The sequence below is a fragment of the Oncorhynchus nerka genome, linkage group LG16, assembly GCF_034236695.1.
Source record: "Oncorhynchus nerka isolate Pitt River linkage group LG16, Oner_Uvic_2.0, whole genome shotgun sequence".
Classification (NCBI taxonomy): Eukaryota; Metazoa; Chordata; class Actinopteri; order Salmoniformes; family Salmonidae; genus Oncorhynchus; species Oncorhynchus nerka.
Window position 1 is genome coordinate 5,690,197 of NC_088411.1, and position 60,948 is coordinate 5,751,144.

General features: G+C 44.7%; 1 protein-coding gene across 3 annotated transcripts; it reads left to right on the forward strand.

The window, feature by feature from the left end:
* Window positions 1-24,158: 24,158 nt before the first annotated feature.
* On the forward strand, window positions 24,159-59,942 carry LOC115127545 (eukaryotic translation initiation factor 3 subunit C). 3 transcript variants are annotated; one of them, XM_029657158.2, is made up of 27 exons: window positions 24,159-24,298; window positions 28,201-28,321; window positions 28,410-28,475; window positions 32,194-32,383; window positions 33,966-34,091; window positions 38,920-38,980; window positions 39,761-39,879; window positions 40,122-40,249; window positions 40,555-40,717; window positions 41,101-41,192; window positions 41,534-41,675; window positions 43,731-43,859; window positions 44,186-44,279; window positions 44,565-44,752; window positions 46,963-47,187; window positions 48,184-48,375; window positions 48,886-49,057; window positions 52,415-52,574; window positions 52,868-52,933; window positions 53,761-53,848; window positions 54,002-54,167; window positions 55,712-55,756; window positions 57,618-57,662; window positions 57,870-57,917; window positions 58,506-58,544; window positions 59,025-59,063; window positions 59,382-59,942. In XM_029657158.2, exons 2-27 carry the CDS (start codon window positions 28,221-28,223, stop codon window positions 59,585-59,587), a joined length of 3,090 nt encoding a protein of 1,029 aa, XP_029513018.1. In that variant the 5' UTR covers window positions 24,159-24,298; window positions 28,201-28,220; the 3' UTR covers window positions 59,588-59,942. The 3 variants fall into 3 exon arrangements, with proteins under 3 accessions (XP_029513018.1, XP_029513019.1, XP_064858440.1); XM_029657159.2 differs by lacking the exon at window positions 57,618-57,662; XM_065002368.1 differs by lacking the exons at window positions 57,870-57,917; window positions 58,506-58,544.
* The last annotated feature ends 1,006 nt before the right edge of the window (window positions 59,943-60,948 follow it).

Below are 60,948 nucleotides of genomic sequence, written 5' to 3' on the forward strand. Positions count from 1 at the left end.
GCTGATGTCTTTGAGTTTGTAATCCACACAAGTTGACATTCGGTCAGCTCTGGCCTCTCCGTAGCATGGTGTCTCCGATTGAAGTCTCCAGTTTGTGTTTGTTTCAGCCGCTTGTCCCTCTCAGCGAAGGCCTTCCTGTTAGGCCATCAGGGTTTAAGATGAGGCGGCGAGACAGGTAATGGGGAATGCAGCCTCCTGCCCATCAGGAGCTCGGTAGGTGACGGCCCATGATGCAGTGGTGTAACTCTGTAAGCTAACAGAGCCCTGTATAGATCCTTGTTCTTTTTCAGCAGTCCCTTGACTGTTTTCACAGCTCTCTATGCCTCACCATTACTCTGTGCATGGTAGGGGCTACTGGTCACGTGTGAAGTCATATTCTGCGGCAAAAGGAGCTTGCAGAGAACTGGGGAGCGTTATCTGTAACCAGGACCTCAGCAACCCTTTGCCTGGAAAATATTTGACTTTAATCCATTGATAACACCAGCTGATGTGGTTATGGGTGTCTTTGCTATTTCAATGTATCTTGAGTCGTAATCTACCACTAGCAGATAAGTGTCATTTTTCCAATAGAACATATCTGCCCCTACCTTTTGCCATGGCCGTTTTGGCTGCTCCGTTGCCTTCATTGGCTCCGGATGACAAGGTTGACATGTTGTACACTATCAGAGGCAGAGGAGACCGTTCACACAGTCCCAGAACCCACAGAACTGAGTGTCTTTAATTTATCAAGCAAGATATTGAGCCCTGCCCATGTCTCTTTGCTTAATAAAGGGTTATCTTTTGTGCCTACAACCCTGTGCAACAATTTGATGTTAAGGTAGACATGTTTAAGTTTTTTTAGAAACATCCGTTTAAGGGAATACTTTAGCTCCCCTAATTCTGACACTTCTATTGAACCAGTAGGTTGCTCTCCTGCACATACTCCGACTCCTTTTAGAAGCAAGAGTTATTTTATACCTCCGGCCAATCGCAATCACTCTATCGAGACATATTGCAGACTTGTGGAAAAAGATGTTGGTCATCTCCTTAAGAACGAACAGGAGTCAAAAATCTTTCCATAATTTACCTGAGGGTGAAAAACAAGCTTTGCTTGATTTACAATCCGATACGTCAGTCCTTATTCGTCCTGCTGATAAGGGCGGGTCGGTTGTACAATCCGATACGTCAGTCCTTATTCGTCCTGCTGATAAGGGCGGGTCGGTTGTACAATCCGATACGTCAGTCCTTATTCGTCCTGCTGATAAGAGCGGGTCGGTTGTACAATCCGATACGTCAGTCCTTATTCGTCCTGCTAATAAGGGCGGGTCGGTTGTACTCATGGATAGGACAGTTTATGTAAATGATTGTCATAGACAACTGCTTGACAACACCTTTTACAAGAAACTCAGATTTTATTTTTTTATTTTAAATTTTACCTTTATTTAACTAGGCAAGTCAGTTAAGAACAAATTCTTATTTTCAATGACGGCCTAGGAACAGTGGGTTAACTGCCTGTTCAGGGGCAGAACGACAGATTTGTACCTTGTCAGCTCGGGGTTTTGAACTTGCAACCTTCCGGTTACTAGACCAACGCTCTAACCCATGTGACCCTACTACCCAATTTCAGAATACTATCTTTACTGTCCTATATGGGTATTTAAGTTCTGGTCAGATAACCAAAAAAGAACATGACTTTTTGGCTATTCAACACCCTAAAATTGCCGAAATTACACAAGAATGTTACAAAACCTCCGGGGCGCCCTATTGTAGCGGGCATTGATGCAGTAACGGCCACTCAATCTACTTTTGTTGACCTTTTTATTAGACCACTTTCAGAACAGCTCCCCTCCTTTGTCAAGGACACCAGCAGTATGGTCTCAGAACAGTTCCCCTCCTAAAGGACACCAGCAGTATGATCACAGAACAGCTCCCCTCCTTTGTAAAGGACACCAGCAGTATGATCGCAGAACAGCTCCCCTCCTTTGTAAAGGACACCAGCAGTATGGTCTCAGAACAGTTCCCCTCCTAAAGGACACCAGCAGTATGATCGCAGAACAGCTCCCCTCCTTTGTAAAGGACACCAGCAGTATGGTCTCAGAACAGTTCCCCTCCTAAAGGACACCAGCAGTATGATCGCAGAACAGCTCCCCTCCTTTGTAAAGGACACCAGCAGTATGGTCTCAGAACAGCTCCCATCCTTTGTAAAGGACACCAGCAGTATGATCGCAGAACAGCTCCCCTCCTTTGTAAAGGACACCAGCAGTATGATCGCAGAACAGCTCCCCTCCTTTGTAAAGGACACCAGCAGTATAATCTCTATTAATGAATCTCTTGATCCTCTCCCAGAGAATACTTTGTTAGTTACTTTGATGGTGAGTCGTTATACACTAATATTCCACACGAGGGCGGTAATTGAAGCTATGGAACATTTTCTTTTGCAACGTGACCTTAATGAACTACCTTCCAGTGCTGCATTATAACATTGGTTGAAATAGTACTCACACATAACTACTCATGTTTCTAAATTATTTCTTTATTCAGACGAAGGGTACTGCTATGGGATCCCCCATGGCTCCTAACTATGCTAATTTGTATGTGGGTTACATGGAGACAGTCTATTTTCAATCCTCTCAAATGTTTTCTTGCCTAACATCATTATTTGGAAACGGTATATTGATGATATTTTTGTTCTATGGAGGGGTGATGCAAAACAGATAGTTGTCACCCGCTTCCCTTGAAAAATAGTTTGCCCTACAGCAATTCTGTCGAATCAAAAGAATTTGCAAAAAACTATCAGATTTCGACAGAAATATCGCTGAGACGCAAAGAAAGTTGAATGTCATGTATTGTCATGTTATGTCTTGTTCCTGTTCTTTCTCTTCACTTCGTTTCCCCCTGCTGGTCGTATTAGGTTACCTTCTCTCCCTTTCCTTCCCCCAGCTGTTCCTCATCTCCTCTAACTACCTCGTTTACTCTCTCCCACCTGTTCCCTTTTTTCCCTCTGATTAGGTCTCTATTTCTCTCTCTGTTTCTGCTTCTGTCTTTGTCAGATTCTCGTTTGCTTCACCCTTGTCCCGTCCTGTCGTAATCTGCCTCTTCATCAGATGCTACGTGTGATCAGGTACCTCTGTCCTCTACAACCCGCGCATACCCGGAGAGACCAGCAGTCTGTTGCCGCTAACCCTGCTATTCTCCTCTGCTGCTAGAAGGGGACTCTCCTGTAAAGATCAGAGGACTTTATGATTTATTTGTCGCCCTCTCTGCGGGTTGTCTATTTTGTCAACCGATACATCTGAAGAGGATTTATGTCTTCCCTGTGTTTGGACATTAAAAGACTCTGTTTCTGTTAACCTGTTGCTTCTACCCGGGACGCTTGCGTCCCAACTAGAGCTCTGGAAATGCAAATGCGCTACGCTAAATGCTAATAGTATTAGTTAAAACTCAAAAGTTCATTAAAATACACATGCAGGGTATCGAATTAAAACTACACTCGTTGTGAATCCAGGCAACAAGTCAGATTTTTAAAATGCTTTTCGGCGAAAGCATGAGAAGCTATTATCTGATAGCATGCAACACCCCAAAAGACCCACAGGGGACGTAAACAAAATAATTAGCATTTCGGCGTTACACAAACCGCACAATAAAATAGAAAACATTCATTACCTTTCACCATCTTCTTTGTTGGCACTCCTAGATGTCGGTCCATAAATCGGTCCATATAAAGCCTAGATATCGTTATATGTAGACTGTGTGATAAACGAAAAAAACATTGTTTCAAAACGTAACGTCATTTTTTTAAAATTCAAAAAGTCGACGATAAACTTTCACAAAACACTTCGAAATACGTTTGTAATGCAACTTTAGGTATTAGTAAACGTTAATAAGTGATAAAATTCATCAGGAGGCGATGTAAAGATCATTAGCTGTCCGTCTGGAAAAATGTCCGGCTAGAAACTCAACGAAAATATCCGGTCCTAGACCGGATTAGATACGGTGTCCTGTATGTGTTTGACCAAGAAAAAACTCGAAGGGAAATGACAAGACTCTAGACACCCTGTGGAAGCTGTAGGTACTGCAACCTCAGTCAATTAATTGTGGTTCACGTTTATCAATGGGTTCAAGTAGCGCATGGATATATTTTCCCCATTTTCAGTGATCAGTTTTTCCTGTGCTTTTCGATGTAAATGCCGTTCTGGTAAAGCCACAGCAGTGATTTAACCAGTTTTTTAAACGTCTGAGTGTTTTCTATCCACACAGACTAAGCAAATGCATATACTATATTCCTGGCATGAGTAGCAGGGCGCTGAAATGTTGCGCGATTTTTAACAGAATGTTCAAAAAATTAGAGGGTCGACTGAAGAGGTTAAACCGCTTTTGGGTCCTCACTCACCTGCATAACAGAAGAATCTGACCAAGAATGGACCCAGCGACTTCGGATCCTCTCCACTCAGCCGCCGAGATCCAGGGAGCGATGCTAGGCAGACACAAGCAGGAATTGTCTGCTGCTCGACATGCCGAGACCCTGGCCGCCCAAGTCTCCGACCTCTCGAAACATATTCACCATCTCCGCCTCGATCCACCGGCTACTTCCAGGGCTTCCGAGTCTCCGGAGCCCAGAATTAATAACCCGCCGTGTTACTCTGGGGAGCCCACTGAATGCCGCTCGTTCCTCACCCAGTGTGATATTGTGTTTTCTCTCCAGCCCAACACGTACTCCAGGGGCACAGCTCGTATCGCCTACGTCATATCTCTCCTTACTGGACGGGCTCGTGAGTGGGGCACGGCAATCTGGGAGGCGAGGGCTGAGTGTACTAACCAGTATCAGAACTTTAAGGAGGAGATGATACGGGTTTTTGATCGTTCTGTTTTTGGGAAAGAAGCTTCCAGGGCCCTGTCTTCCCTATGTCAAGGTAATCGATCCATAACTGATTACTCTATAGAGTTTCGCACTCTTGCTGCCTCCAGTGACTGGAACGAGCCGGCTTTGCTCGCTCGTTTTCTGGAGGGTCTCCGCGCGGAGGTAAAGGATGAGATTCTCTCCCGGGAGGTTCCTTCCAGCGTGGATTCCTTGATTGAACTCGCCAGAACGACGGGTTGATCTTCGTCACCGAGCTCATGGAAGGGAGCTCGCGTTATCCATTGCCCCCCTCTCCGCATCACTACCATCTTCCTCCACTGGCTCAGGTGCTGAGGCTATGCAGCTGGGGGGTATTCGCATCTCGACTAAGGAGAGGGAACGGAGAATCACCAACCGCCTCTGTCTCTATTGCGGTTCCGCTGGTCATTTTGTCATTTCATGTCCAGTAAAAGCCAGAGCTCATCAGTAAGCGGAGGGCTACTGGTGAGCGCTACTACTCAGGTCTCTCCTTCAAGATCCTGTACTACCTTGTCGGTCCATCTACGCTGGACCGGTTCGGCAGCTTCCTGCAGTGCCTTGATAGACTCTGGGGCGGAGGGCTGTTTTATGGACGAAGCCTGGGCTCGGGAACATGACATTCCTCTCAGACAGTTAGGGAGCCCACGGCCTTGTTCGCCTTGGATGGTAGTCCTCTCCCCAGGATTCAGCGTGAAACGCTACCTTTAACCCTCACTGTCTCTGGTAATCATAGCGAAACCATTTCTTTTTAATTTTTCGTTCACCTTTTACACCTGTTGTTTTGGGCCATCCCTGGCTAGTGTGTCATAATCCTTCTATTAATTGGTCTAGTAATTCTATCCTCTCCTGGAACGTCTCTTGTCATGTGAAGTGTTTAATGTCTGCTATCCCTCCTGTTTCCTCTGTCTCTTCTTCACAGGAGGAGCCTGGTGATTTGACAGGGGTGCCGGAGGAATATCACGATCTGCGCACGGTGTTCAGTCGGTCCAGGGCCACCTCCCTTCCTCCGCACCGGTCGTATGATTGTAGTATTGATCTCCTTCGGGAACCACTCCCCCGGGGTAGACTATACTCTCTGTCGGCTCCCAACGTAAGGCTCTCGAAGATTATTTGTCTGTAGCTCTCGACGCCGGTACCGTAGTCCCTTCCTCCTCTCCCGCCGGAGCGGGTTTTTTTGTTAAGAAAAGGATGGGACCCTGCGCCCCTGCGTGGATTATCGAGGGCTGAATGACATAACGGTTAAGAATCGTTATCCGCTTCCCCTTATGTCTTCAGCCTTCGAGATCCTGCAGGGAGCCAGGTTTTCACTAAGTTGGACCTTCGTAACGCTTACCATCTCGTGCGCATCAGGGAGGGGGACGAGTGGAAAACGGCGTTTAACACTCCGTTAGGGCACTTTGAATACCGGGTTCTGCCGTTCGGCCTCGCTAACGCTCCAGCTGTCTTTCAGGCATTAGTGAATGATGTACTGAGAGACATGCTGAACATCTTTGTTTTCGTTTACCTTGACGATATCCTGATTTTTTCACCGTCACTCCAGATTCATGTTCAGCACGTTCGACGTGTCCTCCAGCGCCTTTAGAGAATTGTCTTTATGTGAAGGCTGAGAAGTGCTCTTTCATGCCTCCTCCGTCATATTTCTCGGTTCTGTTATTTCCGCTGAAGGCATTAAGATGGATCCCGCTAAGGTCCAAGCTGTCAGCGATTGGCCCGCCCCTAAGTCACGTGTCGAGCTGCAGCGCTTTCTCGGCTTCGCGAATTTCTATCGTCGTTTCATCCGTAATTTCGGTCAGGTGGCAGCTCCTCTCACAGCCCTTACTTCTGTCAAGACGTGCTTTAAGTGGTCCGTTTCTGCCCAGGGAGCTTTGATCTCCTCAAGAAGCGTTTTACATCCGCACCTATCCTTGTTACACCTGACATCTCTAGACAGTTCATTGTCGAGGTTGACGCGTCAGAGGTGGGCGTGGGAGCCATTCTTTCCCAGCGCTCCCATTCTGACGACAAGGTCCACCCTTGCGCGTATTTTCTCATCGCCTGTCGCCGTCGGAACGTAACTATGATGTGGGAAACCGCGAACTGCTCGCCATCCGCTTAGCCCTAGGCGAATGGCGACAGTGGTTGGAGGGGGCGACCGTTCCTTTTGTCGTTTGGACTGACCATAGGAACCTTGAGTACATCCGTTCTGCCAAACGACTTAATGCGCGTCAGGCTCGTTGGGCGCTGTTTTTCGCTCGTTTCGAGTTCGTTATTTCTTATCGTCCGGGCTCTAAGAACACAAAGCCTGATGCTTTATCCCGTCTCTTCAGTTCTTCAGTAGCCTCCACCGACCCCGAGGGGATTCTCCCTGAGGGGCGTGTTGTCGGGTTGACTGTCTGGGGAATTGAGAGGCAGGTAAAGCAAGCACTCACTCACACTCCGTCGCCGCGCGCTTGTCCTAGGAACCTTCTTTTCGTTCCCGTTCCTACTCGTCTGGCCGTTCTTCAGTGGGCTCACTCTGCCAAGTTAGCCGGCCACCCCGGCGTTCGGGGTACGCTTGCTTCTATTCGCCAGCGTTTTTGGTGGCCCACTCAGGAGCGTGACACGCGTCGTTTCGTGGCTGCTTGTTCGGACTGCGCGCAGACTAAGTCCGGTAACTCCCCTCCTGCCGGCCGTCTCAGACCGCTTTCCATTCCCTCTCGACCGTGGTCTCACATCGCCTTAGACTTTATTACCGGACTGCCTTCGTCAGCGGGGAAGACTGTTATTCTAACGGTTGTCGATAGGTTCTCTAAGGCGGCTCATTTTATTCCCCTCGCTAAGCTTCCTTCTGCTAAAGAGACGGCACAAATCATCATTGAGAATGTTTTCAGAATTCATGGCCTTCCGTCAGACGCCGTTTCGGACAGGGGTCCGCAATTCACGTCTCAATTTTGGAGGGAGTTTTGCCGTTTGATTGGGGCTTCCGTCAGTCTCTCTTCCGGTTTTCACCCCAGTCTAACGGTCAAGCAGAACGGGCCAATCAGACTATTGGTCGCATCTTACGCAGTCTTTCTTTTCGTAACCCTGCGTCTTGGGCAGAACAGCTCCCTGGGCAGAATACGCTCACAACTCGCTTCCTTCGTCTGCGACCGGGCTATCTCCTTTTCAGAGTAGCCTCGGGTACCAGCCTCCTCTGTTCTCGTCCCAGCTCGCCGAGTCCAGCGTCCCCTCCGCTCAGGCTTTTGTCCAACGTTGTGAGCGCACCTGGAAGAGGGTCAGGTCTGCACTTTGCCGTTATAGGGCGCAGACTGTGAGAGCCGCTAATAAGCGTAGGACTAAGAGTCCTATATATTGTCGCGGTCAGAGAGTATGGCTCTCCACTCAAAACCTTCCCCTTAAGACAGCTTCTCGCAAGTTGACCCCGCGGTTCATTGGTCCGTTCCGTATTTCTCAGGTCATTAATCCTGTCGCAGTGCGACTTCTTCTTCCGCGACATCTTCGTCGCGTCCACCCGGTCTTCCATGTCTCCTGTGTTAAGCCCTTTCTTCGCGCCCCCGTTCGTCTCCCCCCATCCTTGTCGAGGGCGCACCTATCTACAGGGTCCGTAAGATTTTGGACATGCGTCCTCGGGGCCGTGGTCATCAGTACCTAGTGGATTGGGAGGGGTACGGTCCTGAGGAAAGGAGTTGGGTTCCATCTCGGGACGTGCTGGACCGTTCGCTGATCGATGATTTCCTCCGTTGCCGCCAGGTTTCCTCCTCGAGTGCGCCAGGAGGCGCTCGGTGAGTGGGGGGTACTGTCATGTATTGTCATGTTATGTCTTGTTCCTGTTCTTTCTCTTCACTTCGTTTCCCCCTGCTGGTTGTATTAGGTTACCTTCTCTCCCTTTCCTTCCCCCAGCTGTTCCTCATCTCCTCTAACTACCTCGTTTACTCTCTCCCACCTGTTCCCTTTTTTCCCTCTGATTAGGTCTCTATTTCTCTCTCTGTTTCTGCTTCTGTCTTTGTCAGATTCTCGTTTGCTTCACCCTTGTCCCGTCCTGTCGTAATCTGCCTCTTCATCAGATGCTACGTGTGATCAGGTACCTCTGTCCTCTACAACCCGCGCCTACCCGGAGAGACCAGCAGTCTGTTGCCGCTAACCCTGCTATTCTCCTCTGCTGCTAGAAGGGGACTCTCCTGTAAAGATCAGAGGACTTTATGATTTATTTGTCGCCCTCTCTGCGAGTTGTCTATTTTGTCAACCGATACATCTGAAGAGGATTTATGTCTTCCCTGTGTTTGGACATTAAAAGACTCTGTTTCTGTTAAACCGCTTTTGGGTCCTCACTCACCTGCATAACATTGAAGGAGAGGGGCTACAAAAATTATCAGATTAATATTGCCATTGAGAAAATTCAAAAGAAAACGAGACTTGACCTTTTTCAAGGTCAGTCTCGCAAAAAGACGCATTCTTGTGTTCTAACTACCCGCTATTCAAAGCGTTCTGAACAAATTAAGGGAATTGTTCACAAACATTGGCACATTCTAAAATCCGATGATAGTCTCGGTAATGTGTTTTCGGACGTTCCCTTGGTACACTCTGATTTACCACCCCAAGATATTCCTGAACAACGCCTATTTGCTCCCCTACTGGATGGAAACTACAAGTGTAATGGCTGTGCTCAATGCAATGGCACTTATAAATGTAGATCCTTCAAACACCCCCAAACAGGGAAACAGATCCCAATCAAAGGTGTTATCACGTGCTCCACTAAGGCAGTTATTTATCTTATAACATGTCCTTGTGGTAAAAATTATGTAGGTAAAACAAAGCGCCAATTAAAAGTACGTATCTCAGAGCATTGTAGCACCATTAGGTGCAAAAACTTGACTTATCCAGTTGCGGCCCACTTCTTGGAGGCAGGCCACTCGATTTCGTCTCTGCGTTATATTGGCATCGAACAAGTAATTCTCCCTAGGAGAGGGGGTGACCTTGATAATTTATTGTTAAAACGAGAGGCTGCCTGGATCTTTAACTTAATGGACACCTGTACCTCCCCCTCTAGACATTGCTCCTCTTCTGATAATGGATGTTTAATTGGGGCCCTGGGGGGTGCATCTGCTGTGATCACTGCCTTCCCACATACACCATCTTGTAGGTGAACGTCACTCATCTGAGGCGGAAACGCAGAACTCTGGGAGGAAAGTCGTCCAGTGCTTTTGTCCCTAACAGAGCCAACAGTGGTTTGTGGTCAGTCTCTGCTGTAAACTGCAGGCCAATAATGTATTGGCTGAGCCTTTCACCTGCCCATGTGATAGCCAATGCCTCCTTCTCCACTTGTGCATACCTTTGCTCTGTGTCGGATAAGCTTTGGGAGATGTATGCTATTGTACGCCACTCTATGTTGTCCTGCATCTGTGTGAAGACCGCCCCAAGCCCAAAGGATGATGCATCTGTGTGAAGACCGCCCCTAGCCCAAAGGATGATGCATCTGCTGATACCTTTGTCTTTGCGTGGGGACAGTACTGGGCCATCACACTCTGAGGCCAGATTTCCTTTGATTTTGTCAAACGCCACCTGTTGCATGTGATCCCGTGACCAGTCATTCTCTTTGGCTAGTAAGTCTCAGGGGTTTGGCTGTATCTGAAAACTGTGGGAGGAACTTCCCGCATACGTGGCCATGCCTTAGAAGGTCCTGACTTCAGCCACATTCTGGGGTCTGGGCATGTCTGTGATGGCGCTGATCTTCTCCGTGTCCGGCTCTATTCCAGCTGCCCTGTTTTGTGTCCCAAGAACAAGACCTCTGACTGTGCAAAAGTGCATTTTTCATTGTGTCAGTGTCAGGCCAGTCTCCTGGAGTCGGGTCAGAACTGCTGTGAGCCTTACATCATGTTCTGCTCTGTCCCTTCCGCACACGAGCACATCGTCCGCGTGGACTATGACGCCACTCAGCCCATCCAACAGCTGGGACATGCGTCTTTGGAAATGCTCAGGACCGGAAGCGATTCCAAATGGCAAAACATTAAAACAGTAACGGCCAAACGGTGTTATAAACGTTGTGAGGGCCCTACTCTCTGATGACAGCGGTATCTGCCAGAAGTCTGAGCGGGCATCCAGCTTTGTGAAGACTTGTGAGCCATCCATCTGAGCCAGTGACTGCTCCACTGATGGTAAGATGTGCCTCTCTCTGCAGTGTGCCTCATTCAAGTTAGTCATGTCCACACAGACCCTTATGTCCCCATTGGCTTTTGGGACCACTACCATCCCTGCACACCAGTCAGTGGTACTCTCTATTTTAGACACAGCCCCAATTCCTTCCATCCTCCCCAACTCTTCCTTTACTTGGCCAATAAAGATATAGGCATGGTGGGGGTGGAAAAAGGGCATAGGTGGGGGACAGAAAACACTTTTGGGAAATTAGAAAACCTCACCTCCGGTTCGCTCATCAATAACAACAGATTTAGCTAAAGCCTTCAACAAAGTTGACCTTACAGTGGTAACAAAGTGCCTGATTCCGCGAGGAGTCAGAGTCCCTTATCCCCTAGGTCTATAGCTTCATCTCCAAATGGAAGCAGAGGGTAATTGACTGACCAAGTTCTGGATGAGAAATGAAAACCATAAACAGCGGAGGTTCCATTACTCACGGTGGCAGTCTATTGAAAAAAAAGTTAATGTCATTATGACCAATACAATTCCACAGTAGCCTGTGAAGTACAATATTATTTCTGGAACACCTACTTGAGAATGTTATTCATTGACTACAGCTCAGCGTTCAACACCATAGTGCCCTCAAAGCTCATGACAGGCCGCCCCAAGGTGGTAAGGGTAGGTAACAACACATCAGCCACAACACAGGGGCCCCTCAGGGGTGTGTGCTCAGTCCCCTCCTGTACTCCCTGTTCATCCCATGACTGCATGGCCAGGCACGACTCCAACACCTTCATCAAGTTTGCCGACGACACAACAATGGTAGGCCTGATCACCGACAACGATAAGACAGCCTATAGGGAGGAGGTCAGAGACCTGACCGTGTGGTGCCAGGATAACAACCTCTCCCTCAACGTGATCAAGACAAAGGAGATGATTGTGGACTACAGGAAAGGAGGACTGAGCACTCCCCCATTCTCATCGACGGGGCTGCAGTGGAGCAGGTTGAGAGCTTCAAGTTACTTGGTGTCCACATCACCAACAACTTCATGGTCGAAACACACCAAGACAGTCGTGAAGAGTGCATGACAGCTATTACCCCGAAGCCATAAGACTTCTGAACAGCTAATAAAATGGCTACCCAGACTATTTGTATTGTCCCCCCCCCCCCCCCCCCCATCCCCCTTGACACTGATGCTTCTCTGGTTATTATCTATCCATAGTAACTATAACTCTTCAACCTACATGTCCATATTACCTCAATTACCTCGACTAACCTGTGCCCCCTCACCGTGACTCTGTACCGGTACCCCCTGTATATAGCCTCACTGCTGTTATTTTACTGCTGCTCTTTAATTATTTCTATTTTTTACTTGTCTATTTTTTACATCATACTTATTTTTCTTAAAACTGCATTGTTGTGTAAGGGCTTGTAAATAAGCATTTCTCTGTCTACACCTGTCTACACCTATTCAGCACATGTGACAAATAACATTTGATTTGATTAGAGTGGCTCAAGTCACACTTCTTGGACCCCTTGTCTTCCTGTCCCTTGTCGACACTGCACTTCAGAAGTTCAGGTGGAAATACAGTGATGACATGAACATTACAGGTGTATCAGGGTGGGGGCGGCTCTCCAGACTTCAACACGGTCTCGGAAAGATGTGCTCCTAGGTGGATGAGCGTTCCATGCAGCTCAACCCAAACAAGTGCATAGTCCTGCATCGTTTGCTCTACAAACAACCCGACCCCTTTGGGACCCCTGTACCCAAATGGACACACTCTGCAAGCAACATCTGATGTTAAACTGCTGCTATCCAGGATGACCTGAAGTGGACCGGCAGGTGGAAAATGCTAACCAGAAACTTTTTGTGGTTCTCTGTGGCTCAGTGGAAAGAACATGCCCATGGCCAATGCACTGCCAGGCTTGTGGATTCCATACCCAAACACCGGCCTCGTCACCATCTACACCACCAACTTCGGGCCTGTACTAGAAGACAGCGCCCCCAAATGACACTATCTCACCTCAACCATGACTGGACAATTGGAGTGGATACAGAAGTGAGCATGCTGGTATATCCATGGACCATGATACAGCAGCTACACATCAGCACACTCAACCCCCAACCTCTGTCCATTGATTGAGAGAAGAGACCAGCACTCTGCCTCCAGTCTGACAACAGGAACTTCCTACCACAACCCATCATCACAACCTCTGGAAGAAAAACACTCACAAGAACTCAGACCTGTCAGAGCAAGAACTGAACAAGCTCAAAGATCATCCATCCCCTACATTACTCAATTATTGAACAGCAACTCATAACAACATCCACAACAATAGTTCCTTAAATGTATCTTGAATGTATGTTTGTTTTGTAGTATTATTTATTTTATCATGCAATTCCGAGTTAAATTGTATTCTGCCATGTGAATGAATTCATTCGTACTTTACGATATACCGGTGTTGTTGCACGGACCGGTTTGGGTTTTACTTTACCTTATAACAGTATTTGAATGTTTGGTTTGTTAAATGTGATACACCGTGTGTAACGTCCATTTTTATAGTTTACTTAGCTACTTGAGTAATCTCTCTCCACTCTCTCTATCTCCATGCCGCTTTCCACACATACCTAGCCCCGCTCCTTGTCACTCAAGGCGCGCATTTGTGGTTCCTCTACCACGAGAAAGTTGCGTTTGAAGCTGTGGCTAGCGATCAATCGTTGATAAACAAAGAATCCAACTTTACTCCGTGTGACGGTGGTTCGGCTGTGCTGTGACTAGGTCAGAGATGGTAGGAGATAGTGACGGAGATGAAAGTGAAGCAAGTATGGAACATATTGGTACAAATAACGGTGGGAGTAACACCGCTTCACATACATTTCAATGGAAGGAAAGAGGTGAGAAGTAACACCGCTTCACATACATTTCAATGGAAGGAAAGAGGTGAGAAGCGGAGAGGGTGGGGGACCTTTGGGCGGTGCGGAGGTGGTGTGGGAGGCGGTGAAAAATCTCAACTTTTCCCAACAGCGACCGCTGGGCGATGACCAATCATATCGAGTGGTTCCCATGGCGAATTTTACACTATTTTGACGCTCCAAGGCTGGAGATTTTTTTCAGCAAAGATGGCTGGTTGAGAGGAGGGGTGCTAGCTAGTGGTAGTGAACTACTATAATCCCGAGTGCCGTTGCGGTCTACGGCACTGCATCTCAGTGCTAGAGGCGCCACTACAGACCCTGGTTCGATTCCAAGCTGTATCACAATCGGCCGTGATTGGGAGTCCCATAGGGCGGCGCACAATTGGCCCAGCATTGTCTGGGTTAGGATTTGGCCAGGGTGCGTCATTGTCAATAAGAATTTGTTCTTAACTGACTTGCATAGTTAAATTAAGGTTCAGTAAAATAATCTGTGTCAGATATTGCATCTAGTAGAGAGGGTTGGAGGGCCAGGATAGAAGTAAGGTAATGTGGTGTGGAGATTTTTGCTGGAGAGGGTGGAGGGCCAGGATAGAAGTAAGGTAATGTGGTGTGGAGATTTTAATGCCTATAACACACTCTTGGGGGGGGGGGCAAGTGATGGACAATCTGATATAAATTACAGATCTGGTGTGCCTGAATGATGGCAGAGGGACCAGGATTGATGTTGCCACAGGGAAAGAGTCTGCCTTGGACCTCACTCTGGTATCTAGTGTGATGGCAGGAATCTGTGAGTGGGAGGTAAGGGAGGAGTAGAAAGGGTGAGAGAGAACGAGAGAGGAGCATCCTGGAGTGCTGGATAGGAGGGAGGATGTAGATGATGCGTTGAATGCACCATTTACCATGGCAGAGGTAAAAAAAAAAGGGCAATAGGTAAGGCTGGGTTAACTTCACCTGGGAAAGATGAGGTGTGCTATGTTGTGTTGGCCCATCTTAGTGATGAGGCCCTGGATAAGGTGTTGGTGTTGTACAAAAGAGTGTGGGAGGAGGGGAAACTACCAGGCAGTTAGGAGACAGTAGTAGTACCAATCCGGAAGCCAAGGAAGGACCCAACGAGGCTAAAAAGCTATCGGCCAATAGCTTTAACATCACATGTATGTAAGATTATGGAACGTATGATTACGGAGAGTCTAACTAACTTCCTGGAGAGCAGGTGGCGAGTATGGCCACATCAAAGTGGGTTCAGGAAGGGAAGGGGAACTATGGACCCAGTGCTCTGTTTAGAAGCAGAGGTGAGGAAGGCTCAGGTGAACAAGAAGACTGTTGTAGCTGTCTTTTTTCATGTGGAGAAGGCGTATGATATGATGTGGAAGGAGGGATTGTTAATTAAGCTTGATATTATGGGGGTAGGGGGAAGAATGCAGCGACCCAAGGAAACGACTCCGAAAAAGAGGGAAACGAGGCGGTGTTCTGGTCAGACTCCGAAAAAGGGCACATCGCGCACCACTCCCCAGCATTCTTCTTGCCAATGTCCAGTCTCTTGACAACAAGGTTGACGAAATCCGAGCAAGAGTAGCATTCCAGAGGGACATCAGAGACTGCAACGTTCTCTGCTTCACAGAAACATGGCTTACTGGGAAGACGCTATCCGAGGCGGTGCAGCCAACGGGTTTCTTCACGCATCGCGCCGACAGAAACAAACATCTTTCTGGTAAGAAGAGTGGCGGGGGCGTATGCCTCATGACTAACGAGACATGGTGTGATGAAGGAAACATACAGGAACTCAAATCCTTCTGTTCACCTGATTTAGAATTCCTCACAATCAAATGTAGACCGCATTATCTTCCAAGAGAATTCTCCTCGATTATAATCACAGCCGTATATATCCCCCAAGCAGACACATCGATGGCTCTGAACGAACTTTATTTAACTCTTTGCAAACTGGAAACCATTTATCCGGAGGCTGCATTCATTGTAGCTGGGGATTTTAACAAAGCTAATCTGAAAACAAGACTCCTAAATTTTACCAGCATATCGATTGCGCAACCAGGGGTGGTAAAACCTTGGATCATTGTTACTCTAACTTCCGCGACGCATATAAGGCCCTGCCCCGCCCCCTTTCGGAAAAGCTGACCACGACTCCATTTTGCTGATCCCTGCCTACAGGCAGAAACTAAAACAAGAGGCTCCCACGCTGAGGTCTGTCCAACGCTGGTCAGACCAAGCTGACTCCACACTCCAAGACTGCTTCCATCACGTGGACTGGGACATGTTTCGTATTGCGTCAGATGGAAATATTGACGAATACGCTGATTCGGTGTGCGAGTTCATTAGAACGTGCGTCGAAGATGTCGTTCCCATAGCAACGATAAAAACATTCCCAAACCAGAAACCGTGGATTGATGGCAGCATTCGCGTGAAACTGAAAGCGCGAACCACTGCTTTTAATCAGGGCAAGGTGTCTGGTAATATGTCCGAATATAAACAATGCAGCTATTCCCTCCGCAAGGCTATTAAACAAGCTAAGCGTCAGTACAGAGACAAAGTGGAATCTCAATTCAATGGCTCAGACACAAGAGGCATGTGGCAGGGTCTACAGTCAATCACGGACTACAAGAAGAAACCCAGCCCAGTCACGGACCAGGATGTCTTGCTCCCAGGCAGACTAAATCACTTTTTGCCCGCTTTGAGGACAATACAGTGCCACTGACACGGCCTGCAACGAAAACATGCGGTCTCTCCTTCACTGCAGCCGAGGTGAGTAAGACATTTAAACGTGTTAACCCTCGCAAGGCTGCAGGCCCAGACGGCATCCCCAGCCGCGCCCTCAGAGCATGCGCAGACCAGCTGGCCGGTGTGTTTACGGACATATTCAATCAATCCCTATACCAGTCTGCTGTTCCCACATGCTTCAAGAGGGCCACCATTGTTCCTGTTCCCAAGAAAGCTAAGGTAACTGAGCTAACGACTACCGCCCCGTAGCACTCACTTCCGTCATCATGAAGTGCTTTGAGAGACTAGTCAAGGACCATATCACCTCCACCCTACCTGACACCCTAGACCCACTCCAATTTGCTTACCGCCCAAATAGGTCCACAGACGATGCAATCTCAACCACACTGCACACTGCCCTAACCCACCTGGACAAGAGGAATACCTATGTGAGAATGCTGTTCATCGACTACAGCTCGGCATTCAATACCATAGTACCCTCCAAGCTCGTCATCAAGCTCGAGACCCTGGGTCTCGACCCCGCCCTGTGCAACTGGGTACTGGACTTCCTGACGGGCCGCCCACAGGTGGTGAGGGTAGGCAACAACATCTCCTCCCCGCTGATCCTCAACACGGGGCCCCACAAGGGTGCGTTCTGAGCCCTCTCCTGTACTCCCTGTTCACCCACGACTGCGTGGCCATGCACGCCTCCAACTCAATCATCAAGTTTGCGGACGACACAACAGTGGTAGGCTTGATTACCAACAACGACGAGACGGCCTACAGGGAGGAGGTGAGGGCCCTCGGAGTGTGGTGTCAGGAAAATAACCTCACACTCAACGTCAACAAAACTAAGGAGATGATTGTGGACTTCAGGAAACAGCAGAGGGAACACCCCTATCCACATCGATGGATCAGTAGTGGAGAGGGTAGCAAGTTTTAAGTTCCTCGGCATACACATCACAGACAAACTGAATTGGTCCACTCACACTGACAGCGTCGTGAAGAAGGCGCAGCAGCGCCTCTTCAACCTCAGGAGGCTGAAGAAATTCGGCTTGTCACCAAAAGCACTCACAAACTTCTACAGATGCACAATCGAGAGCATCCTGGCGGGCTGTATCACCGCCTGGTACGGCAACTGCTCCGCCCTCAACCGTAAAGGCTCTCCAAGGGTAGTGAGGTCTGCACAACGCATCACCGGGGCAAACTACCTGCCCTCCAGGACACCTACACCACCCGATGTTACAGGAAGGCCATAAAGATCATCAAGGACATCAACCACCCGAACCACTGCCTGTTCACCCCGCTATCATCCAGAAGGCGAGGTCAGTACAGGTGCATCAAAGCTGGGACCGAGAGACTGAAAAACAGCTTCTATCTCAAGGCCATCAGACTGTTAAACAGCAATCACTAACATTGAGTGGCTGCTGCCAACACACTGTCATTGACACTGACCCAACTCCAGCCACTTTAATAATGGGAATTGATGGGAAATGATGTAAATATATCACTAGCCACTTTAAACAATGCTACCTTATATAATGTTACTTACCCTACACTATTCATCTCATATGCATATGTATATACTGTACTCTAGATCATCGACTGCATTCTTATGTCACTAGCCACTTTAACTATGCCACTTTGTTTACTTTGTCTACATACTCATCTCATATGTATATACTGTACTCGATACCATCTACTGTATGCTGCTCTGTACCATCACTCATTCATATATCCTTATGTACATATTCCTTATCCCCTTACACTGTGTATAAGACAGTAGTTTTGGAATTGTTAGTTAGATTACTTGTTGGTTATCACTGCATTGTCGGAACTAGAAGCACAAGCATTTCGCTACACTCGCATTAACATCTGCTAACCATGTGTATGTGACAAATCAAATTTGATTTGATTTGATTTGAAGAACGTACAACTGGATTAAGGGCTTCCTGTTTGGAAGGTCTATCCAGGTGAGGGTGGGAAAGTCACTATCAGGTGAATAATGGTATACCACAGGGGAATGTGATTAGTCCTCTATTGTTCTCAATCATGATCAATGATGTCTACTCTCAGGTACCGCTGGATATTGGGAGGTCGTTATTTGCAGATGATGGGGCCTTATGGAAGAGGGGAAGAAATGTGCCATACATAGTCAGGAAGGTACAGGAAGCAATTGATGAGGTAGAGCGGTGGGCATTAATGTGGGGAGTCAGGTTCTCTGTAGAGTGAACTCAGACAGTGTTCTTTACCAGGAGCAAGGTGGGTGAAGCGATATACTTGAGGTTATATGGGAGAAACATGGAGAGGGTGGGGGCTTTCAGGTTCCTTGGGGTATACTTTGACACTAGACTGACCTGGGCAGAACACATTGAGAGAGTAGTGGGAAAGTGTAAGAAGGTGCTAAATGTGATGGGCTGTCTGACGGGGAAGGAGTGGGGGGGCTGGGCGTTCCTCATTGAGGACTATGTATGTTGCATTGATCCGATCTGACAGGGAAGGAGTGGGGGGCTGGGAGTTCCTCATTGAGGACCATGTATGTTGCATTGATCCGGTCTGACAGGGAAGGAGTGGGGGGCTGGGCTTTCCTCATCGAGGACCATGTATGTTGCATTGATCCGGTCTGACAGGGAAGGAGTGGGGGGCTGGGAGTTCCTCATCGAGGACCATGTATGTTGCATTGATCCGGTCTGACAGGGAAGGAGTGGGGGGCTGGGAGTTCCTCATCGGGGACCATGTATGTTGCATTGATCCGGTCTGACAGGGAAGGAGTGGGGGGCTGGGAGTTCCTCATTGAGGACCATGTATGTTGCATTGATCCGGTCTGACAGGGAAGGAGTGGGGGCTGGGAGTTCCTCATTGAGGACCATGTATGTTGCATTGATCCGGTCTGACAGGGAAGGAGTGGGGGGCTGGGAGTTCCTCATTGAGGACCATGTATGTTGCATTGATCCGGTCTGACAGGGAAGGAGTGGGGGGCTGGGAGTTCCTCATTGAGCACCATGTATGTTGCATTGATCCGGTCTGACAGGGAAGGAGTGGGGGGCTGGGAGTTCCTCATTGAGGACCATGTATGTTGCATTGATCCGGTCTGACAGGGAAGGAGTGGGGGGGCTGGGAGTTCCTCATTGAGGACCATGTATGTTGCATTGATCCGGTCTGACAGGGAAGGAGTGGGGGGCTGGGAGTTCCTCATTGAGGACCATGTATGTTGCATTGATCCGGTCTGACAGGGAAGGAGTGGGGGCTGGGAGTTCCTCATTGAGGACCATGTATGTTGCATTGATCCGGTCTGACAGGGAAGGAGTGGGGGGCTGGGAGTTCCTCATTGAGGACCATGTATGTTGCATTGATCCGGTCTGACAGGGAAGGAGTGGGGGGCTGGGAGTTCCTCATTGAGGACCATGTATGTTGCATTGATCCGGTCTGACAGGGAAGGAGTGGGGGGGCTGGGAGTTCCTCATTGAGGACCATGTATGTTGCATTGATCCGGTCTGACAGGGAAGGAGTGGGGGGGCTGGGAGTTCCTCATTGAGGACCATGTATGTTGCATTGATCTGATCTGACAGGGAAGGAGTGGAGGGGGCTGGGAGTTCCTCATTGAGGACCATGTATGTTGCATTGATCTGATCTGACAGGGAAGGAGTGGGGGGCTGAGAGTTCCTCATTGAGGACCATGTATGTTGCATTGATCTGATCTGACAGGGAAGGAGTGGGGGGCTGGGCGTTCCTCATTGAGGACCATGTATGTTGCATTGATCTGATCTGTAATAGACTATGGTATTAAAGCGTATGGTTCGGCAGCCCGGAAATATTTGGACAGGCTAGATATCATACAAGGGCTAAGATATGTTATAGGGCGTTTCGGAAGTCCCCAGTGGCTGCACTACAGGTGTAGATGGGGGATGTGCCATTGCAGACTAGGAGACAGCAGCTGGCAGTTAATTATTGGGTCAACCTACAGGGACATGGGGTGTCTCATCCTGAAAAAGGGATTTTATAGGCATACTGGAAACTTGAGTGAAGACAGAACACGAGCTTTGGGCGTGTGGGTAATACCCAGGCGAAGGAGATGGGACTGTATGAAAGGAAGTTTAGTCCAACAGTAGCTATCCCTGTAAATCCACCATGGCTACTCCCGCCTCCAGGACTTGATCTCTTCAATCTTTCCCTATCACAGTCCTATCACACTGACCCCACATGCTTCAAGATGGCCACCATTGTTCCTGTACCCAAGAAGACAAAGGTAACTGAACTAAATGACTATCGCCCCGTAGCACTCACTTCTGTCATCATGAAGTGTTTTGAGAGGCTAGTCAAGGATCATATCACTTCACCTTACCTGTCACCCTAGACCCCTTCAATTTGCTTACTGCCCCAATAGGTCCACAGACGATGCAATCGCAACCACACTGCACACTGCCCTATCCCATCTGAACAAGAGGAATACCTACAGTATGTAAGAATGCTGTTCATTGACTATATCTCAGCATTCAACACCACAGTACCCTCCAAGCTCATCATTAGGCTCGAGGCCCTGGGTCTGAACCCCACCCTGTTCACCCATAACTGCGTGGCCATGCATGCCTCCAACTCAATCATCAAGTTAACAGACGTCACTACAGTAGTAGGCTTGATTAACAATAACGACGAGACAGCCTACAGTGAGGAGATGAGGGCACTCAGAGTGTGGTGTCAGGAAAACAACCTCTCACTCAACGTCAACAAAACAAAGGAGATGATCGTGGACTTCAGGAAACAGCAGAGGAAGCACCCCCCTATCCACAGTGACAGGACAGCAGTGGAGAAGGTGGAAAGTTTTCAGTTCCTCAGCGTAAACATCACTGACAAACTGAAATGGTTCACCCACACAGACATTGTGGTGAAGAAGGCGCAACAGTGTCACCTAAAACCCTCACAAACCTTTACAGATGCACAATTGAGAGCAGCATCCTGTTGGGCTGTATCACCGCATGGTATGGCAACTGCACCGCCCACAACCGCAAGGCTCTCCAGAGGGTAGTGAGGTCTTGCACCACGCATCACCAGGGGCAAACTGCCTGCCCTCCAGTACACCTACAGCACTCGATGTCACAGGAAGGTCAAAAAGATCATCAAGGACAACAACCACCCGAGCAGCCTGTTCACCTCATTACCATCCAGAAGGCGAGGTCAGTGCAGGTGCATCAAATCTGGGACCGAAAAACAGCTTCTATCTCAAGGCCATCAGACTGTTAAACAGCCATCACTAACTCTGCTGTCTATAGACAGACTTGAAATCATTGGCCACTTCGCTACACTCGCAATAACATCTGCTAACCATGTCTATGTGACCAATAACATTTGATATGATCTAGAAGTGTTGGAGAGACTAAAGAAAGATAGGGAGGGTGTTGATCCATCTGATTGGTTTAAGAGACGTCTGGATACTGTGCATCAGGATTTTATGGCCTTTTTACACAGATGGTTTTAAAGATGCAAGGACAGGACGCACTGGGTCAGTATTTGAAGTGCAGGAACGTGGGGTGAGAGTCAGGAAACGTATTACAGATCATCTGGCTGTATATAAGGCTGAGATGATGGCCATAAACGACTACCGCCCCGTAGCACTCACTTCCGTCATCATGAAGTGCTTTGAGAGACTAGTCAAGGACCATATCACCTCCACCCTACCTGACACCCTAGACCCACTCCAATTTGCTTACCGCCCAAATAGGTCCACTGACGATGCAATCTCAACCACACTGCACACTGCCCTAACCCACCTGAACAAGAGGAATACCTATGTGAGAATGCTGTTCATCGACTACAGCTCGGCATTCAACACCATAGTACCCTCCAAGCTCGTCATCAAGCTCGAGACCCTGAGTCTCGACCCCGCCCTGTGCAACTGGGTACTGGACTTCCTGACGGGCCGCCCCCAGGTGGTGAGGGTAGGCATCAACATCTCCTCCCCGCTGATCCTCAACACGGGGGCCCCACAAGGGTGCGTTCTGAGCCCTCTCCTGTACTCCCTGTTCACCCACGACTGCGTGGCCACGCACGCCTCCAACTCAATCATCAAGTTTGCGGACGACACAACAGTGGTAGGCTTGATTACCAACAACGACGAGACGGCCTACAGGGAGGAGGTGAGGGCCCTCGGAGTGTGGTGTCAGGAAAATAACCTCACACTCAACGTCAACAAAACTAAGGAGATGATTGTGGACTTCAGGAAACAGCAGAGGGAACACCTCCCTATCCACATCGATGGATCAGTAGTGGAGAGGGTAGCAAGTTTCAAGTTCCTCGGCATACACATCACAGACAAACTGAATTGGTCCACTCACACTGACAGCGTCGTGAAGAAGGCGCAGCAGCGCCTCTTCAACCTCAGGAGGATGAAGAAATTCGGCTTGTCACCAAAAGCACTCACAAACTTCTACAGATGCACAATCGAGAGCATCCTGGCGGGCTGTATCACCGCCTGGTACGGCAACTGCTCCGCCCTCAACCGTAAGGCTCTCCAGAGGGTAGTGAGGTCTGCACAACGCATCACCGGGGCAAACTACCTGCCCTCCAGGACACCTACACCACCCGATGTTACAGGAAGGCCATAAAGATCATCAAGGACATCAACCACCCGAACCACTGCCTGTTCACCCCGCTATCATCCAGAAGGCGAGGTCAGTACAGGTGCATCAAAGCTGGGACCGAGAGACTGAAAAACAGCTTCTATCTCAAGGCCATCAGACTGTTAAACAGCCACCACTAACATTGAGTGGCTGCTGCCAACACACTGTCATTGACACTGACCCAACTCCAGCCACTTTAATAATGGGAATTGATGGGAAATTATGTAAATATATCACTAGCCACTTTAAACAATGCTACCTTATATAATGTTACTTACCCTACATTATTCATCTCATATGCATACGTATATACTGTACTCTAGATCATCGACTGCATCCTTATGTCACTAGCCACTTTAACTATGCCACTTTGTTTACTTTGTCTACATACTCATCTCATATGTATATACTGTACTCGATACCATCTACTGTATGCTGCTCTGTACCATCACTCATTCATATATCCTTATGTACATATTCCTTATCCCCTTACACTGTGTATAAGACAGTAGTTTTGGAATTGTTAGTTAGATTACTTGTTGGTTATCACTGCATTGTCGGAACTAGAAGCACAAGCATTTCGCTACACTCGCATTAACATCTGCTAACCATGTGTATGTGACAAATAAAATTTGATTTGATTTGATTTGATTTACTGTTGCAAGTTAAGCTACACTAATTGTAGGCTCACCCATTCATTTCTAATGACCGGTCATTAAAAAAAAAAAATGTTTTAACGTTTTTATTTTTTTATTTTTAGGTTGAGATCTAGTATGAGGAAGAAGGGGAAACAGTAAATTCGTTTATTGATTAGAACGTAATCAGATATAGTCTCAAATATTTTGTTATCATTTAATTTCTCTCTGTCTCTGGCCCACACTCCAGTACAGTTGGTGGCGGTAATGCACCATAACGTTGGATGCCAACCGCCGGTAAACCCCCCTGAAGAAGAAGAGGAAGTGACGTCACGTCCCTGGAACCACGTTGTACCCCTTTCCTAAAGCCAGTGCCTGACAGAGGCTTTGCACTCGAGTGCTGTACCCGTAAAATTGCAAAGGTGGAGTAGAAATCATTCCCAACTGGTCAGACACACAACAGAAGGTTTTTACTGGACATAGGTGAGTCCCTTGTAATGATTAGTTTGAGCTGTGTTTAATTTACATTTGCTGGTAACGTTTTGTCTAGGCATGTCTGGGCCTAGTAGTAGTGCGTCAGCAGCACACTAGCTAGCGGGTCGTCGTCGTTGCCTTGAAAAGGAAGCGATCTTGTTTGTTAGGTATACCCTTTACCATTTCACAGTGCGACGAATATGTGAAACCAATGGTTAGTTTACTTGCTAACTAGTTTCTGAATTAATTAATAGGCAGACTTACTCTGCCAATAATGGATGATCGTGCCCAGAGCCATGTATTTATTGCCAGCTACAGATTCTTACAGCCGATAATGTGATTTTTAACCAAATATTTGGTATCCAATACTACTGGGAGTTTGCCGATCCAAAAACTTCGCCAGATATATATTTTTTTCTCCGTAAACCTAGTATTTTTATACTATCTTAGTTCTCGATTCGGCCAAACATTTATTCTAAAATGTCCAGTTGCAGATGGTACGTTGGAATTTAGAAAATGCTCCGTTATTAAAACGAATGTTTTTCCCCATGAATTAATCTAGCAATGCGTACGCCGCCATCCATATTGTCTATTTCAAATCGAATCCAAAGATTGTCTATTGACAAGATATTCGAGTGATGGCTTTAACAATGGAAATGCATGTCCTCATAGACATGGCATACGGGAGGAGGCGAGTTCAGGTGGGACCATTCAAGTCAATGAGAGGGCAGATACGTGTGATCAAGGCCATCTCCATTTAAAAGTAGTGAATTTTCTTCATTGGCTGTTTTGATCCGGACTCAAAGGAATCCCCAACCAGTTGACTACTTTTAAAATGGTGGATGCCCCCAATTGCTGTGTCCATTCTAGTACGGGTTATGTCCGTGAGTCCTCTCTCTCTTAGTGTTGTCACAATGCCACATGTTTGACTTCGATACCAAAACGCTACTCAATACAAAATGATACCATGGCAAAAAATATGCCTATTCGCTAAAGATACAGAATAACCACTTGGTTTAATAATAAAAAACGTTGAACATGTTGATAACTGGTAGAACAAATAAAACAAATGCTATACTGAACAGAAATATCAACGCAGTAATTTGAGATTTTACTGAGTTACGATTAATAAAAGGAAATCGGTCAATTGAAATACATTTTAATTGGCCCTGATCTATGGATTTTACATGACTGGGAATACAGACATGCATATGTTGGTCACAGATATCTTAAAAAGGGTAGGGGTGTGGACCAGAAAACCAGTCACAATCTAGTGTGACCGGCATTTGCCTTAAGCAGTGCGACACATCTCCTTTGCATAGAGTTGATTAGGTTGTTTGTGGCCTATGGGATGTTCCACTCTTCAATGGCTGTGCGAAGTTGCTGGATATTGGCCGGAACTGGACCACGCTGTCGTACATGCCGATCCAGAGCATCCCCAAACATGCTCAATGGATGGCATGTCTGGTGAGTATGCAGGCCATGGAAGAACTGGGATATTTTCAACTTCCAGGAATTGTGTACAGATTCTTGTGACATGGGGCCGTGCATTAACATGAGGTGATGATGGCGTTTGAATGGCCCTCATGATCTTATCACGGTATCTCTATGCATCCAAATTGCCATTAATAAAATGCGATCGTGTTTGTTGTCCGTAGCTTATGCCTGCCCGTACCATAACCGTAAAGCCACCATGGGGCACTCTGTTCACAACGCTGACATCAGCAAACCACACGAAGCCATACACGTCGTCTGCGATTGTGAGACTGGTTGGACGTACTGCCAAATTCACTCAAATTAAGTTTGAGGCGGCGTATGGTAGAGAAATTAACATTTAATTCTCTGGCAAAAGCTCTGGTGGACATTCCTGCAGTCAACATGCCGATTGCACGCACCCTCGACTTGAGACATCTGTGGCGTTGTTACAAAATATAAGTGACCTTACATTGTCCCCAGCGCAAGGTGCACCTGTGTAATGATCATGCCGTTTAATCAGGTTCTTGATGGATTATCTTGGCAAAGGAGAAATGCTGACTAACAGGAATGTAAACCAATTTGAGCAGATTTGAGAGAAATCAACTTTTTGTGACAATGGACCATTTCTGGATCTTTTATTTCAGCTCATGAAACATGGGACTAACACTTTACATGTTGCATTTATATTTTTGTTCACTGTATATTACATTTCTTCAAAAAAATTAAACCCCACATTAAATATCAAAAGAATACTTACATTTTCCTTATGCAAAACTATATCTGAGACTCGTAGCTCGCACTGTCAGCTGCATGCACAAGTAGCCTGACTAGCTACTGCCCCTTAAAGGAAGATTCAGACAAATTACTGGACAGATTCAAGCCTCTCAATTTGAATATGACATCTGACACGTTTGACAGAAGTACCGAAAGAAGATACAAATGTAGTACCAAACCATTTTTTGTGTTCTTGTATCTGAAAAGTACTGACGTTTTGGTATACTGTGCAACACTAATCTCTGACAAGCATTATTCCTATGTAAAGTTACATTTTTCAAAGTGGCCGAAATGCCATGTGCTTCAACTAACAACCTAACCACTATTAAACTTCTATTCAATCAAATAAGCATCTCAACAAATTAGCAGTTCAATTTCTTGTTGACCAAATTCGACACTCATTAACCTCCATTCTCTTCGTGGGCTTATTGTTTTGGGCGGATTAAAACCTCTCTCTTCTCCTCTTCATTGGTCTTCTCTCATTCATTGAGCTGGGTGGGTCCACTCAAGTGCACAATGTCATGATGACACTCCGCTGTCTTGATCTGTATGACAATCTGTAGCTATGTATTTAGAGTTGTCAATGGGGTTTCTGCATTGATGCATTCACATGACACTACAACATTGTGTGGCAGCCATGTTAGCTCCCCATTAACCTAACGTAGCAGGTGTAAAAAAAACACCTGACACTAGGTCCCCCTACAATACTGGTCTTGACAAAAATAAAATGTTGAGAGGTTCTCTTCTGCACTGTTCAACCAATCCAGTAAATGTGGAGGGGGTGTTTTAATATGGAGTGTCGCCTTGTTTACGTCCAGAAGTCGCGTCACAGGCTCTTATTCTGGTTTTCGGGGGAAATGGAACATGCGGTTGTTGGGGACTCTGCAGAGGCCAACTGTCAATTACATGGGGAATATATATATATAGTTTTTAATACTATACAACAGTGTCTAGACTGAGCATTCTGGTGCATTTCAGTGACTAACATTCTAAATGAGCCATGTAATTACATTACATGGGAATATTTAAACAAATACTATGTAACTGAATGTTTAGAATTAGAACAAAATTCTAAAAGTTGGCCTACCTCTAAATATATGGCTCTGGTAGTGCCCTACCATATGCTTTTCTGCTTACCGGAAGCTAACATTAGTGTTAGCATGCTAGCTTGTCAGCCATTTATACAACTTTGACAGATGACTGACTAGCTGCTCTGACCATGATAAGATTGGCATATCAGCAATTTTGCCAGGGAGGATATTCCATATTTTTGGTTATGACTTGTACATCAATCAGACATAGCTTGCTTCCTAGTGAACTAGCTTACATTAACTTGCTGTTGTTCACAGGGCAAGTGTTAGCTAGAAATGTAGCTATTAGTCTTGTGCCATGAGACAAACTTTAACATCTAGCTAGCCAGCTGCATCATTTCAATAATGATGTGGGGGATTTTCACTGTTTTTCTAGATCAACTGGTACGTGTTAGCTTTCCAGTTGCATGTAGGCCTACATCTGACGTGGAATTTCTACAGATAAATACAGTATGTGGTCAGGAAAGTGGGTTCTAGAATAGTACAAAAATGCTATCTGTAATTTCATGTTGCTCCTTCACACTAGATGTTTGAACCTCATTGTAAAATACCATTATTCCACTTCCACAGATTGACGGCAGCCTTCAGCAATGTCACGTTTCTTTGCCACCGGGTCCGACAGTGAGTCCGAATCCTCCTCGTCGGCTGACGAGATCACCCCTAAAGCACCTGGAGCTACTTTCACCAAGCAGTCAGTACTACTTTCTCTCGTCAAAACCTCAGTCACACTAACTGTTGTTTCTACAGCTCTCTCACTTTTCCACATTTGGTCCCTGCAGGTCATTGCTACTTAGTGACGATGAGGAGGACACCAAGAGAGTGGTGCGCAGTGCCAAGGACAAGAGGTCAGGCATTTACTCTACTTCATGATCCAAAGAACCATCTAAGCCTTGTCCCTGATCTAGTTGTGCTGTACAGTCAGCTCCTATGGTAGTTATTATGCCCTTTGGCTATCAACCATCATAGGAGTTGGTAATACAGCATAGGCATAACTAGGGTTGCAAAGGGTCAGAAACCTTCTTGGAAATTTTCCATGGGAAGTTAAGCCTGGGAATTTGGGGAATTTTGCTTAAATTCATCAAAGTTAGCTTATAACAGTGAACCTTTTTTTGTGGGATACACAAGGCAATTCAATGGAACTGCAACCCTCTACATGCACAGTGCACTCTTGAATTTTTTTTTTTTAACCAGCTAGGCCAGTTGAGAACAAGTTCTCATTTACAACTGCGACCTTGCCAAGATGAAGCGAAGCAGTGCGAACGTACAATCAATAACACAGTAGGAAGAATCTATGTACAGTGTGTGCAGATGTAGTAAGATTAGGGAGGTAAGGCAATAAATAGGCCATAGAGGTGAAATAATTACAATTTAGCATTAACACTGGAGTGATAAATGTGGAGATACTAACAATATGGGAATGTGCAGTGTAATCTGCCATCACATGTACAGCTGATTCTCAAGATCTTGCACACTAATGAGATGCTGTTGAGCCCACACTATTACACTGTTTGAGCCAAGGACTACATGCTTTCTGGTAAGTTTCGATTACAATACTGGGTGGGGTGAAAATATTTTATAGGACATACATGATTTGTTGTTGACTAGTAAATAGTAGCCCACAGCAGTGTTTAAGTCATTCTAACGTAACAATTTCTGCTACTTAGTTTTTGCAAATGTATTTTTTCTACTCTTTACAAGAAAGTGCGCGCCCGTGGCATTATCTGATGTGTGGAGACATTTCACTGCAGCTAATGTAGAAGGAAAAGCTTTGTACATTTGCAAATACTGTGCCAAATCATATGTGAAGAATTGCAACAAAGATGCAGAATCATCTGGCCAAGTGCATAAAGTTCTCTCAGCGCTCACAACAAGCAACTTCTGACAGGTCTCTACTATTTGAGGTGAAAATGATGAAGACGACACCTTATCGATAGCAACAGCTCATGGTCCTACTGGAATCAGATGTTTTTTTTTACTCAATGGAGGAACCTAGTCAGAGAAATGCTGATGAATGTCTTGCTCGAGCTGTGTATGCAACTGGTTCACCTCTGATGCTCACAGGCAATGTGTATTGGAAAATATTTCTGAATGTTCTTCGCCCAGCATACACTCCTCCAACCAGACATGCTTTATCTACTCATTTGCTAGATGTGGAGTTCAACAAAGTTCGAGTGGTCAAGCAAATCATAGAGAAAGCAGACTATTACAATCATCTCTGATGGGTGGTCAAATGTTCGTGGGCAAGGAATAATTAACTACATCTCCACCCCTCAACCTGTACACAGAGACAAGGGACAACACACACCGGTCTCTACATTGCAGATGAGCTGAAGACAGTCCTCAATTACCTTGGACCACAGAAAGTATTTGCACTGGGGACAGGCAATGCTGCGAACATGAAGGCTGCTTGGTCTAAAGTGGAGGAGCCCTACCCTCATAGCACACCCATTGGCTGTGCTGCTCATGCATTGAATCTGCTCCTCAAGGACATGGAACTGAAAACAATGTATACCCTCTACAAGAGAGCCAATGAAATGGTTAGGTATGTGAAAGGTCATAAAGTTGTACAAGTAATCTACCAAGCAAAGTGAGAAGAATAAGAACACCACATTGAAGCTACCCAGCAACACCCATTGGGGTGGTGTTGTCATCATCATGTTTGACAGTCTCCTGGAGGGGCAGGAGTCTTCAAGAAATAGCGATATCACAGTCTGCCGATATGGACAGCCCCATCAAGAGGATCCTCCTGGATGATGTATTTTGGGAGAGAGTGGTAAGCAGCCTGAAACTCCTGAAACCTATAGCAGTAGCCATTGCACGGATTGAGGGAGAAAATGCCATCCTGTCTGATGTTCAGACTCTGCTTGCAGATGTAAGAGAAGAACTCCATACTGCCCACTTCACTGTTGCTCCAAGCAGAGGAAAATGCAGTTCTGAAATACATCAAAAGGGGAGAAGTCTTCTGCCTGAAGCCCATACACGCCACAGTGTACATGTTGGACACCAAGTACGCTGGTGCAGAGATCAACAAGGCCTATGGTGCAATCCCTACTGTGACTTGCCACCCTGGCCTGGATGAGGGCAAGGTTCTTGGCAGTCTGGCAAAGTAGACTTCCAAGCAAGGTCTTGGGATGGAGATGCAATTTGGCAGTCGTGACAATATATCTCATCGGCCACCTGGTGGAAGGGACTTTGTGGATCTGAGTCTCTTTCCCCTGTTGCCTCCATCATCCTCCAAATTCCACCAACATCAGCCACCTCAGAGCGCGACTGGTCCAAGGGTTGAAAAATTGGTGGCTGTCTGGGCAAATGTGAGGCTTTTTGAGCCTGACAACGAGTTATCCTCAAGGTTGGAAAGTGACAGTGAAGATGAGGCTCTGTCTGATGTTCAAGAGGTGGACATTGAGGAGGTCCAGGGAGAAGACATGGAAACCTGAGGAAGACGACCAAAGCTTTAGTTTCTAGACGATCATTTTACAGATGTATGTTAAATGTTTTTGAGACATGCGATGGATCATTGGGATCATTCAATATTCTCTTTAGTTGTTCAGTGAAATCATCCCATGTGAAGAGTCAACCAATTTAATTAAAGTTCAATTCGTAACTAAAAAAATTTTTTTTTCTGATGGAAGGATTTAATCATATGCAATTGTCTACTTATAAGGTCAAATGTTTGTCTCATGTGATATGGTAAATATATCCAATGCAAAAAATCAACATTTAAATGGTATTAATATTCATTAGCATATTCCTGTTAATTCCCACGGAAAGTTTATACCTCTGAATATTCCCCAAAATATGCAACCCTGGCATAACTGATCTGGGACCAGGCTACCACCCTTAGGAGTTGGCTGTACAGCATAAACATACAGTACCAGTCAAAAGGTTGGACACCTACTCATTTCAGGGTTTCTCTTTATTTTTACAGTTTTCTACATTGTAGAATAATGAGAACTCACATGGAATCATGTAACGAAAAAAAGTGTTCAACAAACCCAAATATGTTTTATATTTGAGAAACTTCAAAGTAGGGTAGCCCACCCTTTGCCTCTCAACCAGCTTAGGGGTAGTCACCTGGAATGCATTTCAAGTAACTGGTGTGCCTTAAGTTCATTTGTGTCATTTCTTTCCTTAATGTGTTTGTGCCAATCAGTTGTGTTGTGACAAGGTACAGAAGATAATCTGGACTTGGGTCTTTTACCAAATAGGGCTATGGAAAGAACAGCTCAAAGAAGCAAAGAGAAACGACAGTCCGTCATTACTTTAAGTCAAAGTCAGTCAATGCGGAAGATTTCAAGAACTTGATTTATTTAGAATTCAAGGCACACTTAATTAGCATGGCTACCACAGCATTGTGCAGCGATCTCATCTGGTTTGGGCTTAGTCCCACTCATTTGTTTTGCAGTCTGTCTGTAAAAACCCTTGAATGAATAGGTGTGTCCTAACTTTTGACTGGTACTGTATCTGAGACCTGACTAGTGTCCCTTGACTGGACTCCCTCAGACAGTATCTGTTGGCATAGTCCAGGGCAGGCATACTATCTAACCAATTCTTATATCCCAGGTTTGAGGAGCTGACAAACCTGATCAAGACGATCCGCAATGCCATGAAGATCCGAGACATGTCCAAGTGTCTGGAGGAGTTTGAGCAGCTATGTCGAGCGTTCCTCAAAAGCAAGACTATAGTGGACAAGGAAGGGGTGCCCCCTTTCTACATCCGTCTTCTGGCTGACCTGGAGGACTATTTGAATCAGGTACACCTCCACAGTTCACACTTTCTCTGCATGTCAAACTGCTCGAATGTCAGCCTGTGACATCCTGGGACTGTAAGGTTCTAGCGCAAAGCATATTTCTGAGATATGAACATCAGTTTTCAGGTCTCAGAATTGTTTTGTAGTGGATTTTTCTTTCATAACCCATTAAGGGTCTCGCCTTAAAGGTACCTAAAGTGCAGAGTATAAAAATCCTGAGACATGTTGTCAATCAGTTTTTTAGGGGGGTGCAACTAGGGCTGTGCAGGTCATAAAATTGTCAGCCAGTGATTGTCAAGCAAACAGTTGGAAGTTTACATACACCTTAACTAAATACATTTAAACTCAGTTTTTCACAATTCCTGACATTTAATCCTGGTAAAAATTCCCTGTCTTAGTTCAGTTAGGATCACCACTTTTATTTTAAGAATGTGTAATGTCAGAGAAATAGTAGATTTATTTCAGCTTATATTTCTTTCATTACATTCCCAGTGTGTCAGAAGTTTACATACACTCAATTAGTATTTGGTAACATTGCCTTTAAATTGTTTAAATTGGGTCAAACATTTTGGGTAGCCTTCCACAAGCTTCCCACAATAAGTTGGGTGAATTTTGACCTGTTCCTCCTGACAGCTGGTGTAACTGTCAGGTTTATAGGCCTGCTTCCTCACACACACTTTTTCAGTTCTGCTCGCAAATGTTCTATAGGATTGAGGTCAGGGCTTTGTGATGGCTACTCCAATACCTTGACTTTGTTGTCCTTAAGCCATTTTGCCACAACTTTGGATGTATGCTTGGGGTCATTGTCCATTTGGAAGACCCATTTGTGACCAAGCTTTAACTTCCTGACCGATGTCTTGAGATGTTGCTTTAATATATCCACATCATTTTCCATCCTCATGTTGCCATCTATTTTGTGAAGTAGTCTATTTTGCAAGCCTCCCCCTTTTTCCTCCAAACATAACAATGGTCATGATGGCCAAACAGTTCTATTTTTGTTTCATTAGATAGTCAGAACACATCATCAAATACATTAGTAAATGTGTTAACATCATGACAACACCATTTACTTTTTTGTTGTTGTTGCTTGCCAGCCATTATTGCGGACTAGCCTCGATCACGGTTTCCCAAACTTGTTCATGGGGCCCCACCATGGATGCGCATTATGGTTTTTGCTCTAGCACTGCACAGCTGATTCAAACAACCAACTCCTCAAGATTTGATTATTTGAATCCATTGTGTAGTGCTCGTAGGAACAAACTAAATGTGATCTGTATTTATTCTGGCTTGTAATTGGTTTGCACATTGACCCTTATGTTGCCAAGTTCAAATGTTGTATTTGTATGAAAAACCATCTAAAGATCAATTATGTTACTAACACATTTTACAAACATTTCAGAGAGAACCTTGTAGTCCCAAGGTCTTGATCTATTGATGTGAGGTTTTCCAAACTATGAAAATGAAAAAAATATACACAGACGTTATCGATAGGAAAAAAAACATGAAGTAATGACCGGAACGCTGTGATTTATGAAGACACACTCTTAACACTATCCCTAAAGACATGTTTCATGTTTCCCTACAGCTTTGGGAGGACAAAGAAGGCAAGAAGAAGATGAACAAGAACAACGCCAAAGCCCTCAGCACCCTGCGGCAGAAGATCCGCAAGTACAACCGGGATTACGAGACGGAAATCACCAGCTATAAGGAGGTGAGGCTTTTCACTACAACACAGAATGGTAGATTCTTAAGACGCTGTTTTTTAAAAATAAAATAATAAACGTGCATATAACACTTACCAATAAGGAACGCACATATGATCTCCATTGAAGAATCTAGATATTCATTATGGCACCTTTTTTTTTGAACATTCAGTGCCTTTAGAAAGTATTCACACCTTGATTTCTTCCATAATGTGTTACAGCCTGAAGTAAAATTGTATTAATAATCTTGGAACTACCATCCCGGATCCGGGAGAATTGTCATCAACTACACTAATTAGCATAGCGCAACAGTCAAAAAATATTACTAGAAAATATTCATATTCATGTAATCACAAGTGAAATATAGTGAAAGCAAGACAAGAGTTTGTAAGTTTATCGATAGCATTATGTCCAGCTAGCAGCAGGAAGCTTGGTCACGAAAATCAGAAAAGCAATCAAATGAACCGTTTACCTTTGATCTTCGGATGTTTTCACTCACGAGACTCCCAGTTAAACAGCAAATGTTCCTTTAGTTCCATAAAGATTAAATTGAGGTTTTGTCACTGGCCTGTACACAATACCCCATAATATCAGTTGTTTTTTAAATGTTTCAAATTAATGAAAAGCGATAATGTCTTGTCATGAATGCAACAACATTCTAGTACATTTATAAACTGGATTGTGTTTCGGAATTCAGTTTTTCTGAATTTTTTTCATCGTTGTTGCTTACAGCTGATTAGAGTTCAAACAAAATGCTTGGTTGGTGGTTCAAATTAATCAAATGTCGTTTAGCGATTAAGTGAATCGGTTGTAGAAAGTCCGTACTTCGCATGGTTAAAAACAGACGTTGGGCTGTAGGCTGTTGATCTGACGGCGACCTATTTGAAATCAATGCAGCAGCCTACCTTCGATCATGGGCATGTAGTCTAGACTACGACTGGGAAAATGGAGGAATTCAAGAGAATACACAGTGCATTTGGAAAGTATTTTTCCACATTTTGTTATGTTACAGCCTTGTTCTAAAATTGACTTAAATCTACACACAATACCCCATAATGAAAAGCAGAAACAGGTTTTTCAATATTTTTGCAAATGCATTAAAAATAAACAGAAATATCACATTTACATAAGTATTCAGATGCTTTACTCTACTTGGTTTAAGCACTTTTGGCAGCTTTTACAGCCTGGAGTCTTCTTGGGTATGACGCTACAAGCTTAGCACACATGTATTTGGGGCGTTTCTCCCATTCCTTTCTGCAGATCCCATCAAGCGCTGTCAGGTTGGATGGAGAGCGTCGCTGCACAGCTATTTTCAGGTCTTTCCAGAGATGTTCGATTGGGTTCAAGTCTGGGCTCTGCCAGGCCCACTCAAGGACTTTCAGAGACTTGTCCCGAAGCCACTCCTGCGTTGTCTTGGCTGTCTGCATAGGGTGATTGTCATGTTAGGTGAACCTACGCCCCAGTCTGAGGTCCTGAGTGCTCTGGAGCAGGTTTTCATCGAGGATCTCTCTGTACTTTGCTCCGTTCTTCTTTGCCTCAGACCTCCATTATGGTTCCCCATTAGCTGCTGTTATTATTATTTTCTTTACCTTTATTTAACCAGGTTGGCCAGTTGAGAACAAGTTCTCATTTAAAACTGTGACGTGGCCAAGATAAAGCGCGACAACAGTTACACATGGGATAAACAAACGTACAGTCAATAACACAACAGAAAAGTCTGTATACAGTGTGTGCAAATGAAGGCAATAAATAGGCCAATAGTGGCGAAGTAATTACCATTTAGCAATTTACACTGGAGTGATAGATGTGCAGATGTGCAAGTAGAAATACTGGTGTGCAAATGAGCAGAAAAACAAATATGGGGATGAGGTAGGTAGGTAGGTAGGTGGTTGGATGGATGGGCTATTTACAGATGGGCTGTATACAGCTGAGGCAATCGGTAAGCTGCTCTGACAGCTGATGCTTAAAGTTAGTGAGGGAGATACGTCTCCAACTGATTTTTGCTATTCGTTCCAGTTATTGGCAGCAGGGAACTGGAAGGAAAGGCGACCAAAGGAGGAATTTGCTTTGGGGGTGACGAGTGAGATATACATGCTGGAGCGCGTGCTACGGGTGGGTGTTGCAATGGTGACCAGTAAGCTGACATAAGCGACGGTGGGTTTGGTGACGAATATGTAGCGAGTACCAGCCAACAAGACCATACAGGTCGCAGTGGTGGGTAGTATTTGGGGCTTTGGTGACAAAACGGATGGCACTGTGATAGACTGCATCCAATTTGCTGAGTAGAGTGTTGGAGGCTAGTTTGTAAACGACGTCGCCGAAGTCTGGGATCGGTAGGATAGTCAGTTTTACGGGGCAAGTTTGTTAAGGAGGCTTTTGTAAAATAGGAAGCCAATTCTAGATGTAACATTAGATTGGAGATGCTTCATGTGAGTCCATATTGTCTAGCCCAGCTGATTTGTAGGGATCCAGATTTTGCAGCTCTTTCAGAACATCAGCTTTCTGGATTTGGGTGAAGGAGAAGCAGGGGGGCTTGGCCCAGTTGCTGCAGGGGATGCAGAGATGTTGGCTGGGGATGGGGTAGCCAGGGGTGTTTTTGTGCTGGTCAAGGGCATTCAAGTCTGGAGTGAACCAAGGGCTATATCTGTTCTTCTTCTTAAAAAAAAAGAAAGGTGCATGCTTATTTTACATGGTGAGGAAAGCACTTTTAAAGAATAACCAGGCATCCTCTACAGACGGGATGAGGTCAATATCCTTCCAGGATACCCGGGCCAGGTTGATTAGAAAGGCCTGCTCGCAGAAGTGTTTTAGGGAGCGTTTGACAATGATGAGGGGTGGTCGTTTGACTGCAGACTCATAACGGACGCAGGCAGTGATCGCTGAGATCCTGGTTGAAAACATTTAGAGGGCAAGTTGGTCAGGATGGTGCCCATGTTTATGGATTTGGGGTTGTATCTGGTGCTTTGATAATTTGTGAGATTGAGGGCATCGATCTTAGATTGTTGGACGGCCGGGCTGTTAAGCATATCCCAATTGAGGTCACCTAGCAGTACGTACTCTGATAGATGGGGGGCAATAAATTCACATATGGTGTCCAAGGGACAGCTGGGAGCTCTATAACAAGCAGCAATAGTGAGGGACTTATTTCTGGAGAGATGGATTTTTAAAAGTAGATGCTCAAACTGTGGGCAGAGCCTGCAGAGTTGTCATACTTTCCAGGTCTATCTCTGCAGTAGATTGCAATTCTGCCCCCTTTAGCAGTTCTGTCTTGACTGAAAATGTTGTAATTGGGGATGGACATTTCAGAATTTTTGGTGGCCTTCCTAAGCCAGGATTCAGACACGGCTAGGACATCAGGGTTGGCGGTGTGTGCTAAATCAGTGAATAAAGCAAACTTAGGGAGGAGGCTTCTTATATTAAGAAGGTAGAAACTAGGGCCTGTAGGTCCTGCCTTGTTGATAGTGCTGTCTAGAAGGTAGAGCAACGCCTTATTATGGACATACTTCTCCCCATCCTAGATAGGGCCTGTAGGTCCTGCCTTGTTGATAGTGCTGTCTAGAAGGTAGAGCAGCGCCTTATTATGGACATACTTCTCCCCATCCTAGATACTGTTGTATCAATATGTTTTGACCATGAACATTTACAATCCAGGGTTACTTCCAGCAGTTTAGTCACCGCAACTTGCTCAATGTCCACATTGTTTATTACAAGATTGAGTTGATGTGTTAGGGTTTTGTGAATAATTTGTCCCAAATACAATGCTTTTAGTTTTAGAAATATTTAGGACTAACTTATTCCTTGCCACCCACTCTGAAATGAACTGCAGCTCTTTGAGTGTTGCAGTCATTTCAGTCGCTTTAGTAGCTGACATAGTGTTGAGTCATCTGCGTACATAGACACTCTGGCTTTACTGAACGCCAGTGGCATGTCATTAGTAAAGATTTTTTTAAAGTAATGGGCCTAGACAGCTGCCCTGGATAATTGTTGATTCTACCTGGATTATGTTGGAGAGGCTTCCATTTGAAGAACACCCTCTGTATTCTGTTAGACAAGTAACTATCTTTTTCCACAATATATCAGGGGGTGCCTTGTCTCTCAGTCCCTACCATTGAAAAACATCACAGCATGATGCTTCCACCACCATGCTTCACCTTAGGGATAGTGCCTGGTTTTCTCCAGACTTGGCATTCAGGCCAAAGAGTTCAATCTTGGTTTCATCAGACCAGAGAATCTCTTGTTTCTCATGGTCTGAGAATCTTTAGGTGCCTTTTGGCAAACTCTTAAGTGGGCTGTCATGTGCCTTTTTACTGAGGATTGACTTCTGTCTGGCTACTCTACCATAAAGGCCTGATTGGTGGAGGGCTGCGGAGATTGTTATTTTTCTGGACTCCCAAGTTGTTGGATGCTCAATGGAAACAAGCATCGTAGCAAAGGGTCTGAATACTTATGTAATTGAGGTATTTAAAACAAAAATGAATGCATTTGAAAACATTCCTAAACTGTTATCGCTTTGTCGTTATGGGGTATTGTGAGTAGATGAGGAAACGATTTAATTCATTTTAGAATGAAGCCATAATGTAACAAAATGTGGGAAAAGTCCTGAATACTTTCCTTTAATGCACTGTAGTTTAATGGCTTTTCATGACTATTATGCTGGCATACACTCCGCAGTCTGAAGTAATTCCTGCACGCATAAATTCAATCCAACATCGCCCTTGTGATTTCAACTTAATAATGAACCTTTCTCAAGATACTCAGATTCAGGATGAGGCCGCTTAGTTCCTACTAATGGCCCGTTGACATAATGGCAATCTTACTTTTCTCCCTCTCATTCAGAACCCAATGGCGTCAGCGGATGAGGAGGAGGAGGAGGAGGAGAAGTATGATGTCGACTCAGGTGAGTTTCTTACCACACCTTTTCATTACACCTCGAGCCTACACTAAATACCAGTAATGGAAGACTCGAGTCTGCTTTTGTTAAAGCCAGAACCGACCGACATGGGACTGCCTCCTGTTTCGGTATGAGGCAGCTTGATGTACTAGTACACCCCCTGGACAGGACACAAATCTATTGCAAGGCCCTAAGGCGTCGACATGCTTCTGTTCGGCTAGGCGAACTGAATAAGTGTGCTTACAGACTCCCTTAAGACTTTCTCTTGAGAGACAAGAAAAAAGCTGCCATAGTACTTTGTCCATTTTAGAGAAGTTGTAGCCAGTATACATTTCCTCAAAAAAGAACTCATCTCATTTAATTGACGTTTTTTCTGAGGAGATCTTAGTCGCTCAATTTTACATCCAACTGAGATGTTTGTTGCAGTATTTCTCAATGAAACCAATGTGCATTAAAATGAGTACTCTCATTGAATGACAACGCCTTTACTGAAGACTCCCTACTGTTGACCAATCACTGACGAAGGGGCGTAAACTTGGGCTACCGACTTAAACCCTTACCGATATCCAAAACAAACGTCACAAAATGTTGTCATAATATATGCACAAACGCTTCCGAACTGAACTACTTTACCCCCAATCATTTCCTTAATGCTGAGTGACAAGCAGAGAGGCATTGGGCCCCTTTTTAGAGTGGTATGATTTGACTTTCCAATCGCAGTGCACCATTGATACATGGATTCTGTTTTAACTGCCGTTGTCTCTCTAATCACCTTGGTGTCTGTAGGGTCGTCGTCAGATAGCGACGAAGTGCCGGGGGTTGCCAAGAGCTTCCTGAAGAAGAAACCGGCTGCCGAGGTGGCAGCGCCTCCGCCGGACGCCAGCAAGTTCCTGAAGGCAGCGGCGGTAAGAGGATGATGGCCGCAGTGGCTCTATTGCAGTGTGCAGTTATTGGCAAGCACTCGCTTACATTTTTTTTATTTTTAAATGAGTGACATTTCTCTGTTTTGGCTGAGGGGCTGCCTAATCATAAAGCACTATCATTCTCCCTACCAAGCCCTCTCCCGCTGACAGTCCATCTTTATTGTCCACCATCACTTTAATCTATCTTGTATGTGTGTAATGACTGTGTACATTGTCTTCAACAGGACAAGGAGGCTTCCAGCAGCAGTGATGAGGATGACGAAGACTGGGACTCGGACACCGCGGAAAGCGGCACTGGTAGTGAAGACGAAGAGAGCAAGAATGCCTCCATGGCCCAAATCTTCCTGAAGAAGTCGGTCCCTTTCCTGTTCTTTTTACTACAACATCCTTTGTACCTCACGCATTAGACTCAATCCACAATCATTCTGTCCCATCACTGCCTGTGTAACTGAACATTGCTCTACTTCTAAACATCCTGCCTCTTTCTTTCATTCAGTAGCTCTCTATGTAAAACTATGCTCTAGAGTAGGGGTCAGCAACAGATGGTATGCGGGCCATATTCTAGTTGCCTACCGCTGCTCTAGAGACTCTTGTCTCTGACAAGTTTTAGACATTGTCTGACTAATGTATTTACAACACCCCATTCTGTCTCGCCAGGCCTGGTAGTGAGGCAGAGCGACACACCAGCGAGAAGAAAAAGGAGGATAGGAAGAAGAGACACAGGCGGAAGGAGCGGCTGGAGGAAGAGGCCGAGGAAGAGGCCCAAGAGGAGGGTGAAGGCGAATGGGAGAAGGTGAAGGGAGGAGTGCCCCTTGTCAAGGTGGGTGATCAAGTCGTGGCATGACAATACAGAGTATCCTCACTACACTTATCTGTATATATGGTTTGTATTCATTAGGCACCAAATGTAAGAGAACTGATTGAAACGGAGAGCAACCCCTTGGACGTTAATTTTCATTTTCCATTGCAAAATGTTGTAATGCATTTTCTGTTGCATGCCCAAATGAACACGACCCAATGGTCCCATAGACTTGGGCCCAGAGACATAACGCTTCTGAGTAGAAGTGCTGCTGATCTAGGATCAAATCTATAGATTGTAATGAACCTGATCCTAGATCAGCATTCCTCCGAGACTCTTTTATACAGACCCAAACCTGCCAGAGGATGTGTGCTAATTGCTTCTCCCGACAGGGGAATCTTAAGATGTTTGCCAAGGGAACAGAGATCAACACAACAGTTGTGGTAAAGAAACTCAATGAGATTCTGCAGGCCCGTGGAAAGAAGGGAACAGACAGGTACTAATCATTTGACCTCATTTACATATGCTCTGTCCCAAAATTAGCCCCTAGTCACTTCTCGTTGGCCCTTTGTTGGTCTGAAATTCAGGCTGATGGCAACAATATGGTATCGGTTCTTCCTGTCTAGACAACGTTTTAGCCTTTCACTGATATAGCACTTTGTCTACAAGGGGACACCCCGTAGGGTTTTGGGGTTTCATTTGAGACCAGACAAAAAAAAACAAGTTAAAGCCCAAGCCGATATGACACCAACGCCCGAAAAGACCCAAAACTAACCAAACGCTGTTCTTACACCCCCTGTTTCTGTCTACCACCACGTCTACTTCTGCTCTGTTCAGAGCTGCCCAGATTGAACTTCTCCACGCTCTGGCCAACATCTCCAACGAGAACAACCTGGGTGAGGGCATCCTGGTCAAGATCAAGTTCAACATCATCGCCTCACTGTACGACTACAACCCCAACCTGGCCGCCTTCATGAAGGTCAGATGCACTGCTGTTAAATGATCATTTGTGAAATGCTTAATTGTTAAATGACTAATTGCCATGTGCTAAAACCTTCCTGTTTTTAGTACCACCCATCTGCCTCCATGGATGTGTGGCTATGCTAACGGGACAAAGACTTTCCGTTTTCTTATGGGGTTGAGCCCGAGTGACCTTAATTCCGCCACCTCTATGAAAGGATTGCTCGTTTGGAGAGAGGGAAAAAAACTGAGAATCCTGCAATAATGGCTATTCTATCCCCAATAGTAGTTGGGGATTAAATGGGTACAACTTGAACTTATTGGACAAGTTCAAGTTGTACTTTGCCCATTTTTAGAAATGTCTTCTCAGAATCGCAATTTACAGTGCCTTGCGAAAGTATTCACCTCCTTGGCATTTTTCCTATTTTGTTGCATTTCAACCTGTGATTGAAATGGATTTTTACTTCGATTTCATGTAATGGACATACACAAAATTGTCCGAATTGGTGAAGTGAAACAAAAATAACTTTTTTAAATGATAAAAACGGAAAAGTGATGGTTGCATATATATTCACCCCCTTTACTATGAAGCTCCTAAATAAGATCTGGTGCAACCAATTACCTTCAGTCACAATTAAAGTCCAACTGTGTGCAATCTAAGTGTCACATAATCTCAGTATATATATACACACCTGTTCTGAAAGGCCCCTGAGTCTGCAACACCACTAGGGGGCGGCACTATGAATATCAAGGAGCTCTCCAAACAGGTCAGGGACGAAGTTGTGAAGTACAGATCAGAGTTGAGTTTTTTTAAATATCAGAAACTTTGAATATCCCACGGAGCACCATTTAAATCCATTATTAAAAAATGGAAAGAATATGGCACCACAACAAACCTGCCAAGAGAGGGCAGCCCACCACAAGTCACGGACCAGGCAAGGGTGGCATTAATCAGAGGCAACAAAGAGACCAAAGATGACCCTGAAGTTAGCTGCAAAGCTCCACAGCGGAGATTAGAGTATCTGTCCATAGGACCACTAAGTCGTACACTAAACAGAGCTGGGCTTTACGGAAGAGTGGCCAGAAAAAAATAAGCAAACATGTTTGGTTTTTGTCAAAAGGCATGTGGAAGACTCCCCAAACATATGGATGCAGGTGCTCTGCTCAGGAGAGACTAATATTGAGCTTTTTGTCCATCCAGGAAAACGCTATGTCTGGCGTAAACTCAACACCTTATCAACCCGAGAACACCATCCCCATAGTGAAGCATGGTGGTGGCAGTGTCATGCTGTGGGGAAGTTTTTCCATCGACTGGGAAACTGGTCAGAATTGAAGGAATGATGGATGGCGTTAAATACAAGAAATTATTGAGGGGGAAACCTGTTTGTCTTTTTGAGACTGGGACAGAGGTTTACCTTCCAGCAGGACAATGACCTTAAGCATACTGCTAAAGCAACACTCGAGTGGTTTAAGGGGGAAAGATTTAAATGTCTTGGAATGGCCTAGTCAAAGCCTAGACTTCAATCCAATTGAGAATCTGTGGTATGACTTAGATTGCTTTACGTCAGCGGAATCCATCCAACTTGAAGGAGCTGGAGCAGTTTTGCCTTGAAGAATGGGCAAAATCACAGTGCCAAGTTTAGACACCCTAAGAGACTTGCAGCTGTAATTTCTGCGAATGTGGCTCTACAAAGTATTTACTTTGGCGGGTGAATAGTTATGCACGCTAGAGTTTTGTCTTGTTTCTTGTTTGTTTCTCACAAAAATATTTTGCATCTTCAAAGTGGTAGACATGTTATGTAAAGCAAATGATACAAACCCCCCAAAAATAAATTTTAATTCCAGGTAATAATGCAACAAAATAGGAAAAATGCCAAGGGGGGGTGAATACTTTTGCAAGCCACTGTATTCACTAATTACATTTACGTTTACAAGGAATTTGTCCTGGCAAAATGGTGCTGACAGCCATAAACTCCCGTGTACAGCCCGGATTCTCCTGTATTTGTCCCTGACCCAATTCCCGCTAATATTCTCCTCGTCCCCTTTACCTGTTCCCGCACAACCCCTCTCCCAGGCTGACATGTGGAAGACGTGTCTGGACTGCATTGACGAGCTGCTGGACATCCTCTTTAACAACAACAACATATTTATCGGCGAGAACATCGCAGAGGACAGCGAGAACCTGGCCATAACCGACTCTCAGGTAATTCTCAAACTCTTAGTGAATGATTGGTTGATTACATTTCTTAGAGAATTATTGATTGGTTGGTTACATTTATTTGAACTAATCCAAACAAGAAGTTCCCTCACAGGAAAATAAAGCTCTAATATAATTTTAACACAAATAAATACGTATACAATCAAGAACAAGCAGTATGTACATTAGATAAACCTTTCAAGTATAACACACTTTTAATTACTTTTGGCAAGGATAGGCAGGCATGGCAAGAATGACAATACACTCCACGTGATAGGCTACAGTTTTGAAGTAGATTGTACAACTAAAGTCAGTATTTCTATCTTCCTCAGCCATTCAGGGTGCGTGGCTGCATTCTGACCTTGGTGGAGAGGATGGATGAGGAATTCACCAAGATCATGCAGAACACTGACCCCCACTCTCAAGGTGAGGCCCATTTTGGATCCACATTCCCCTTTTCACATTATAGAGGTCACTTGTGCGTTTGTCAAAGACAAACTAAATTGATACTCAATCACTATAGACACGTATGTAGACGGCAATACAATTCCTATGGAAACCTGTACACCACAAATTATTAGGATCACTTTTTTTTTACCTATAAACCCCCATACCCATAATTTGTGTGTTTCCTTACCACTGCAGTTTGAGCTGATATTTCACACTCACTTGCAATCATGATCATTCAATCACTCACTCGATCTCCCCCAGAGTATGTGGACAACCTGAAGGACGAGGGGCGTGTGTGCGGCATCATCGACCGCCTGCTGGGCTACCTGGAGACCAAGGGCAGCACGGAGGAGGTGTGCCGTGTCTACCTACGCCGCATCATGCACACCTACTATAAGTTTGACTACAAGGCTCACCGCCGCGCACTGGGCCTCCAGGGAGAGACCAAGGTAAGGAAATGGACAGAGACCCCAACATAGACATAGAATGTCATGAGTACATTAAATATGGCAGCCGGTCCACACATCCTAGAACTCTAATGGTAATGTCTGTTTTAGTAATTCTATTTCTATGGACCCTAAGGCTGCATCTCAATTGTTTAAAATTACTTGTTATCTCTTTCTCGTTTGAAATTTCAGGATAGGAGATGTCAGCAATATGGCAGATACTCACTAGGAATTTGTTCAGAACGTATCTTTTGGGGTTAGAGGTCGACCAAATATGATTTTTCAATTACGATTACGATTGGACAAAAAAAAAAAGCTGTTACCGAATAATCGTCCGATTTTCTTTTTCTTTTATTATTTTTTGTTTTTAAATATATTTGTATATACATTTGTAATATTGACAATTTGTCTGTCAACAATACTGAATTACAACACTTGAACTTAATATAATACATAAATAAAATCAATTTAATCTCAAATAAATAATGAAACATGTTCAATTTGGTTTAAATAATGCAAAATCCAAGTGTTGGAGAAGAACGTAAAAGTGCAATATGTGCCATGTAAAAAAAGCTAACGTTTATGTTCCTTGCTCAGAACATGAGAACATGTTGGTGGTTGCTTTTAACATGAGTCTTCAATAGTCCCAGGTAAGAAGTTTTAGGTTGTAGTTATTATCGGAGTTATGACGCGTTGACTATTTCTCTATACCATTTGTATTTCATATACCTTTGTCTATTGGATGTTCTTATAGGCACTTTAGTATTGCCAGCCTAATCTTGGGAGTTGATAGGCCTGAAGTCATAAACAGCGCTGTGCTTCAAGCATTGCTAAAAGCTGTTCGCAAATGCAGTAAAGTGCTGTTTGAATGAATGCTTACAAGCCTGCTGCAGTCTACCACTGCTCTGACTGCTCTATCAAATCATAGACTTAATTATAATATAAAAAACACACAAATACGAGCCTTTTAGTTTCCAGATTTGACCATAATATTGACCTATCATTTCTAAAACAAAACATTTATTATTTCATTGAAATATGGCACCGTTATGTATTTTATAGAACGGGTGGCAACCCTAAGTGTAAATATTGATGTTACATTGAAGGTTGTGCGATGTCAAATAAAATGTTATTAGTCACATGCTGGATTGCAGGGAGCTTGGCCCCAGTGGTGTACTGGGCCGTACGCACTACCCTGATTAGAAATTTGGTCAAACAAATTTAAGTTTCCCTGCATTAAAGTCCCCGGCTACTAGGCTACGCCGCCTCTGGGTGAGCTTTTTCCTGTTTGCTTATGGCTGAATGCAGCTAATTCAATGCTGTCTTAGTGCCAGCCTCTGACTGCGGTTGTATGTAAACAGATATGAAAAATACAAAACTCTCTATCTAGGGAGGTAGTGTGGTCTACATTCTATCGTGAGGAATAGCTTGAGACTTCCTTAGATATTGTGCACCAGCTGTTATTTACAAAAATACATAGACTGACGCCCCTTGTCTTACCAGACGCCGCTGTTCTATCCTGCCGGTGCATCGTATAACCAGCCAGTATGTTGATATTGTCGTCGTTCAGCCACGACTCTGTGAAGCATAAGATGTTTGTTTTTAATGGTAGTTTAATCTTCGCCATAACTTGTAAAAAAATTATTGTCCAGAGATTGCACATTTGCTAGCAGAATGGAAGGAAGTGGGGGTTCATTCGGTCACCTACGAATTCTCAGAAGGCTGCCTGCGCTCCGGCCCCTTTTTCTTCACTCAAATCACGGATCTGGGCCTGTTCCTGAAAAAGCAGTATATCGTACGCGTCAGACTCGCTAACCTAGTAATATCATCAACCATGTGTAGTTAACTAGTGATTATGTGAAAGTTTTTTATAAGTTTACTGCTAGCTAGCAGCTTACCTTGCAGCCACAAATCCTTTTTGATGCTGCACTCGCGTAACAGGTAGTCAGCCTGCCACAGTCTCCTCGTGGATTGCAATGTAATCAGCGTCCAAAAAGGCAGATTACCTATTTTGGTGTGAAATTGAAATTGGCCATAATTAATCGGCTGACCTCGGAGGGCCCCCTAAATAGTCAATGGAATGCTTTTCATGACTACGAAGTGTTAGTTGTATACAAAATAATTATTATCCATGAGCTAATGTCCTAACCCAACCTTGTACTCACCTCCCATTGAGTTATCACTCTATCCCTCTCCACCTTTCTCCTCCCTAGTCTGAGCAGGATGCGGAGGAGAGCGAGGGTGAGGACAGCGCCTTCATCATGGACCGCCTGTGCAAGTTCATCTACGCCAAGGACCGCACGGACCGCATCCGCACGTGTGCCATCCTGTGCCACATTTACCACCACGCGCTACACTCGCGTTGGTACCAGGCCCGTGACCTGATGCTCATGAGCCACCTGCAGGATAATATTCAGCACGCCGACCCACCCGTACAGGTATGAACACGTGAGTGTGGGGGCACACAACACCGGCACCCAGGATGTCAAGCTGTTCACACAATTCATTTGCTTGCATATTTTTGGATGTTAGTATGTCAAAAATATGTACGTTTTATCATTGGAATGTGCTACAAAACGAGGCAACGATGCACTTTAGGACCATGCGGATGTGTCTGAGCGGTCGGTCGACTGGAGTGTTTATCCGACTGGATAAAGGTTTTTATAAAATAATGTCTCCCCCTCACCTCTAAAACCAAAGTTGCACCTTGCACCTCTGCTAATATCACATATGCTTTACTCTATTTGGGGCTTATTCACCATCTAAGGAAGTGGAAATTCAACTCATTATCTAGATCACTAAATATAATAAACTGCTTGTTAGATTAATTACAACTAACAGTACATTTAATGTCCTAAACTTTGCCATGTACGACCCAATGATATCTATATAGGCCTATGCAATCATCAGAAATGGCCGATACGAATCTCCAAAGATCCATACCAGTTTATTTGTTCTAAAAACGGTGCTAAAACACTATTTATAGTTGAAAATAAACAAACGCATGTAATACCTACATAAAGCTGAGACAACAGTTGCTTTCAAAACCGTTCTTTCTCGCGATTGAATTTTGAAATGTTGCGCAATCGGAACGCATTTTCTTTCTCCGTCTACTCGAAGTTCTCCTGGGGAGGGAGTGAGTCGCTCCTGCCAGCGAAACCGGGGCAGGGCAGACACTTTAATTGCAGGGATCAGGATAAGCCTGCTTGACCAAATCAAGCTTTTATCCTCCCCAAAAACAGAAAGCCTTGTAAAATTATCAACTAGAATTTGCAGCTCGTACCGATGTGACCAAGAAAACATTGAACTTGCACAACCGTGTCGGTCTCAAAAGTCGACTAAATTATTGCACTGTGGGGCCCTGCACATAAACTGTGTACACCCACCCACACAGACTGATAGACCTCTGTGTGTGACCATGTCTCCCCCTCCAGATCCTGTACAACAGGACCATGGTGCAGCTGGGGATCTGTGCCTTCCGCCAGGGCATGATCAAGGACGCCCACAATGCCCTGCTGGACATCCAGTCGAGTGGCCGCGCCAAGGAACTGCTGGGCCAGGGCCTGCTCATGAGGAACATGCAGGAGAGGAATGCAGAACAGGAGAAGATCGAGAAGAGGCGACAGGTAAGCTACGGCTAGGCTAAGCTTAACTCGGCTGAAGAAACCACGGGTAGACTAAGGCTAGGATAGGTTGAACCCAGCAAGCAGAACGGTAGAGGATTGTAAATACACTACAGGTAGCCTAGGCTAGTCAAATGCAGAACAGAAGAGACGAGCGGTAGGCTAGGCTAAACCCAGCAGAACAGTTGACAGGTAGGCTACGCTAAACCAAGTCAAGCAAAAGACAACGCAGGTATGCTAGGCAAGGATAAACCCAGCCGAGCAGGAAACGATTGGTCTACCAGTCGTCTCGTACCACTCTCGGCTAAACAGACAGGTAGGCTAGGCTAAGCATGTGGGCTAGGTAAAACCCGACCGCGTAGGTTCCCAGCTGTAAAGCCTTTGGAAAGATTAAATAAAGATTTTCAGGATGATATACTGGAGCCTGTTTTGACTATTTTACAGTATTACACTGATACACTACACTGACTGGGGTTGGTTTACAACGTGACGTTGTTGTCCATCTTGTTCCAGGTGCCTTTCCACATGCACATCAACCTGGAGCTGCTGGAGTGCGTGTACCTGGTGTCTGCCATGCTGCTGGAGATTCCCTACATGGCAGCCCATGAGTTTGATGCCCGCCGCAGGATGATCAGCAAGCAGTTCCACCACCAGCTGAGGGTGGGCGAGAGGCAGCCCCTTCTCGGTACGTACAGTAGACTGTGGTGACGAAGCAGGGTTGTGTTCATTAGGCACCAAATGGAAGAAAACAGACTGAAATGGACAGGGACTACCTGGACCTTTCCAAAAAGACACTCATTTTGGTTTTAGAATGTTTTCCGTTGCGTGCCGTAATGAACACCGCCGAGTTTAGGACCAAAGGGTGGGTGGGGACAAGTAACTCATGCCTCAGAAAGAGACACAGGACTTAAGATGGGCAAAAAAGGCTGTTTTATTCTGATTGGCCTCAAATATCCAGTAATCCTGAGATTTTTTGAGATGTTGTGATGACTGTATTACCGCCACAGGCATTCATGACCGCAGTTAAATTTCACATGACCGTTGAGTCGCGGTGATCTCCTCTTATGCACTCTGGACATTGGTAGTCCCCAACTCGGTAACGACCTGGTACTCGGTGCTCTATTGTCCCTTTAACTTCTTATGACTGCCATCCCGTTAACGGGATGATTGTCATCAACAACCGCTGAATTGCATAGCGCCACATTCAAATAATATTACTACAAATATTTATATTCATGAAATCACAAGTGCAATATAGCAAAACACAGCTTACCCTTTTGTTAATCCACCTGTTGTGTCAGATTTTGAAAATATGCTTTACAGCGAAAGCAATCAAATAGTTTAAGTTTATCGATCGCTCTACAAAAAATTAAGCATCAAGTAGCTTGGTCACAAATCAGAAAAGCAATCAAATTAATTGTTTACCTTTGATCTTCGGATGTTTTCATTCACGAGACTCCCAGTTACACAACAAATGTTCCTTTTGTTCCATAAAGATTATTTTTATATCCAAAATACCTGTTTGGCGTGTTATTTTCAGAAATCCACAGGAAAGAGCGATCACGACAACGCAGACAAATTCCAAATAGTTTCCGTAATGTTCACAAACATGTCAAACGTTTTTTATAATCAATCCTCAGTTTGTTTTTAAAATATATAATCGCTAATATATTAACCGCAACTGTCTTTTTCAGTAGGAGAGGGAAAGGCAATGGCTGCCCAAACTCTGTTGCGCCAAGCAAAACGCTGCTGGCACCCAGCCATACAATGACGCAATGTTATCTTTCTCGATCATTTTTCAAAATAAAAGCCTGAATCTATGTCTAAAGACTGACACCTTGAGGAAGCGATAGGGAAAGGAATCTGGTTGATGGAGTTTTCAAAATAGAATCCACTTCCTGGTTTGATTTTCCTCTGGGTTTTGCCTGCAATATCAGTTCTGTTATACTCACAGACAATATTTTGACAGTTTTGGAAACTTCAGAGTATTCTATCCAATGCTGATAATAAGATGCATATATTAGCAACTGAGACTGAGGAGGAGGCCGTTTAGTTTGGGCAACTTATTCATCCAAGCTACTGAATACCGCTCCCCAGCCATAAGAAGTTAACCACACTGACATCAATGTAAATGCAATGGAAGGTCACATCAAACACTTAACAAAACGTTTTGATGCTTTTAAAACTCACCGTCAGGCTACATTTTTTGACCTCGCTGTGATAACCAATTTTGAAGGAAAGTTTGACCGGTTGAAACTGAGTGGATAACATGGTCATTGTGAATGTTTCAAAGCCTAACACAGTGAAATGGACAGCGCTTTCTAAGGGATTGAATAAATCAAAGCATTTAAAGGTTGAATGTAGAACACCCATATGCATATCAGAGCTTATGCATTGGTCTGTATGAGCCAAAGCCCCCACCCCAAAAAACGAATTAAAAATATTGTGCCGTTATGCAACACACAGATAACCTACCGCATATTACGCACTGCAGACTGATGTATTTGGTACATAATTGGTCTAACCCAGTGGCCGCCAACCTTCTTTTTAACCCAAGATCACTTTCTGAGTTAAAATGCAGGCCGGGAGGGCCTCCCGAGTGGTGCCTGCATTGAAGGTCCGCCTCAACGTCCCTCCGCTCTCCCTTTTCTCCGCTGACACTGACCAGAGGGACACAGTCTTTCAGCTGATGGTGAAACCAGAGTTGCATTATTTCTGCCTCATGCACAAGTTCATGTTACTCCTATGAACCCAGAAAGTGAAATATTCTGCGATATTATGACCAAGCCACTAATAATAACGCAAGCCTATCGATACTGTCCTACTTCCTTCACATTCAGTCAGTGCTGGTTGTAGTGCGAAGAAGGAAGAACGGGCATTTTTTGGCTTATAAAAGTGTTGACAGTGCTGAGTAAGAACTTAAACACGAACTCATAAACAACAGCTCTCTGATGTATTTGTTGAGTGTCTAGTCATGGTTTTGGAATCTCGCAGTATCAACTTTGCTGTAGCTTTCTTTCACGCCTGCTATGTTACTGCAGACCAGGTAATCTGAGCCATCCGATTGGCCAGTGGGAGGCCTATAGTGCACTTGATTTGCTCTCCGGGTCCGCCAGTAAGGCAGAGTTTGTGTCTTCAGATGCATGAAGTGGTTAAAAATCTGAACATTTTGCCCAACGGGCACGCGGGGCAGCTGAATCTGGTGCACCTACGGATGACATGTGTGAGCATAACCTTTTTGCACAATTCATAGCTAATTTAGCCAAATAACTCAATCTGACATATAGATCCTCAAATGATCTCTTTTACGCTCAACATGGTCACTTCATATGCACACTCGCTCCGGACTGGGAAAAATACATGTTGTATTTTATTCCGCTATGTTCAATTATATTATTCTAACTATTAAAGCATATAGAATAAAATGTCAGCTTATACAATTTTAAAAGCACTACAATACATTCACAGATTTCACAACATGCTGTGTGCCCGAAGGCCCCTACTCCACCAATACCACATATCTACAGTACTAAGTCCATGTGTGTGTATAGTGTGTGTATGCATGTGTCTGTGCCAATGTTTGTTGTTTCAGTCCCCGGTGTTTTAAAATCTCATTTTACTGCTTGCTTCAGTTACTTGATGTGGAATAGATTTCCATGTAGTCCTGGTTCTATGTTTTACTGCGTTGACATGCCCAGGAATTAAATGAGTTAATACACCAATAAGAAAGCGTTCTAAAACCTCTCTGCCAATAACTAGTTTTTGGTTTTCCCCTCCCCACTCAGACCACTCTCTCTGACAATTCTTGCTTGAGAAATTGCTATTTTTCTAAGCTTTTGTTATCCATCTTTTTTGACCATTGTAATAAACAGAATCTCAGTGAGGTATTTAATGGTTAACCAGAAATTATTTGATATTGAGATAAAAACGGGCTGCATTAACTTAAAGGTCTAAGATTGTATTGGTACTTGTCTGTATTAGCTGTACAGACACAATGGACACAGACACTAAACAAATCCGTCCCTTTCTGTGCATCCTCCAGGACCCCCAGAGAGCATGCGCGAGCACGTGGTGGCGGCCAGCAAGTCCATGAAGATGGGCGACTGGCGCACCTGCCACTCGTTCATCATCAACGAGAAGATGAACAGCAAGGTGTGGGATCTGTTTCCTGAGACCCAGTGTGTACGAGAGATGCTCGTCCGGTGAGTTTTCTGAAATAAGGTCTGCATCAACACCCCTCTTGTTCAACTCTCCCTTGTTTGATCAGAGGTCAGTATCAACCAATTGCGGCCTGGAATGGTTTAATAGAATTAATTCAATCAAGATCTTCAAATGGCTAATTAAACACTACCTTTTTAGTAGCTTTCTTTAGACAAAATAAGTTTTACACTATTACTCACAGTAACTGGTTATTTCATGACTGAACGAACGTTCCGGCAGCCCGGCCTTCAGAGGTAACATTCCTGTAACGTTTCCTGGTGGTTTGTGGTTGCAGGAAGATCCAGGAGGAGTCTCTGAGGACGTACCTGTTCACCTACAGCAGCGTTTATGACTCCATCAGGTAATAACTTTTCAAACGGTCAGAGGTGGTTTCCCAGTTACGGATTACACCTAGTCTAACCCTAGTATAGTCTAACCCCACATTTTAGTGGATATTCTTAATTACTGTAGCCTGGTCCCCAACTGTTTATGTTGTATTGCCGACAGCAATGACCATGGAGATTACTATAGACGTAGTGTTTACAATGTAGCCAGCCTTCCAAAATCCCATCTCTTTCACTTGACTATTAAGTCAGGCCAACTTCACATTTCACAGACAGTGATTTAGGGCTGTAATCTAGCTCACTACGGTAAAACAGCCCGTTCCTCATCAGTCACTGTTCCATGTGCGCCCCACACACACACCTGTTCTGCCCCTCTACCAGAAAGGAGTATCAGAGAAGGTCTTTCTATTGCCTTCACTTAGCCTCTCCCCAGACTTTCAACATTCTTTCCTCATGATTTGTCTAGTTGCATTCGATTTCGTGCTATAGCCCAACTGTCGTTTTTAGAAGCGTTTTTGTATAAAACTATTTTAATTTCATGGGGGGCAGCAACAGGGTCGATTTAGCATTGTCCATCACAATGTTTTGTGGGTACATAACCACAATAGGACAATGGTTGACATCACCGTTTAACAATCTCGTTCGGAGTAGTCATGCTTAGGTTACTTCCCCAGGCTTTCACACTGTGAGTAGCCTGGGATTCCAAGGCTACCATTGGTTATACAGCACAAAATGGGACCAGGCTACATCTACTGTGCCTCATCATATAATTGTCTTACCTGGTTAAAGAATGGATAAATAAAATTGACATTTCTTCCCCCCCCTCCCCCTCTTTGTGTCTCAGTATGGAGACACTGAATGAAATGTTTGAGCTGGAGCTGCCCACAGTTCACAGCATCATCAGCAAGATGATCATCAATGAGGAGCTCATGGTAAACCCTGCGGCATCAATGGTCTCAAAGGGCTGTGTGTAGATCGTACAGCCCCACAGATTTAATGAAGCTAGATGATATGATGTATGAAGGTGTAACATGTCTGTGTCTGAATGGCTTTCTCCTGTGTGTATCATGTCTCCCCTCACACAGGCGTCCCTGGACCAGCCCACCCAGACTGTGGTGATGCATCGCACAGAGCCCACCTCCCTGCAAAACATGGCCCTGCAGCTGGCTGAGAAGCTGGGTGGCCTGGTCGAGAACAATGAGCGCATCTTTGACCTCAAGCAGGGCGTCTATGGTGGCTACTTCAACAGAGGTTAGTGGGGCTGCCCCATAGAATACATGCAGACCTGCCAAACTGCACGCATTTTGCAAATCATCCACACATTTTGAGGCCAACGTACATTGGTATGAAAAACTACCTCAACTAGAAGCCTATTTTTGCATATTTTATCACGTTGTTTTTGACTCAACCATCTGAAGTTGAAGCCAATCAGAGGACTTGGCCAATCAGAGGACTTGGGCATCTCCAACCCGCCCCCGTAGTCGTAGTAGTTTCCTCTCAAGCTTGGATGGTAGCACTCCACTTCGTCTTTTGATACCACTGTTAAGGGGGGAAAAGGGTAGGACAAATGGAGAACGAACTGTTTGACAAATACATGTTCCAAAATTGTATGTGTTAGTCAAGCACACATCCACTATTTCGTAGTTGGCTCACATATACTAGCAGACTGGTGATTATTACACGGTCACAGATACCGGCAGACTGGTGATTATTACACGGTCACAGATACTGGCAGACTGGTGATTATTACACGTTTACAGATACTGGCAGACTGGTGATTATTACACGGTCACAGATACTGGCAGACTGGTGATTGTTACACGGTCACAGATACTGGCAGACTGGTAATTATTACACGGTCACAGATACTGGCAGACTGGTGATTGTTACACGGTCACAGATACCGGCAGACTGGTGATTGTTACACGGTCACAGATACCGGCAGACTGGTGATTGTTACACGGTCACAGATACCGGCAGACTGGTGATTATTACACGGTCACAGATACCGGCAGACTGGTGATTATTACACGGTCACAGATCCTAGCAGACTGGTGATTATTACACGGTCACAGATACCGGCAGACTGGTGACTATTACACGGTCACAGATACCGGCAGACTGGTGACTATTACACGGTCACAGATACCGGCAGACTGGTGACTATTACACGGTCACAGATACCGGCAGACTGGTGATTATTACACGGTCACAGATCCTGGCAGACTGGTGACTATTACACGGTCACAGATACCGGCAGACTGGTGATTATTACACGGTCACAGATCCTGGCAGACTGGTGATTATTACACGGTCACAGATCCTGGCAGACTGGTGACTATTACACGGTCACAGATCCTAGCAGACTGGTGATTATTACACGGTCACAGATCCTAGCAGACTGGTGATTATTACACGGTCACAGATCCTAGCAGACTGGTGATTATTACACGGTCACAGATCCTAGCAGACTGGTCATTATTACACGGTCACAGATACTAGCAGACTGGTGATTATTACACGGTCACAGATACTAGCAGACTGGTGATTATTACACGGTCACAGATACTAGCAGACTGGTGATTATTACACGGTCACAGATACTAGCAGACTGGTGATTATTACACGGTCACAGATACTAGCAGACTGGTGATTATTACACGGTCACAGATACTAGCAGACTGGTGATTATTACACGGTCACAGATACTGGCGACTGTTTCACGGTCACAGATACCTCAAGTAACACTGGCTGTAAGTGATTTGTTGGGTCCTGTATGTGTGTGTCTGTTACAGATCAGAAAGGTGGCTACCAGCAGAAGCAGGGTGGTTACAACAGAGGTAAGTGCCAATCTTGAACAAACAGGGCGTATGCCGTAGACCCTTAGTGAGTGTGTTTCCGTACCACTGACCACAATATTATCCTTAGCCAACCTGCATGTTTCTTACAGTAGATGCATCGCAGGAAGCCGCTGTCCTGAATGTTTAAATTATCACCCCCCCCATATTGAAAGTTAATTATAATGCATGATTTATTGAATATGTTAAGATGTTTGAGTGTGTCGCCTATTTCACAGTACTGGGCACGGCCAAGCTGTATTGCGATGGCCTGGTTACACATCCACTATAAATCCTGGAACGGTGCTGGAGAGAATGTGAAAATAAAATATTAAGCTAGCACAATACAAGTATGGCTGGCACGATAGTGTGAAAGACATTGGTGTGCATGTGCGCCTGGAGGCATGTTTTGTGTGAACAATAAAATATACCTACAGTGCATTCAGAAAGTATTTAGGCCCCTTCCCCTTTTCCACATTTTGTTACTTTACAGCCTTATTCTAAAATTGATTCAATATTTGTCTCCCCTCGTCAATTTACACACTAGAACTCCATAATGACCAAGCGAACAACAGTTTTTTTTTAGAAATGTTTGCATATGTTCAAATAATAAACAGAAATACCATATTTATGTAAGTATTCAGACCCTTTGCTATGAGCCGCGAAGTTCAGTATCCTGTTTCCATTGATCATCCTTGATGTTTTTACATCTTGATTGGAGTCCATCTGGTGGTAAATTCAATAGATTGGACATTATCCAGGCTCCAAGACAGGATTGTGTCAAGGCACAGATCTGGAGAAGGGTACTTAAACATTTCTGCAGCATTGAAGAGCACAGTGGCCTCCATCATTCTTAAAGGAAGACTTTTGGAACCACCCAGACTCTTCCTAGAGCTGGCTGCCCGACTGCCCAGCCAAACTGTGCAATCAGGGGAGAAGGGCCTTGGTCAGGGAGGTGGCCAAGAACGCGTTGGTCACTGACAGAGCTCCAGAGTTCTCCTGTGGCGATAGGAGAACCTTCCAGAAGGACACCCATCTCTGTAGCACTCCACCAATCGGGCCTTTATGGTAGAGTAGCCAGACAGAAGCCACTCCTCAGTAAAAGGCACATGACAGCCCGCTTGGAGTTTGCCAAAATGCACCTAAAGTCTCTCAGACCATGGGAAACAAAATTCTCTGTTTCTGATGAAACCAAGATTGAACTCTTTGGCCTGAATGCCAAGCGTCACGTCTAGAGGAAACCTGGCCCCATCCCTACGGTGAAGCATGGTGGTGGCAGTATCACGCTGTTGGGATGCTTTTCAGCGGCAGGGACTGGGAGATCCTTGATGGAAACTTGTTCAGTTCCTCAGACTGGGGTGAAGCACACTGCCAAGACAACGCAGGAGTGGCTTCGGGACAAGTCTATGTCCTTGAGTGGACTGAGCCTGGACTTGAACCCGATCGACCATATCTGGAGAGACCTGAAAATAGCTGTGCCTGAAAGAGCTTGAGGATCTGCAGAAAGGAATGGGAGAAACTCCCCAAATACAGGTGTGCCAAGCTTGTCGCGTCATACCCAAGACTCAAGGCTGTAATCACTGCCAAAGGTGCTTCAGCAAAGTACGAAGTAAGGGTCTGAATACTTACCTAAATATATTTCAGTTTCTGCATTGTCATTATGATATTGTGTGTAGATTAAAATAAAATAAATACTTTTAAAATAAGGCTGTAATGTAACACTCTAGGAAAAGTCAAGGGGTCTGAATACTTTGTTAAGGCACTATATTTTGTATGATTATTTTTTTTATTGTTTGTCTACACCCACGCTCATTGCATGCCACAGCTGTGTGTTTTCTAAACTGTTTTCACTGTACGGTTTCAGACCAGAGAGGCAGTTACCAACAGAAGCAAGGCGGTTACAACCGAGGTGTTTGAAATAACTGATTGAAATGCATGATTGTCGGAATATTATGAAGAGCGACTGTGTATTTGTCTTATTTCAGTGTATATGTGAGTGAGAAACAAATAGTATATGTATGTAGTCAAATGTTGTTTTTTTATCCCCTTTGTGTGTGTGTGTGTGTGTATGCCCAAGATGTGTCACAGCTGTGTCTAAACTGTTGTGTGTTTTCAGATGGTCAGAGAGGCGGCTACCAACCGAAGCAGGGAGGTTACAACAGAGGTGCTTATGTCCCAATTTATACCTCATTTATTTTCTAATGGAAGTCTTTTTAAAAAAGGGGGGGGAATCCTGCTATTTTTAAAGTCACTATCAGTGAGCTGCAGTCCCCCTCTATGAATAATCAGACATCAGGATTTGACACCAGGTGGCGGCAACAACTATTTTTAACGTCTACATTTTAAAGTGTAATATTTCCATGTATACCATCACAATAATATGCATTGGTTGTCTTTAGGCAGTTCTTCAGAAACATTAGGTGCCATAAGTTAACATTTCTAACACAATGTATTCATTACTGTACTGTTTTTTTTGTGTTTAATACATTTCAGCTTTGGATTACTCTCACTAAAACTATGAAACATGTAATTGAACCAAATAATGGCTTCTCGCCATGAGATTATTATATATATATATATTTGACCTAAACCCGCATGCAAGGTCTAGTTACAAACACCTAAAGAACACAAATGTATAGACATTATAAAGGAAAATATCTGTAGTTCTAAAAGTGCACAAGTAAGTTGTGAATGATATTGGCCACATTGAATTGTGGATTTGCTCGTGCTTACAGTTTCTGGTTGGTTTCAGATGGAGGTGGTTACCAACAGAGGGGCGGTTACAACCGAGGTGCTTATCAACCATTTTATACCACTATTTTCTTATCACTTTCTTCTGTTTATTCTAAAAGCCACCTTCATTCAGTAAGCGGCTCTCCCCTTTCTCTCATTCCGCTATGCCCGAGCCTTGGCACTATTACCAGTAGTCTAGAACCAATGGGATTTCATGCCTATAGAATAAAAATGTCAAAATCAACCATTTTTAAGTGTACTAATTCCACGGTAAAAACAAAAGATGCATTGGCTATGTTTAGGTAGGTCTAAAAAAATATTTTTATTTGTGGATCGCATGAGCTAAATCTCTGAAACAGAGTTAACATGTATTTGAACCCAGTAAGAACTTATTTTTATGAGAAGGAAGAAAAAGTACCTTAACCCTGCATGGAAATAAAAACGACTAACCACTGCATGAGCACCAATGCAAAAAAAGTCATTTGTAGGTTATACTGGACATGCCTCGCACATGTTTACCATTTCTGGTTGGTTTCAGATGGAGGCAGTTACCAACAGAGGGGCGGTTACAACCGAGGTGCTTATGAATTTATGTCACCTTTATCCTAGAAATGTCCAAATTTTACTTTAGCTTTTTGTTAAAGCCAGTCTGTGACCTGTAGTCCCTTCTCATCCTCCCTCCATGCCTGAGCCTTTTGGCTACTCTAAACCCCCACACAAACACCATTCTATCTTGCAGTCTTTCACTTATGTTCTTCGCACAACTTGTTAGCATTAGCCCACATATATTGTGATATGTCTTGTCAGCTCATTTTTGTCTGGTCATTTTATTGTCACTGTTCTGTTCACATTTTCCTAATTTAATCTCTGAATCGTTATTTTTTTTGGTCCACAGACGGAAACAGAGGAGGTGGTGGTGGCTACCAGGGCCAGAACAGGGGGGGCTACCAGGGAGGTGGGGGCTACCAGGGAGGTGGGGGCTACCAGGGAGGTGGGGGCTACCAGGGAGGTGGGGGCTACCAGGGAGGCGGGGGCTACCAGGGAGGCTACAGGGGGGGCTACAAAGGGGGCTACCAGAACCAGGATAGGAGAGACTACTGAGCCAGAGGAACCTGGTTTAACAGAGCCAGCCAGTCTTCATTCCAAACATCATCTTGGGTTACTTCACTTGACATTGCACCTCTACTACACTATTCTCCCTTTGTACCACATTAATCAGCTTTCCCAGCTTAAACTGTTAGCTTCCGTATCTTTGAATAATTTGTAGTGTAATATCATAATTGACTACTCTTTTTGTCGAGTGTGAATGGTTTTTCGACTGAGTTTTGAATAATAGTGTATTGACAAGATTACTGCATTTGCCGTGTGACAGGTTTTCTTTTGGCAGTAGTCGGGGCAGATGTGTCAAGTGACGTCTTTTCAGTTGTAACCTGCAAAATAAACATTATTGAATGAATACACGCTTTGACTGATTCTTTATGACCATTGTAACATCAAAAACATTCAAGTAATGGTAACTACTACAGCATCTAGTGTATGTACACACACACAAACATTGTCAAGTAATGGTAACTATTACAGCATCTAGTGTATGTATACACACACATTGTCAAGTAATGGTAACGACTACAGCATCTAGTGTATATACAGTCATCTATTACAGTGTATGTATACACACACATTGTCAAGTAATGGTTACTACAGCATCTAGTGTATGTACACACACAAACATCAAGTAATGGTAACGACTACAGCATCTAGTGTATATACACACACACAAACATTGTCAAGTAATGGTAACGACTACAGCATCTAGTGTATGTAAACACACACATTGTCAAGTAATGGTAACTACAGCATCTAGTGTATGTACACACACACAAACATTGTCAAGTAATGGTAACGACTACAGCATCTAGTGTATGTACACTTTCACTGCTTTAATCTTTTCTGCACACATTAATTTCCCCATTCTATTTGTCTTTTCAGTTGGTTTTCAAAATGTTACCACACTTTGAAGTTTGGCATGCATTAATAAAAAACAATCCTCTGAATAAGGTATTCAGACTAGGCAAGGTTTCCCCCAACGTCCTCTGGAACTTGAATAGAGAGTGCATCTGTTGGGGCGGTATGCAAATTGTAGTGGGCCTGGAGTTTCTGGAATAATGGTGCTGTGGGCCACGACCAGCCTTTAAAAGCACTTCATGGCTACAGACGTGAGTGCTACGGGTCGTTCGTCATTTACGCACCACAGGGACTATGGTGGTCTGCTTGAAACATGTTTCTTTTACAGATTCAGACGAGAGGTTGAAAATGTCAGTGAAGACTCTTGCCAGTTGGTCAGATCATGCCTGGAGAATACATCCTGGTAATCCGTCTGGCCCTGCGGCCTTGTGAATGTTGACCTGTTTTTAAGGTCTTACATCGACTATGGAGAGCGTGATCAGTCGCCCGGAACAGCT

Bases quoted from the DNA above. Each gene is read 5' to 3' on its own strand.
- LOC115127545 (XM_029657158.2), top strand. From the start codon at position 28,221: ATGTCACGTTTCTTTGCCACCGGGTCCGACAGTGAGTCCGAATCCTCC. The intron at 43,860-44,185 runs GTAATTCTCAAA...TATCTTCCTCAG, and splicing joins TGGCCATAACCGACTCTCAG to CCATTCAGGGTGCGTGGCTG. The intron at 53,849-54,001 runs GTAAACCCTGCG...CCCCTCACACAG, and splicing joins TCATCAATGAGGAGCTCATG to GCGTCCCTGGACCAGCCCAC.